This window comes from Medicago sativa, chromosome 6, assembly GCF_051527215.1.
Source record: "Medicago sativa cultivar Bolivia chromosome 6, Bolivia_mono, whole genome shotgun sequence".
Lineage (NCBI taxonomy): Eukaryota > Viridiplantae > Streptophyta > Magnoliopsida > Fabales > Fabaceae > Medicago > Medicago sativa.
Window position 1 is genome coordinate 2318436 of NC_140754.1, and position 72089 is coordinate 2390524.

General features: G+C 32.6%; 3 protein-coding genes, 3 long non-coding RNA genes and 1 pseudogene across 12 annotated transcripts in view; 5 read left to right on the forward strand and 2 right to left on the reverse strand.

Moving 5' to 3' along the window:
• Positions 1-7204: 7204 nt before the first annotated feature.
• Positions 7205-8355, forward strand: LOC146911989 (uncharacterized). The gene is made up of 3 exons (XM_085718622.1): positions 7205-7586; positions 7678-7884; positions 8041-8355. The coding sequence occupies exons 1-3, from the start codon at positions 7293-7295 to the stop codon at positions 8254-8256; spliced, it is 717 nt and encodes a 238-aa protein (XP_085574748.1). The 5' UTR covers positions 7205-7292; the 3' UTR covers positions 8257-8355.
• Positions 8356-9226: 871 nt separating this feature from the next.
• Positions 9227-47466, reverse strand: LOC146911990 (Protein kinase superfamily protein). 5 transcript variants are annotated; one of them, XM_085718620.1, is made up of 20 exons: positions 47269-47466; positions 44030-44589; positions 43014-43268; positions 42589-42713; positions 42439-42483; positions 42232-42313; positions 42062-42130; positions 41809-41979; positions 41656-41721; positions 41380-41448; positions 41157-41288; positions 41002-41075; positions 40296-40487; positions 39620-39708; positions 39387-39463; positions 10225-10356; positions 10097-10139; positions 9873-9981; positions 9743-9794; positions 9227-9370 (listed from the first exon to the last, which is right to left on the reverse strand). In XM_085718620.1, exons 2-20 carry the CDS (start codon positions 44195-44197, stop codon positions 9326-9328), a joined length of 1995 nt encoding a protein of 664 aa, XP_085574746.1. In that variant the 5' UTR covers positions 44198-44589; positions 47269-47466; the 3' UTR covers positions 9227-9325. The 5 variants fall into 5 exon arrangements, 3 of the variants coding, with proteins under 3 accessions (XP_085574746.1, XP_085574745.1, XP_085574744.1); XR_015015149.1 differs by lacking the exons at positions 9227-9370; positions 9743-9794; positions 9873-9981; positions 10097-10139; positions 10225-10356 and adding exons at positions 37741-38064; positions 38441-38492; positions 38571-38679; positions 38795-38837; positions 38923-39097 and having other exon boundaries at positions 44030-44509; XR_015015148.1 differs by lacking the exons at positions 9227-9370; positions 9743-9794; positions 9873-9981; positions 10097-10139; positions 10225-10356 and adding exons at positions 37741-38064; positions 38441-38492; positions 38571-38679; positions 38795-38837; positions 38923-39097.
• On the forward strand, positions 11355-12265 carry LOC146911991 (uncharacterized). Its single transcript, XR_015015150.1, has 2 exons — positions 11355-11451; positions 12062-12265. It is a non-coding gene; the product is annotated as an uncharacterized LOC146911991 (long non-coding RNA).
• LOC146911992 (putative FBD-associated F-box protein At3g50710) lies at positions 29440-31485 on the forward strand (annotated as a pseudogene). Its single transcript, XR_015014325.1, has 3 exons — positions 29440-30653; positions 30755-30962; positions 31119-31485. The product of XR_015014325.1 is annotated as a putative FBD-associated F-box protein At3g50710 (transcript).
• LOC146911993 (uncharacterized) lies at positions 33721-36128 on the forward strand. The gene is made up of 3 exons (XM_085717738.1): positions 33721-33724; positions 34755-35482; positions 35913-36128. The coding sequence occupies exons 1-3, from the start codon at positions 33721-33723 to the stop codon at positions 36126-36128; spliced, it is 948 nt and encodes a 315-aa protein (XP_085573864.1).
• A 22488-nt stretch (positions 47467-69954) lies between the features above and the next one.
• The window catches only part of LOC146911994 (uncharacterized), a 2451-nt gene continuing 316 nt past the window's right edge, over positions 69955-72089 (forward strand). Inside the window, exon 1 of the long non-coding RNA XR_015015153.1 lies at positions 69955-70591. This is a non-coding gene — a long non-coding RNA (uncharacterized LOC146911994). The remainder of the gene's footprint in view (positions 70592-72089) is intronic.
• LOC146911995 (uncharacterized) overlaps positions 70121-72089 on the reverse strand; it is a 2780-nt gene continuing 811 nt past the window's right edge. For both annotated transcript variants that reach the window (XR_015015152.1, XR_015015151.1), the window contains exon 2: positions 70121-72089. This exon is cut by the window's right edge. This is a non-coding gene — a long non-coding RNA (uncharacterized LOC146911995).

Genomic DNA, 72089 nt, shown 5'->3' on the forward strand with positions numbered 1-72089 from the left:
TACTTTGTAGGTTCCAAAATTGTTGTTTATACTGACCATGCAGCTATCAAGTATCTCCTTACTAAGTCCGACTCAAAGCCTAGACTCATCCGGTGGATGTTGTTGCTTCAAGAGTTTGACTTAGAGATCAAGGATAAGAAAGGCACGGAGAATCTTGTAGCTGATCACCTTTCAAGGTTAACAAACAATGAGGTAACCAAGAATGAACCGGAGGTTCGTGAAGAATTTCCAGATGAACGGTTGCTAGCTATCAATGTGAGACCGTGGTTTGCCGACATGGTGAACTACAAAGCAACCGGGTTCATTCCGGAAGATTTTGAATGGCAACAACGCAAGAAGTTCCTTCATGATGCTAACCACTTTGTGTGGGATGAGCCTTATTTGTTCAAAATTGGAGCGGACAATCTCTTGCGTAGGTGTGTGGATGATGAAGAGGCAAAGAAGATCCTATGGCAATGTCATAATTCGCCCTATGGAGGTCACTTCAACGGGGAGAGAACAGCCGCAAAGGTACTTCAATCCGGGTTCTATTGGCCAACTCTATTCAAAGATGCCAACTTACATTGCAAGCATTGTGATGAATGCCAAAGAACCGGATCAATGTCAAAAAGAAATGAGATGCCTCTACAACTCATCCTTGAAGTGGAAGTGTTCGATTGTTGGGGTATAGATTTTGTTGGCCCTTTCCCTTCATCATATTCAAATGAGTACATCTTGGTCGCTGTTGATTATGTGTCAAAGTGGGTGGAAGCCGTAGCATCGCCTAAAGCCGATAGCAAGACGGTGGTGAAGTTCCTAAAGAAGAATATTTTCACCCGGTTTGGTACACCAAGAGTGCTTATTAGTGATGGAGGATCACACTTTTGCAACGCACAACTTGCCAAGGCCCTAGATCATTTTGGAGTCAAGCACAAAGTAGCATCACCGTATCATCCGCAAACGAATGGACAAGCCGAAGTTTCTAACCGGGAGGTCAAACGCATACTTGAGAAGACGGTCTCTACATCTCGGAAGGATTGGTCGGCTAAACTTGATGAAGCTTTGTGGGCATATAGGACTGCATACAAGTCTCCTATAGGCCTCACTCCTTTCCAAATGGTTTATGGCAAATCTTGTCACTTACCGGTCGAGCTCGAACATAAAGCCTTTTGGGCATTGAAGTTCCTAAACTTCGATCAAGAGAAAGCCGGTGAAAGAAGAAAAGTTCAAATGCATGAGCTTGAAGAATTGAGAAATCAAGCTTATGAATCTTCAAAGCTCTACAAAGAAAGGACCAAGAAGTATCATGACAAGAAGATCATTCTGAGACAATTCATGCCGGGACAAATGGTATTACTTTTCAATTCAAGACTGAGGTTGTTTCCGGGCAAATTGAAGTCTAAGTGGTCCGGACCTTTCATGGTTAAAGAGGTCAAACCGTACGGAGCTGTTGAACTTGAGGACCCAGTCACCAAAGCCAACTGGACTGTTAATGGGCAAAGGCTTAAGCCCTACTTCGGTGGTGAAATTGATCGGTGTTTGACGACGATTTCACTAATCGAGCCATGATTTCTTCAAAATGCGTCAAGCTAAGGACGTAAAACAAGCTCTTGCTGGGAGTCACACCCAGTTTTGTAAGTATTTTCATGTTTTAATGCATTTAGGAATAATTTCATGAGCAAAGCAAAGTAAGAAACATATCTGGAGAAATCTCGCTCAAGCGAAGTTAATCTCGCTTAAGCGAGATTATTGCATTTTCGAATTGTTGGTTCTGGAGAAATCTCGCTTAAGCGAGATTATCTCGCGCAAGCGAGATGAGTTTTTTATTCAAAAATGGTAACGGTTTCCAAGGGGATTAACTCCCCTTAACCACTCCCCCATCCACTCATTTCCCTCATTTACGTTTTCCAACTTTCCTTATCTCCATTCTCTCTAAAATTTTCCTTTCCTCACAAACTTTAACCCTAAAATCAAAACCAATTCAACCATAGTCAAGCACTTACATATTTCTTCATTCATCATCATTTGCTTGCTTCATTCATCATCATTTCAACAGGTTTGATTTATATTTTTGTGCCATACTTTTCAATTTCAAAATTCATGCTTTATGTAAATTTAGAATGGCTAGGGTTAGATGTAGGTGTTTGTGACTAGAGACTGTTTCATTAGGTTCATAACAATGAAAATGAATCAAAATCATCACTGTTTTTATTCAACATTCAATTGTGTAAATTTTGACCCATTTTGGAATCTTTGGAAAATAAGGGTTTTGATTGAATGTGAATATAAGTCTTGATTTTGGTTCCTTTTCATGAATTGGTTTGGATAGAAGTGGATTAAGGTTGATTTTTGTTGAAAATTTTGTGTTTTTGGTTGTGTTATGCTGGAAATGGGTCATTTTTCGCAGGTGCAGAACAATCTCGCTCAAGCGAGATTCTTTACCAAAAATCTCGCTCAAGCGAGTATTCATGTGAAATCTGGAAAAATCTCGCTTGCAACTCGCTCAAGCGAGGCACAAGCGAGATAGTTCTGTACCTCTTTTTGTTAAAAGTTTATCTGCTTTAACCTTTTTGATTCCATACATGTGCTGATTATTGTTCTATACTGTATATGGTTTTGCTGGTTGTTTTGCAGATGGCACCCAAAAATCAACCAACCAAGAAACGAAAAACTACTGCTTCCTCATCCGGTGTTGTAAACCGTCCTGCACCCTTACCTAGAAATCCGGACCGTACCATCTACACATCCAACAAAACCTATGCCAGGTTTCTCGAGCTGAAAAAAGAGAAAACCTGGCATGATAAAATTTTCCGGATTAACCCTGAGGGAGAGTATGCTGACATAGCAGCCGTTTTCACTGAGAGAAAATGGGAGAAACTCCTTAACCCATACCCCAAAATCAACCTGGACCTTCTGTGTGAGTTTTATGCAAATGCCTTACCAGATTGTGATGCTAAGGAAATGCAAGCTGCATTTTCCTATACCACCATGGTGAGAGGAAAAACCATCCGCTTCGATAGGGATGCTATTAATGATTACCTAGGCAAACCTTACACCCTACCTGAGCCCGAGGACCCTGACACACCTGCCTTGTGTCCTTATGCGGAAAGAGAAGAGGCTGCTGATTGGAACCTTGGTAAGATTGAGAGAGAGATTCTCCTACCAGGAAAGACATACACCGAGTCCAAAGCGGGTAACCGCAATTTGGCAGCTTTCTCTGATATGAGGCCTAAAGCTGGTATTATTTTTAAGTTCTTGGTTCATAATGTCTGGCCAAAAAGCCATGTCACCACAACTCCAAAGAAAGTGATGCCTCCTCTGATCTGGCATATTTGCAAAGGAAGGGCAGTGGATGTGGCTGCAATTATTTCAAGAGAGCTGAAGCATGTAGCTCTCGGTGGTGTAGCAGGACCAGAGACTAGACTCGCTTTTCCGGGCTTTATTATGGGTTTACTTAGGCATCATCAGGTACCCGTCACCGAGCCTTTTTCAGAAGAGCTTGTATCTCCCATTGATGACAAGTACATTCGGGGTTACATTTCTAGAGCACTTTCTAAGGGTGCTGCTTCTTCTTCTCAAGTACCCCAACCTGAGGATGTACCCCAACCTGAGGACTTTCCAGAGCATGAAGATCCTCACCAGACTATGCCACCACCTCAGCAGCCCGGCACTTTTGATTTTTCTTCTTTTCAGGCATACATGGCTCAGTATGAGCAGCGAGCAGTTGAGAGAGCTCAGGCACAGCAGCAGCAAGCCTTTCAGTTAGCTCAGGCACAGGAACTGAGAGAGAATCACATAATGGATCAGCAGGCTGCTATCTTCCGCAGCAACCAGGGCATCTACGCGCATCTTTACGATGCTCACATGGACCCTGGGTGTTTCATGTTCACTCCAGCACAGTACTATGACTCTTGCATGTGGCCTGGGGACAGGCCAATTTACCCAGGAGGGGGCAGTGGAGCAGGACCATCTCACACCCAGGAGAGGACTGCTAGCTTGCATGGTGCTCATGATCCAGATAGGACTGCTAGCTTGCATGGTGCTTATGATCCAGAGAGGACAGCCAGTGTCCATCTGTCTCAGGATGATATGGATGATGATGCGGCACACTGACCGCATTCTTTTGATGTTTATTTTACTTTGACTTCTGCTTTGACTTTTTAGTTTATGTTTTTATTTTTATACTGGAACAATTTATTGCTTTTGAATTTATACTTTTTGAGCACGGTTTTGGGTGTTCAATACTTTGGTTTAATTTTAATTTCGTTTTGGGTTAAAATAGCTTAGCTTGTTGTTTGGTTTTTAACTTATTGCTTTGGATGAAATTTTTGATTAATCTTGCTTGTGTTTCGTTAAAAGAAAAATTGCTCATGAACATCAAAGTTTAAAGTGCTCCATGGAGCCAATTATTGAGCAAAAGCAGGTGAGTGATAATGATATGAATTGTGAGAAAGCGCAATGTCAAGGTATTGGTTTCCTGTTATTCTAGGTGTTACTATGAATGTGAAATTTGTACTGTGCACAAATTATAGATCATTTAAGTCATTTCATAAACATGAATATCTTTGAACCACTTAGTACTTAACCTAAATGTGAGGTAGCTTCAATCTGTTGTATATATGCTGGAGACCGATAATCATCGTCTAACTTGTTTTAGTTATGTTAAATCTGATAATTATTTTGAACTGTTTGAAAGCATGGAAAGGATCAAGGCACTTTTTGAATCGAGAGTAACCTACTTGACCACATAAAGCCTACCTGTGAGAAGAGTGAGTATCTGATACCCCAATCTGAGCTAAATGAATCAAGTCCTCAAACATGAACTGTCAATATTCATAAGCACAATGCTTGTTGAATTTGCCTGAAATTTTTCTCAAATCCAGTTCATGGTTGAATTTTATAGGACTTTGATAATGTTACTTTGTTGAACCCTTAACCTTTTTGTACTTTGTCCCTTGCCTTAGGATAGGGGAACATTCAATTAGAGTTTGGTTGTATTCAAGTTGGGGAGAGAAAGGAGGCATTATATGTTAAGTTCTGGTGAAGTTGTAAAATAACCTGACAACATTGAATCAAAGAAAAAGTTGTACATTGGAAAAAGAAAAGAAAAGAAAAGAAAAAGAAGAAAAAGAAAGAAAAATCAAAAATAGAATAAGTTGTCAAGGTTATTGTTTTGATTGTTAATCACCAAAGGTTTTAATTCTTGGTAGGGAAGTATATGGATTTCCAGTTGTGATACAAAAAAATGTTCCTCTTTGATAGGCTTTCTGATCAATTGCCCCACATATGACATTTCTTTTGTAGCCCGGCCAAGTTATAACCCTTGCAAGACCTTTTGATCCATGCTTTTATGCTTTTTGAGACGATATTTGGATGGACACCTAACTTAAATAGGATGTTAGCATGATTGTTGGATGTGTGTTCATTACCTCAGTCATTGTTATCATTATATTGCATTTACTTTCAAAGAAGTGTGTTAGGTGTGGTTCATAGATAGATATGTTTATACTTTGAAGTTTATGATGTGTATTTTGTGCTTAGGACTTGTTTCACATTTATAGCTGTGCTAGGAATAATGGAGAACTTCATGCTTGCCGGTGCTTTCACATTTGAATCACCACTTGAAGATTTTTATTTGATTTGAATTGTTTGGTATTGTGCTAGAAAGCTTGTCCAAAGCCTTGTTAGTTTCCTTTTGATTCTTTTGTTTGAGGACAAACAAAAAGCTAAGTTGGGGAGAGTTTGATAAGTGCTCAAAAGTAATATATTTCATGTGTTAAAAGAGGCATTTTTAGTGACTTGTTATGCAAGTTATCTACGGAAAAGCAACCAATTGTTGTAATTATACCATTTATGCTTTATATGCCTAATTCTACCCAATTTATGCAGGAAATGACAAGCAAGGACCAAAACTCAAGTTGTGTGAACCAAGCAAATCTCGCTTACGCGAGGTCATCTCGCTTAAGCGAGATTCCTCCAGGGAGAAGCTCAACCTTCGCTTGCATCTCGCTTCCAGGGTCGCTTGTGGATTTTGGCATCTCGCTTACGCGAGATCATCTCGCTTACGCGAGATTTCTCCAGGGAACAATTGTAAATCTCGCTCCCATCTCGCTTCCAAGTCGCTTAAGCAGGATTCCAAGGCGGTTTAAGTTTCAAGCAACCTCGCTTACGCGAGGTCTAACTCGCTTGAGCGAGATGCAACTTCATCAAGGAGCAGGGCTACGTGGCAGGATCTCATTGGCCATGGTTGGATATTTATGATTCTCGCTTGAGCGAGATGTATCTCGCTTAAGCGAGATTACACGTTTTCAGCCCATTTAAATACAAGTTTTCCCTCTCTCTAGGACTATTCACTATTCCATTGAAACATTTTACACATTTCTAGAGAGAGGTTAGAGCTATTTCATAGAGAGAAACACAAAGCAAGTGATTAAGGAGTAGATTCAACCCTAGATTCATTGAGACATCAAGGATCTTGGCATGGAATCTTCATCTTTCCTTCCTTCCTTGCATTAGTTTACATGTCTATATGTAACTAACCTTCTTTGTAGTATTGAGGTAACAATCAAGCTATTATGTAATCTTTTGATCTTTTAATATATATGGTTCTAGCTATATGATTCAATATTGTTGTTATTCTTGCTTTTAATGCTTTCAAAGAGATTCAAGATGATTTGGACACAAACCCTTGAATCTAGACCTAGAATAACAATCTATCTTATGTTATATCATTCTTGACAAGTTTGTAAACCTTTGATAATTACTTTTAATCAAGATTTTAATGCTTTCGGATATTTAATCAGGCTGGACACGGTCGATTAAGTCATCCGATCGACTTTGTTATCGTTTAAGGAATTTGGACACGAATGTTTAAACGATAACCTAGAAATAACGATGTCGCTTTGGACACGAAGGATATTGTAGAAATGATTGTAATAATATTGGTTATAAAGCTAGAGTCTGTTAATCGATCGAGAGATTGCTGCTGTTATGCTTGCTCGTTATCTTATACCGCAAGCGAAATAGTTCGATCCCCTCTCGTTTTTACTTTAGTGTCAAATATGGATATAGTGTTACAAACAAACAAATTATATCCAAACCCTTAATGTGAACGATTGTGTAAATGCTTATGATTAAACGTAACTCCCTGTGGAAACGATCCTATATATGCTCACGTGTACATAGTTATATGACGTGTAGGAAAAATCTTACATCACCTGTGGTGGACGAGCACTGCTTCAACAAACAAGTGGTTTCTTGATTTGTTTCCGAAATTCCCATTTCTTGAGAGTTTGAAATTAAACAATTGTAAAATGCCTAAGAAGATTGATATTTCAAGTGTTCGACTTAAGAAGTTGGAGTTTTGGAACTCCTCTAACTTGAAGGAGCTTAATATTGATTCTCCAAATCTATTATCGTTTGGATATATCGGTTATGGTGCTTCAGAACCTACCATATCTTTTTTGAAAAATGCTAGTCAACTGGAAGTCTATATTCATATTGTGGTTGAATATGAGGATCTTTGCAACTTGAGGGAATTCGTGCAAAACATTAAACCTAACAATGTTTTGACAACACTATCTGTAACCATTGGGGAGTCATATGTGGTGAGTATCAATTAAGTACTTGATTCATTGGTTAATTCAGTTTGTATGTTTACTTATTAATTTTTGTGTATACTTGCCCCGGAATATGTAGGATGCATTGGACATAAAAAACTTACTTTCAAGCGTTGTTTCATCCCCTCCACCAAACATAAAAAACTTGGTCATACAAGGCACCGGAATATGGGGTTATGAAAGACGTTTATTCTTGTCCCTTGTAAATATCTTACTTTCAAGCTGCTGTCCTGAAACTATTTCTGTTAGGTTCGATTTATTTAAGTTCTGCAAATCATTCATTGAGGTATGTCATTGTCTCCCATGCTCAAATTTTAAGTCGTGCTTTGAGCAGTGAAATTCTTTAATAACATATTTCTTGCCATTTGTGCAATGTTTATAATTAATGTTATGTGTGGCTTGTGAGTTCTAACTCTATTTTGTTTATAATATAAAACTACAGCTTTTCTATGAGACGCTAATGGGAAAAAGAGAGAACGATTGCATTTGCATTTCTGCTAAAACTAAGTGTTGGTGGCATGGCTTGAAGGATGTGAAAGTCATAAGCTCTAAGAAGATTGATCAGAATGTTTGTTTTAACACAATTTTAGATTCATCGCCAGCTTATGCACCAAAATTTGAACATCAAACAAATATTACCTTCAGGCTAGAATTTTAATGTTGTTTAGAAGTTTGATATTACCTCTTGAAAAGAGGTGCATTCTTTTTTGTTGAAAAATGTTGAAAAGAGGTACTACTCCCTCCGGTCACTATTATAAGCAAAACTTCACTTTTTAGATACATTGAATAATTAATGTATCTAGTCCATAATAAAGACTAGATACATTGATTATTCAATGTACCTAGAAAGTGGAGTTTTGCTTATAATAGTGACTGGAGGGAGTATTATTTTGCTCTAACTCCCAAGTATTTTGTTCCAACACTTATAAAATACAGTACTGTGCCTTCTTTTATTGCAATGTGGTTGTATATGGTTTCCAAGAATTTTTTTACTTGCTCTCTAATGAGTATGTGGTTAAGAAAATGTGATAATTATACTTGTGATGAGATTTATTGATATATGGTATATTGAATACTTAGGATATTGTTATTGCATATTGAGTACAAATGGGGTTTTGGATCAGATAATGGAGTCCTTGATATCCTTTTAGGTCGTCATGTATTACTAGTTGTTGAGTGTTTTTAGGCGTAAGATTTGGTATTGTTAGTGTTCTGGTGTGTTATTAGGTAGTAGAATAACAAGCACAAGCACAACCACAAACCATCGAGCATGATGGATGAGTGATGGAAAGAAAATAGGAAAAAAGAAATAGAGTTTTATTTTCTATAGGATCAGGTGAACAAATATAAATTAAAATAAAACTACTACTTTGAATTACCAAGTCTTTGAATTATGAAAAATTCAAAATTCTGAGGGATAACTTGAGGGTTGTTTCATTAAACAGACTAAAGTGGGGTATGTAACTTGCATTTGATAGTATTTCATATTGTCTCATGTTCTCTACTTGTAGGTTATGCGCTAAGAATATAAATAGGGTCTGTGACATTGATGATTAAGTTTCGTAAGCAACCAAAACACAACTAATCCAAGTTTTGGATCTTACTCTTCACTCAAGTGTCATTTGTGAGAGAGTGTGTATATGATTAGTGCGGAAGCAGTGATTGTCCCGACACTTTAATCATAAGATAAGTCCAAGATTAATCAAACCATATAACGCTCATCATCTTCACTTTTCAACTTTGTTGACCATACTGCTCAACTGTCTCTCTAACTGCAAACCAAAGACAGTAAGATAATTAAAAAAACTATTCTAAATTAGTTGACATAATATAAAGAATCTTACAGGTGCTACTACTACATGTGTAATTTTAATGAAGACGGGTAAATAGATTGACAAAATCAGTTTTCATTAAACACAGCATGCAGCATTAGTGGTAAATCTAGAATCTATGTCACGTCGGCAATGAGTTAATGAATCTATTGACGTAAAAATAAGAACAAAACATAGTTTATAGTTTTATAGTTCACATAAAAGAAGAATAAGATGTTTCAAAATGGTACCATAATAAGAAAAATATACAAAGCATCACTGTTCGAACCAAAATGGTATATCAGTAAGTGTGTCTGGCCAAGATTAACACACCTGAACATTTTTCAGCTTTTGTCTCTGCAGTTCCTCGACAAGACTCCCAATGCTGACATAAGGGTTTAAAATAAGATGTATGTGGAATGTAAAGATACAAAACTTCAGAAATATAGTTACATTCATATACCTCTGTTGGAGTTGAATCACTTGCAAATGCAGCTCTTTCTCTCTAGTCGACACAGGTGATGCCTGCAAAGCATCGGATGCTCCCCCCTCTATTGATTCTGTATTCCTACCTGCAACAAGTGAAATTATTCAAACGAAGCAAACATTTTCCAGTTTTAAGGGGCAGTAGCCAAATATATACATAGACGCACATAGATTCGCACGCATAAAGATGAGAGGAAATACCATAAGATTGCTCTGCATACTTTATCAATTTAACAATTTCTTCCTGTCAAAAACCCACGGGAAAAAATGAATCTATACCTTTCACTAGTCATTTGACAAAAATCTAAGAAATACAAACTAAATCATACCCTTTGCAAGCCATTCTGTTGCAAGATGCACTGCAGTGATGGAAGGATAGAAGCAGCCATTGAGTTCTGATTTGGGGGACTGGTAGGAGTAGGACTTACGGCAACTGGGCCAGAAGTGTTGTTTGAAAGACCCTGAATGAGGAGAAAAAAAAGGGCAATGATTACAAAGTCATTGCCTAAAACATAAATTGATGGTGATGCTAAGTCACCCTTATAAAAGAGAAGGAGGCACTAACGACTTCCGTGAAATGCGGCGCATCATCAAGAGGACGTTGGAAGCCACTGGTACGGTGCAGGAAGTGTAGGGGCACATTCTAGTGCGGTGGTGTGCACCAGAACTAGCATGCTCACTCAAGACAATGTATCTTGATATGGAGTTTTTTGTCCACGTGTCTGTAAGGGATTGACGATCTAGCCGGTCCAGAACAAATATCGTATTCATGTGTAATTAATCTTTTATGTATAAAATATAACATTATAAGTTTTCAATTAAACTAGCCATTGAAAATGTCGTATTTTCCCGTGAATTTGAGAAGACTTATGGTATGTTTGGTTCCACATTGTTAAAGATTTAAAAATAGAAACAGTTGATAACTTTCATATGAAAAAATTGTATTTTGATGTTTCAATGTGTTAAATACACATATTTTAAAATGTAATTCAACTTTAAACTTCTTATCATATGTCTTGCGGTACTTGTTAGCATTTACCTAATAATAATAATAATAATAATGATAATATAATATATGTAAATCTATATCTATATATATATATATATATATATATATATATATATATATATATATCTCTATATAATACAAAAGGATACATCTATGAGCCATAGTACACTTGGCATCATATTTTTCATCTAGCATTTAATGTTATTCATCTAGCATTTTTCATCTCTCTCATCAAAGAATATTCCTTCTTATTTTTATGTGATTAAAACGTAAATGTTGACTAAAAAATGGATGATTTAATGGCGTGTAAATGCTATTAACTTTCATTACATTTTTTTTAATTTGTTTCATAGTCAAACCTGAAAAAATGAACATATTTTTTTTATCCTTCTTCTTTTCCATACGTTTCTTCCAAGCTTTAACACCATTTTTTTTCCTCTTCCGGTTGTTAGGTAGCATATTTTAAATCACGATCATATTTTCAATCACGAAGATATGATATAGTAAAATTCAATTAGATGAAAATCATAGTCTCAAGTGTAACAAGGTAAGTGGATTCAAATATTTTATTTTCTTAGATTATTGACGATGTCGACATGTTAGTGCTGGTTTGATGCCTGTATTTGTCTAATGTTCATAGATGTGTGCTAATCGTTCTTCCATTAGTATTTGTGTACAAAAAGTTCAAACTTACTTTTAACCACTATTTAATAGATATTTGTTTATAATTTCAACATTACTTCTCGGATCTCACCATGCTTTGAATTTTTCCTTATAAATATTACTTCAACCATCACCATTCCTCACATCATTTTAACATTCAGTTATAGAATTTAAAATTATTTCAAAATCATGTTTGTTCATTTATAGTTTGTATCCATTTTTTATTAAAAAAAATTGTATTATTTTTCTTCATAGTGCCCATAAATAGTGTTTCATCCTTATTCTCTAAATATTACATTTTTGTTTTTGGTTCTTGACTACTTTGGGTTTGCAATTTATTTAAATCTATTATTTTATATTTTAATCCTCTTTCTATCTCTCTATATTTTTATAGTTTTTTTACCTAATTTTTTGTTCAACTTTTCTTCTTTAGCTCTTCGACCAATTGTTCTTTGGTTTTAACGGAATTTTATTGATTTGTTCTATTTTTCCAGTTATGTGGATACAATTAAAGATGAAGCGCAAGGATGCAATAATTGAAGTTTGACTACATGGATTTGTAGAGTTCCTCTCAACAAAAGAAAGAATTTGGAGAGAGTAGAATATTTTAATCAAGCTTTATATTTTAAGAGTTGTATATATTACAAATTTGATTAAAGTGTCTGATGTTAAATGAATTTTAAGTAGTTTTATTTGCATTGAGATTGTAAAAATGCTAGCAGTAATATTGATATTGTTGCAAGTGTCTAACTAATCACACTAATGACGAGTTATGAGTGTTCGAATATAAACCGATTCAAAAGAAAATCATAAATTGGTACAAAAACTGAAAATCACAAAATCTAATATCGTTGCATATGTTTGAATGTCCTTTGTGAAAACCTTTCGCATTAGATCATACTTTGATTTGATTATTCGATTTTTTTTTACCTCAAATTGATCGAAATCGCACGGCAAACCCTAGAATGACGAGCCACTATTTTTTTTCTTTTTCTTTTCTTATATGATATGATCCTTTGGTTTTCGTCTTCCTCTTATAATAGTAAATGAATGGAGTATATTTTAAGATGTTGAATAACCCAATGATTTGTGTTCTGTTAGTTCTCTCATTATTTGTAACATTGTTCCATGTTTCTTCAATGACTTTCTGCATCTGTGTCAAAATAAAGTTATGGATATTTAGTGCAACAAAGGTTTAAAAAAATATATTTGTGGATGTTTTTCAAATTAAGTATCGTCAAGCACACAACTGAGAGATGATATCTCTAGAAAAAAATTGTTAGCTTAACGTAAAACTTTGCACAAGCGTACACACCCTTGGTCAAAAAGAAATGCATTAAACTTTTGGAAATACCGACGCTAAATTAACGGTTTTTAACTTCATAGGGAATTAATCCTATAAAAATCATGGGATTGACTTTCTATTATGTTTGATATATCAATCTTTGCTCTTCTACTCATGTTTCTTTCATGATTTTTTTAAAGTTGCAATTTTGGGATGACTTTATCCAATAAGATGTCGAAACATGACCTAATTTCATTGTTGTTCTTTTTAGCAAAACTTGCAACAAAGTATCGCAACCAAAAATTTTAGAATAGAATCAATCAAAGTATCAACTTCATCTTTATAGAAAATTTGGGAATTAAAGGTAATTTTCACTTTTTAATGTTATGTGGTTACTAATTTAAAATTGAACAAAAAATAAATAAAATTTATAATGAACCTCCAATTATAAGTGGAAATTAATGACAAGCTGATCGTCGTGAAAATTTCTTTTTTCTAAAGAATCGTTGTGGGAATTTCTATTATAATTATAAATGATTATTACATACTTTTATTTACTAGAATTTCCATTTTTGGTGTATTATCTTTTTAAGAAATGATTATTATATATTTTTATTTGTATGAGATTCTATTTTTGGTATTTTTATCATGAATTATTTTATTAAGGAAATCATCTAAAAAAATTAATCGATTTTTATAATCATCATGTGCATTAAATCAAAATTAAAGAAGATGTTTTATCAAAATAAAAATGAATGACAATTAGATATTTAAATGTTTGAATTTTAATAAGAAAAATGATATATAATTAGAGACTACAATAAGTACTCCAACCCTTATTATACCAATTCATCCATTTTTTAAATAAAAAATTATATAACCGTTTTTTTATCCTTCATCAAATCAAACCATGCCCATAAGATTATTTTAACATTATTAACCACCTCCCTTTATTTTGGTGAAGCCAAATTGATCATAGAATAGATAATTAATCTGATCAAATGATGAGTCTTTTTATTCTTAGAGACAATCAAATTGAATCACAATTCCATAAATTACCGCATTACTTTTAACATTATTAAATTCATTTTCAGTAAATTTTAAGTATCTTTTTTAAGGAAAATTTTAAGTATTTTAAAACAGGTTTTTTTTAAAAAAAATCCAATTACAATAAAAACAACATATATATTTCATGAAAGCCTAAAATATACCCCAATAAAATCAAACTAATTAATATAATAAATATTTTGAAAAATAAAAAACTTAAAGGCTAATAATTTTAAGTCTATAACGAAAATTATATTAAATTTATTTTTATTGTGTCTGATAATTGATTGTGTGACTGGATGTTAGTGTAAAACAAACATTGATAGTGTATATCATTTAATCTCATAATTTCCAAAATAAACATTTCATTCACTAATAAAAAATAAACAAATAAATAATAATTAAAAAGAAGAAAATTCTCACGTGCTTGACATAAGAACGTCTTTTAATAGTATAATAATAATGATCATAAATATCTTTTAACACAAAAAACTTCATTGATCAATGGACCATAATGATTCTTGGGTATGACATTTAATGCCATTATTAAAAAAAATAAAAGTCATAGTGAATTTTTTGTTGGTAATTTTTTTTTATGGTGAATGAATGTTAATTTTGTATAAGGTAGAAAAAATCTTAGAGATAAAAGAGCACTCACTAAGTTATTTAGTATTTACATTTGCATACCTCCAAAGATACTAGAAGGGCTCAAAACCTGTAACCTTTAAATTTAAAGTATGTCTTTACACTGCTAGACTAAACCCTCTTTAAATTTAAAGTAACGAATATATATATTTTCAAACATTACTATCATTATAAGAATGTATTTTGTCAAGTTAGAATAACACATCTGCATTTCAACCAAAGACCAAATATGTAGGATTTTGAAATGACAAAGGTTGAATAAAAAATCGGCTTAATTGCAGTTTTAACTCCCTAACTTTCACAAAGTTACGATTTTGGCCCCCTAAAAAGAAAAAAACTACAAAACGGCCCCCTAAGTTTTGCATTTGTGGCAGTTTTAGCCCCCAATGCCAACTTTGACTCGGTCTACGCTGACGTGGCACCCTAAGTGAGGTGCCCCGTGTTATTTTTTTTTATTTTTTTTTTGTCTCAGGGGGCAAAAACTGCTACAGATGCAGAACTTAGGGGGCTGTTTTGTAGTTTTTTTTATTAGGGGGCTAAAATTGCAATTTTATAAAAGTTAGGGGGTTAAACTGCAATTAAGCCTAAAAAATATTATGAAAGCGAATAAAATCAAAAAACTAAATTTTAAGATATTTTTTTTTTAAAAATGACATCCAAATACTTTCAAAATAGTTAATCATAATGTTGATACTCCAAGGAGGAGTCTATACTGGATTTAATCATTAAATTAGTATAAGAGCAACCACACAATTAAGGTTGATAACACATCTTTACTTAGAATGTATAATAAGCATGTATTTTGTTAACTTCACATAACACATCTATGTTTTGCTATTGTCAGATCTCATCAAAGACCATAAGTGAAGGAAATGGAAATAATGAAGGTTGGATTAAAAAATAGAATTAAAGCAAATGATATAAAAAAAACTAAATTTTAAAATAAAAGAATCAAGAAAATGACAAAAAAAAAAGATCATTATAATGTTGGGACTTATGTATGGGCCTAAACAGGATAGGATAATCACATTATGCTAAGAGCAACCACAAAAGTAAGATTGACACCACATCCAAATTCTCAAGGTATTAAGTATATGGGGTAATCTTACTTATATGTTCATCACCTTATGCTCTTCAATCTAATGTGCAACTTTAACTTAGATATGACATATTAATATCTATCATTTAACCAACTTGGGTAAGTCTGGTGGTATTGACTTGGGACCCAATGCTAAATTGGATGGGCTAATTTAGCTTATTTAAAAAATAATAATTATCCCTTAAGTTTGAGACTCTCTGCATATGATCTGGTAGCACAGCTAAATAAGACTAGAGAAGGTGTAACATAGTAAAAAAAAAGTGGGTTGGTGGTGATTTAATGAAGGAAGATTTTTCTTCCTTTCCTGAAAATGGAGAAAAGAAGAGAAAAAATAAACTAGAAAAATTGAGAAGACATAAAAGGAATTTGAAATGAAAGAAATAATAAGAAAAAAGGGGTTTATGCGTTGTCAGTGAATATAGAGAATAAAGTAGTTGTTGGACGTGTTTGTTGAAGGAGTTGTATATTTTTGGACAAATTTTTTAACAAAAAATTAAAATAAAAAAATTACATTATTTTAAAAACTCTAACAAGCGTGTATTTTGTCAACTCAGCAGAACAGTATCCAGTTTTTCTTTGTAATCTCACCAAAGACCAAAAGTGAAGGATTTTAAAATAATAGAAGTGGAATAAAAAATATAACCTGAAAGCGAATGACTTCCAATAAATAAAATTTGAGATAAAAAAAAATCAAGCAAATGACATCCAAAAACTAACAAAAATGTTTATCATAATGTTGGGATAATATTGAGATTCCTGGTAAGCCTACCTACACTGATATGAATATTTATATTAGGCCAATATCAACCATACAAGTGAGATTGATACCGCATTTTAACACAAAACCATAAGGCATTAGGTACATGGAGCATCTCACTTATATGTTGTTGAAAATTTACTCTTTCATCCAATGTAGAATGTACAATCACACTTGACATATTAACATATCTTAATCAAGTGTGCGACCATCCGTGCATGTAATTATGTGACATAGTCAATTGATGTCAAACAGAGACACAACATGTTCAAAAACGTGGGCTGGAAGTGGTTTCTTGAAGGAGTTGAAGGTTTTTGGGTAAAAAATTAGCATTTTAAAATGAGTTTAGTAAACATGTATTTTGTCAAATCACAATCGTTATAAAGATTCTTCTATTTTCAAATCATTCAAAATACCAGGCGTGAATGAGTTTGAAATGATAGAGGTTGAATAAAAATAGCATGAAAGCGAATGACATCTAAATACTAATTTTTTAGATAAAATAATCAATAAATGACATTCAAACACCGGCAAAGTAATTCATTTTAATGTTAGAATGATAGATGGAGCCTAAATTAGGTTGGATCACTGTATTAGACTAAGAGCAACCACACAGGTGTTATTGACACCGCATGTTCACTCAAATTGTCTAATAAGTATGTATTTTGTCGACTCAACATAATGCTTCTACAATTGTTTATACTGTGACCCACCGAAGACCAAAATGAAAGAATTTAAAATAATTAAAGTTAGACAAAGACATTGCATTAAGGTGAATGACATCAAAAAACTTAAATTTAATATAATAAAATTAAGCAAATGACATCCCAAAACAAAAAAATATCATTATAGTGCTTGGATTTCAGATAAATCCTACAATGGATTGGATTGTCACATTTGAATATGAGAAACCTCATATGTAAGATGAAAACCACATCTCCATCCGAAACCTAAAGACATTAGGTATATTGGTCATCTCACATATATGTTGTTCAATATCAAAAGTAGAAGTTTCACTCACACATGACACATTAACATCTCTCTCAACATCTACTCTTACATAAAATGTGAAACTTTAACTCGAATTTGACACATTAACATCTCTCCATTAAGTGTCAGACTCTATGTGCCCGTGATCGATCACCGAAATAAGTGAGAATGATACCACTCCCCCAAAATAAGTGAGAATGATACCACTCCTACTCCACCAAAATGTTGAAATAGGATATAATGCAACTGTTGTGCATTTTGAGCGAGCCAACACTGATGTGGATCGACACGTTTTAAAAAATAGAAATCAGATAAGTGAGAATGATACATCTTCATCCGAAAGGCTTAAGCATGATTTTTTTTTTTACTAATTTGTTGTTCAACCTGAACTCTTTTATCCAATGTTAGACTTTAACTGACATTTTCTTCATCTTAATATTATCTCCATTAAGTATGACAATATTCTAGCCCGTGCTTGGCACGGGTGTCCATACTAGTTATATACAAATACAAATGTTTTACAATGGCCAATAATAAATGCTTCTTCTATCTAGCCTATCCACATATGCAGTTGTGCCACTTGGCATATCTATATTACATTTAACAATTTTCCTTGCATTAATCTACATAAGGCAACCACCACCAAAAAAAAAAAATCTACATAAGGCAGTATTATATGCATGATTATTTGTTTTTTTTTTTAAGTAAGGCATGATTATTTGTTGTCATCGTAACTAATGATGCTTCTCTCTATGATGCCGCTTCATTTGTTGTGATTCAAAATATTTGTTTTACTTTTGTTTGATAAAACAAAAATAAAGTAATTCTAATAATTTTTGAAAATCCTTGATAAAACAAAAAAAAAAGTAATTCTAATAATTTTTGAAAATCCTTTCAGAAAAAAAAGAGTCACAATAATTTATATGTCTATCTATCATATAAAATAATTAGTTTTTTATTTGAAAAAAAGAAGGCACATATTCTAACAATATATTATAATCACTTAAACAAAATAGAATAGACCCTACAAAATCAGGGTCATTTTGTCGTAAAAAATAAATAAATCAGGACCATAGACTAAAGTGAATTATCTTTATTATCAAACAAAATAAAATATTTTATTTCTGGTATCATTTTGACCTTAGAAAAATCAAGAGACGGGACAATAATTACAATAATTGATATGTTTAACAGGACAATAATTCTAAGAATGGTTGATACTCTATTTGACCAACAATAGTTATTTTGCAATTAATTAATTTATTGTTAACTCTTACTCTTATATTACACATTCACATGTTTTATCAAATTCTGACATAATAGTATACCGTGTTAAATTAACATTGTGGGCTAGAGTTAATACTGCTTTAGTATTTGACAATTCTTATTGGTTTAGTATTTGACAATTCTTATTGGTTTTTTTGGTTCCTGATTACAAAAGTCAAGCTAAAAAAAATTTATACTAAATTAATGTTTCGATTAGTGCTTTAAAGATTTAAGCTGTATCACATAATTTTTTTCCTTCCTGATTTATATGAAGACCATACTCCTTTGAAATTGTAAAGTAATGACTTAATTGATAATGAAAGCAATTTACATGAAATAATTTTACTTCCTCAATTAGTTGGAAATATTGATAAGTATTTGAAATCATAAATTAATTTTCAGTTGTCAACGCAAGATTCATACCGACTTTTTTGGTTTTAGCACCATATTAATTTTTTTTGACAAAATATTAATTTTTTTTAAAAAAAACTAAATTTTTCCATCTAAATAGACACCATGAGTATCGAAGGTGAGACTTTGTTTTAGTAGTATATTCAAATCAACCTTTAATATTCCTATATGAAAATTGTTTTGTCTCATGATTCTTCGAAATTAAAATTTTGGAAAATTAGTCGCATGGCTGCAATGACTGTGAAAATTAATCAACATTGTTTTAATTTTTTTGAAGATCATCCTTGACTACAGGGTCAAACAAAATGAAAGACAACACAATAATTACAATAATTGTTTTATTGTGTTATTTTGACCTTGAAAAAATCAAGAGACAATACAATAATTGATATGTTTGACAAGACCGTGTTCCCAATTGTACTATAAATAGGATGATTCTTCATTCACTTTCCATCACATCTTTTTTCTGTCTCTTTGTTTGTTTTTCAAATGGCCAAAAACGCCTTGATCTCCGATGTGACTGAAAAAGCCCACAATTTGGTGTTAACCGTGAGGGTTGTGAGAATGTGGCTTGTGCCTGAGTTCTCGAATCCTCAGAAATCCCACTCACTCGAGTTGGTTTTGCAAGATCGTGAGGTTGATTAAAATATTATGAATTTTTGTTGTGTTTTTTTTTATATATTATTACTTGCACTAAATCGTTTTGATTTAATGTATACATATAGGGTAACAAAATTCATGCAACTGCCAAGAAGACACTGATTTATAGGTTTCAAAAACAGCTCAAAGAGGGTGTCGTTTATAATGTTTCTCTCTTTAATGTTGTAAAAAACACGGGGGAATATAAGACCACACATCACAATTTTAAGATTGATATTATTTACGACACTAAGTTTGAGAGAGCTGATTGTGGTGTTGTTCCATTAACTATCTATAATGTCAACCTTTGTCGTTTTTGACCGTGATGCTACACTATTGTTGAAAAAAAGTTGTGTTGAATTGATTGAAGCTAACAACCTGGTAACTATGTGTGTAGTTAAACAATTAGGTCGCATAGTGGGACCTATCAAAATGAATTTATAATGACATGTTTTTTCCCTTCTCAAAATGAGTCAGACTCTAGGAGAAGAAACTGTACCCAAGGATATCACTGACTTGGTTGGGAAGAAGTTTATGTTCAAAGTTGAAGTTCCAAGTGGTAGCAGTTCTAGATTTAGGTTATCTTATAGGGTCAAAAGAGTTGTCCCTGATGGTGAAATGTTGCAGAAATTCGAGAACTCTTGCTCAGAGGTCTAATACCAACTAAAAATCTCCTTTATTGTAAATATTATAGTTAAGTTTAACTGTATATTGAAATAATTTTAAACAACTGATATTTTTCTTTAAATTATATGTTGATAATGCAGGTTGACAAAGGAAAAGATAAACTGAAGGAGGGTTGCGCAGGTTTGATAAAAACCACAATTTTTTATTTTCACTTTGTTTCTTACATTTTTTATTTAAAATATAAAATACAATATTTTTTTAATCAGGATCTCTATAACAAGTTTGAGGAAGCAGAAGGTGAAAATTGTAGCAGAACTACATCTTCATTTGTTGTCGATCTAAGTCAAGATACTACTGAAGTAAATGATAATGTGTCTGCTGACAAGAAGGATGGTGATGCTGGCAGTAAAAGGGCTTTTCCATTTGAAGGGCATGAGAATGGCACACCAGGTTCATTGGTCTTGAAGAAGGTGATCAAAGTTGAAAAAGAATAAATTTGAAATAAATGAATTCACAGCGAGATTTCTACTGAGCTATTTTTCCTGTGTTATCTTGATGGCTTTTTGAGTGTTCTTAAGGTCTAAGTATTTCCCTTTTAGATGTTTTAATAAGTGTATCGTAATACCCACCATCTACTCAATGATGGGTTTATTGTAAACAATATCAATGACAACTCTTTTGATTTCCGTAATTTTGGTATTTTTTACTCCACGAAATTTTCCATTTCGCTCTCTCATGAACATTTGCTCTGCTAATTTAATCTTAGTTTGTGACATATTATAACTTTACAAAACATTAAATTTTGTTAAACCATACCATTCTTATGGAAATGTAACACGTGAGTTCCTTCTTGCGGTGTCCAATACAACTTAACGACTCAGTTGATTGAGGTCGTACCTGTTTAACATGCAACATATAAATTAACAAGTATTTTGCAATTTTTCTTCTTGGTTGCCATTCTTCTCATTGGATGCGAGAGGATAAGAAACCATACTATGTTTCTTCTTCTTTTTGTTATTATTTTACCACCTTAGGAATTAACGTATTTTTTTTTGTTCCATGGTTTCTTTTTTCTTCATTGGAAATTTATATAGGTTAGATATTATTTTATATAAATTAGTTTATATAATTTTGTTTGAGCGAAAATTAGTTTATATAATAAAAATATTTATTTATGTTATTTGAATAGTGGTTCAATATTAGTTTATAAAATAAAATATTTATTTATGTTAAAATAGATTAAAGTGTGATCCATGTTTAATTATTAAGTGAGAGAATTGTAATTCAAGCATCTTATAGGAGATGGAGTATAAACTTTATTTTTCAATGAAGTATAGTGTATATTTTAAAATAAGACGAGAAGAGAGTGTAATTCAAATTTCTCATAGGGAAAGCGAGTGTAATTTACTCTATTAAACAACATATAATACATTGAAAAACACTTTAATTTTTGAATTACTAATGTGTAGATAGGATGTGTAAGAAGGTTGGAAGTTGGAAAAAGTAAACTATTAAATTTTGGTGTTGAAGATCTCTTATCATTCGACAATGTGAACAAACATATTCAAATAGTTTGGAATAAACTTTTTAGATATATAAATTTCTATCAACAGAATTTAATATATATATATATATATATATATATATATATATATATATATATATAATGAAGTAATTTTCCCCGTGCATGGCACGGGTTTCATACTAGTTGGTAAAAATGGGCAGAACTAAAAAATTAATATTACCTCCGTCCTTAATTATAAGACCATTTTGAGAATTTTTGTCTATTTTATAAGACTCCTTTACTATTTTTAACTACATTAATTATTTATTTACATTCATATCCCTATTTGTTATACATCTTTTTCTTAGATCAGCAATAACTAACATGTTGAAAACATAAACTAATTATCTTTTAAAAGATAAAATTGTAACAACAATAGTAATTACAGACAACTTTAAAACAAATATCAATTTTCTTTATTCTCATGATTGTGGCTAAATGGTCTTATATATATAACGACAAAGGTAGTATATCAAATTGAATAAAAAGAATAAATAAACTAAAAAAATTAAATGGGTTGAACAGACCAATTAACTCACTCTTTTTTTTTCTTTCTCTTTCAAATCTATAATTTATATTTCCTATATAATTAATGAAGAACAATTTTATAAAATATTATTAATTTCTCATTCTAAATTTGAAATTTATTACATTTTTTTTATTTACTTAAGATGGTCAAAATGATTATAACTGGGAGAGTCACACTCACACCCCTTATTCAAAATGCGTTTGGGATGAAGTTGGAAAGTTAGGGTTTTTGTTTTCCTTTTCTTTTTTCTTTTTTGTTGCAGATTCCCTTCCATTCCAAATTGCAGGTAACAATATTTTCTTCCTATTTCAATGTGTCGAAAGTTTTGGTTTGATAACCTTGAGGGATTCTTAGTACTATCATTCATCATGCAATTTTCCCTTCTCTCAAACTATAAACTCTGTTTCTTATCTTGATAATTGATTTTACTGCAAACAATATAGTTTATTCGTTAAACATGTTTGTTTCCAATCCCATTTTGATTAAATATGTGTTAGTGGGTTTCTCAGTTTGGTGCTTTTTGTGCTTAGTGGTGAAGTGTGAAAAGTTTTTAGCGATACTAAATTCTTTCAAAGTAAAAGTAAAATGCTTCGCCTTTTCCCTTTCTAACTAACCTTAATAAACCTTTTTGATTCACATACATTGAGAATATGAATTATGACTTATTTAACACAATTTCGTATGTTGTTGGTTTCAGAATATAAATGGAGCTTGAGGAAGATCCATTATCAACCCTGCCAAAAATAATTCTTCATCACATTTTGTCAAGGTTGTCAGAGAAAGATCGTGCCAGGACAAGTGTACTTTTCCTATCTTGTCTTTTTGTGATGATAAAATCATAATAATGTCTCTAGCACAACCAATGGAAGATAAAATGAAGAAGAGAAAGATCTTCGGATTTTGTGATTATGTGAAAAGGAGAATGCTTAAGTTTCATGACCAAAAGTATTCTACAGTGAGTTAGATGTGGTGAGTATGAATTAACTACTTGATTCATTGGTTAATTCAATTTGTATATTTACTTATTGTTTTTTGTATATACTTGCCCTTGATTATGTAGGATGATGCATTGGACCTAGTTGTCTTGCAGGCTTCATCTCCTCCACCAAGCATCAAAAACTTGGTCATAAAAGATGTTCCTAATGATGAATATTTATTCTCGTCTCTTGTAAATATCTTACTTTCAAGCTGCTGTCCAGCAACTATTTCTTTTAGGCTCTATTCTTTTTGGCGCAAGAAGGCATTCATTGAGGTATGTCACCCATGTTCGTTTAACTTTAAGTCGTGCTTTGAGCCATGAAATTCTTTCATAACATATTGTGATTGTCCTATATGACAGAAGGCGGAAAGGAAACTTGTCTTGCCATGTTTTCCTTTTTAAAGTTCTAACTCTATTTTATTAATCGTCGATAACTACCGTTTTTCTATGAGACGCAAGAAGGCATTCATTGAGGTATGTCACCCATGTTCGTTTAACTTTAAGTCGTGCTTTGAGCCATGAAATTCTTTCATAACATATTGTGATTGTCCTATATGACAGAAGGCGGAAAGGAAACTTGTCTTGCCATGTTTTCCTTTTTAAAGTTCTAACTCTATTTTATTAATCGTCGATAACTACCGTTTTTCTATGAGACGCTAATGAGAAAAAAAGAGAACGACTGCTTTTGCAGTTCTGATGATACAAAGTGTTGGTGGCATGACTTGAAGGATGTGAAAGTCACGAGCACGGTGAAGATCGATGAGAATGTTGATTTTAAGACTATTTTAGAATCGTTACAAGCTTGTGTACAAACTTTTTCACCTCAAGAAAGTATAAGCTTTAGGCTGGAATTTTAATATCGTTGTGATCAATAGATAGATAGACAGACTTACTTAGAAGTCTGAAATTACCTCTTAAAATGGAGTTTCTAGTAGTGATCCTTTATTTGTTGAAAAATGTTGAATGGTGCCCAAAGGAGCTAGTACTATCATTTTGCACTATCTCCCAAGTATTTTGTTCCAGTAAGTTTAATTTGTACCACAACCTGTTTCAATTATTATTTTCGTTTTTTGATAGAGTATGTTTCAATTAAATATTTTATGAGCAAGTATGTAAAGAAGTTTTCTTCTATTCTCCCACTCTACATTTTCTGCTTCTCACCTCTTCCTTTCTGTGATATGTGCTCCTCTAATTATTGAATAAATTGAAATTGTTATAACCAATCAATTTAAATCTTCTGATTTACGACCTACTAGTAAACTACCTCTAATTGAACTGGACGCCAAATGGTTTAAACAAGAGCCATTAAACCTGGTCGAAAATCGGTGGTTCAATCAGTTCAGCAGGTTGGACAACATTTTGACTTTTTTAGTAAATAAAGCAACAAAAACAATACACAGAGTCGCAGACAGAGACAAGGAACGAAGCTAAAACAAAACAGAATAGTAGAAAAAGTAACAAGCACGACCACAAACCATTGAGCATGATGGATGAGTGTTAGAAAGAAAAATGGAAAAAAGAAATAGAGGAAGATGAGTGGGTGTACTTTTTCAGTCCTTGTTTTCTTTTAGCACGGTTAGGTTTACTGGGGGTTGGGAAACAATCTAAATTAAGTGAGGAGGTTATGTTGTATTTGATAAGTGTGTGTATCTCATCTTCTGCATTAAGCAGCCAAAACACAACTAAGCCAAGTTTTGGATCTTTCTCTCTTCACTCAAATGTCATTCCTTAATTAAGAGTGCGGAAGCAGTGATTGTCCCAACACTTTAATCGTAAGATAAGTCTAAATAAACTCTTCCAACAAGTACCTCTCCTTAATAAAATACTGAAGACAAAAAAGTTCCATTATCCTTTAACTTACTTAGTTAGAAGGATAACCACACAATTTAAAAAATTCACCTCTTCGGTGTGTCTCGCTACCTGCATAATCGGTTCAACAACAGATAACATGAAGAATCCAATCCAACAATGATATGAAATAATTGAACACGAAGGCAAAGAGCTGTATTAAAGAGCTGAAAAACTATTATATGAAATAATCAGAATTCTCATGAGTCATAATTACATGATCTTATAATCTTGTCAAATAAATTATATTTTACAGGTGACTCAAAAATTGGCGTCTGCCGCTAACAGAAGTTCACATATGGTAATAAGATATGCCCCAATCCATCACTGAATGTCAGGTGCTGTCCAAGATTAATCAAACCATATATAACGCCCATCTGTCTCTCTAACTTCAAACGAAACAGACAATAAGATAATTAAAAAAACTATTCTAACTTAGATGACATAATATAAAGAATCTTACAGGTGCTAGAACTAAATGTGTAATTTTAATGAAGACGGGTAAATAGATTGACAAATCATTTTTCATTAAACACAGCATGCAGCATTAGTAGTAAATCTAGAATCTATGTGACGTCGGCAATGAGTTAATGAATATATTGACGTAAAAATAAGAAATGATAATTTTGTATGTTTATGTTATGCTTTAAAACATGTTATGCAAAAGTTATTGACATAATTTAGGATCAGTTCGAGTTTTTCAGTTGATCAATTCTGCTAGCTCAATGGCACCAAAAAGGATTTATGTCTATTGTTTCCAATCAATTTAGACAGGTGAGAGTTTTCTGATTGATGTGGGAAAGGATGCAACATCATGGTGCTCAAAGAAGCAATGGATGGCTGCACTCTAATCTTATGAAGCTGCAAACATCGCAGCTCTACGAATTGGAGAAACGTAGATAATATACAAATTGAAGAGTGCTGATTAAATGTGAAACAATAGCAATATGATTACTGGTCTAAGCATCAAAAGGGATGCATCAGATGACTACTGATACCAGTGGCGGTTCTAAGGCCCCGCGAGCCCGGGCGCCAGCCCAAATTTTTTGCAATTTCTTATGTAAATTCCCCTTAATTTCTTATATAAACCCCTATAAACTTGGCAATTTATTTAGATTTTTGATTATTTGCTTGCAATTTCTTATGTAAACCCCTATAAATGTGTGTTGCAATTTTTTTTTGCCCAGGCTTTATAATAATCCTAGCTTTGCCACTGACTGATACCATGTAGTCATTTGTATTTAAATTGTTCGTTAATGTCATGTGCTCTTACTAGTGCTTGTTCTCAATAAAATTTATTCACAATTTTCAGGTTGAATATGAAGCTGATTACATTGGGCTTCTACTGATGGCAGCAGCTGGCTATGATCCCCGGCTGGAATCTAAATACCATGAGAAGATGGAAAATATCCAGTGCTTGCAAGGTTTTCTGGTCGCCATCCACCAAGAAGGCATGGAGTTGAGTGAAGCTGATTACATATGGCTCATGATATTTTGTCATCTGTCACGTGTTATTATCTTTAGGCCTAACATTTGTTGTAGGTAGTGCTCTAAAGAGTTAATAGGTGATGAGTGTTTTTCTTTCAATTTTTTGGGATGTGTATGATGATGCTATGATACCATTGCTACAAACCAAGGTCCAAGATCATCAAACTAAAAAACTAGTATGTTTTTTTACTTTTATGTCAAAGTTGATTCTTGTTTTGGCACATTAAAAAAGTCTTTCAACGCACTAGTCAGGTTAAATTTTCAACACCAGCTAGTATCTCCAATGAACAAAGTAACAGAAAGTTCTCTCCATCATAACTTCAACAAATTTGAGTGCAATTTCATTGCTGCTGTCAACAAATTGCTGCAAGCTGCTAGTGAATCATCGAACATCGATCTAGAAGGAAACACGGTGAGGAAAGTTGCCTCATCAATTGTTGAAATTCTGCTGGGATCGAAAACAAAATGTGATGATTTGAACTTACGATGACTCTATGTTGATATCATAAAAAAAAGATGAGATAAATCGCCTCCGCAAACAAAGTCGATGTAAACATGGATGATTGAAATGGATTTGATAATAATTTTTTTTCTTAATCCCAAGTTTCTTTATTGATGGAACAATTCTTAACTTACGGTAAACTCCGGATATTACGAGGGGTCCTTCTCTTAGAAACCAAAGAGTTGACACCAAAAAACTAATACTTTAAGTGTGTTTTTTTTTTTGGTAACAATAATTTAACAAATATAATATATAATTTTGACACTTTATAATAACACCAATATAACATAAATATAAGAAAGTTATTGTTTAAGAGTATAATTGAAATAATAAAAAAATATAGCTCAAAATCCCTATCTCCTTTATATATAGTATTAAATAATATTATTCATATTATAGTGAGATAATCATTTTTTCAATGGGATATAATTTTTTGCTTAACATTTAAATAATATTGTTTCCGGATAAAATAATAAATAAAATAATTAAAATGAAGCGTAAAATTGGTAAAAGAAAAATTAAAATGAAGCTTAAAAAAGAAAAAAAGAAAGAAAGAAAAGTCAGCTTAAAGGAAGAAAAAGACTATTTACCCATAGTTTTATGTATTTGTAAATTAAAATGGGGTAAACACTTTTTACGTGACATGCTCTCCTAAACCCTAATCTTCAGCTCATACGAGAGAAACAAAAAGGGTTTCTCACTTCTCTTCTCAATAACCGCACAAAAGTGAAAAGTTAGGGTTTTCCAGATCCAGCACAGATTGCAGCAGGTAACAATATCACTCTCATCATTGTTGATTTGTGTTCATAGCTTTCGTTTTATAATCAGTGTTGAAGCACCTTTATGTTTCTTAGTTTTGAATCTGTATAAATTAAACTGTTCATTTCACCAAAATCATATTATATAATCTCATGTTGTACCTTCATATCATATAGTGGTTACTGCCTGTTAAATTTACCACAGACACACAAACACATACATGTTGACACCTATATAATTTTGAGAAAATTACAGAAACAAATATAATCACATGTCTCGGTGTTGTGTCATAACGTGTCGGTGTTGGACATTGATATGTGTCGTACACCAAATCACACCATGGAACATTAGTGCAGGACTTCTGGTTCTATATCAAGCTATTACACTTCTCTCTCTTTCTTACAGTATAAAATTTCAGCTCGATCTCATTGTTGTGCACCTATCATATCATTTAGCAAGCAAGAAGCCTTTCATCTCACTCAAATACCATTGTTCACTTTTTAAAATACCATTGTTGTGATATTCCTTTAATCTAAAATTGGGCACGTGTTGTTTATATGTATATAATATATATGTTAGGATGCATAGTATTTTAATTTGGCAGCATTTGGATCACATCACATGGGTCAATTAATATTATGAGATCACTTACTGTTGCTTCTCATATGCTACCGTCTTTTTTAAAAGTAACTTATCAATTGACTAAATGTAGATAGATATGTTTGATTATGCAGGTCAATACAGCAATGAGTTTTTTTTTAATACTTCCTGCTTGCATTTGCTACTTCTAGCCTATTAAAGCAATGGATTTATTTAGGATTAATTAAGTAAATGGTCTCTATTTATAGTTATCTAGAATTTTGTTTTTAGCCTCTACAAAAAAATCGTACATTTTAGTCCTTGTGAAATTTTTCGTCTATATTTTGTCTCTGGACAAAATTTCATCAACATTTTTAGTCCTTGTAAATAACATCCGTCAGCATTTAATCCCTAAAAATGGAAAGAAAGATGTTACAGGGACTAGCAATAAAATTCTGGATATTTATAGGATCCATTTACTTAATTAACCCTTTATTTTAATACTTCACATTTAAGTTTGCTATTTATTTACATTTTGAAAATCCTTCTTGAGTTTTAAAATAATCAGTTTGAAATATTTAAGAAGACTTTGTGTGTGATATTAGTCGGTTTATTGGGGTCATAGTCTCACTGTTGTAGGCTTTACCTTTTAAATTTATATGCTTTCTTCTCAGCATTTAGCCCTTTCTCAATAACCCATTGATTCACATACATTCAAGATGTTAATTATGACCTATTTAACACAATTAGCTCATTCTCACTAACCCTAATCAATTGATTTCATTCACGTACATTAATTGACATATGAATTATACCCTATTAAATAAAATTTCCTACGTTGCTTACTATAGAATATAAATGGAGCTTGATGAAGATCGACTATCGAGTCTGCCCAAAATAATTCTTCATCACATTTTGTCAAAGTTGCCAAAGAAAGATGGTGCTAGGACAAGTGTTTTGTCCAAGGTTTGGTTAGACACATGGTATACTTTTCCCATATTGTCTTTCAGTTGTAATCAAATTATAGGAATATCTCGACAACCAATGGAAGATAGTGTGAGGAAGAGAAAGATCTTAGAATTCAGTGATTATGTGAAGAGAAGAATGCTAATGTTTCGTGACCAAAGTTTGGCTATCAAAGAATTTAATCTCAATTTAAACGGTTTTGTACTTAGATACATGTCAAAGGATGTTGATATTTGGTTGAAATTGGCTTGTGAATGTGGTGTTGAGGTAATAGAGTATTACCAAGAAGGTCAGGAGAAATACCATGTCTTACCAATAAGTGTCACTGAAGCCAAATCACTTACAAAGTTGGTGTTGGAGGGGAATATCAAGATTGATCCAATATTCATGAATTATTCGATCAAGTTTTTCTCGTTGAGGGTATTGTCACTAAGGCGTGTACTTTTAGGAGATGAACGTGCAATTAACCACCTCAACTCTTTTTGTCCTTTGATTGAATACATAACTATGGACTCCTGTAAGGTGTTAAGTTCTGATGGCGGCCCAAGGGGTATGATGTCTTTGAGCATTAGTGGTCTACAAAAGCTCAAGAGCGTTGATGTTACAGGAATAAATTATGTTTCTATTGATGCCTCGAGTCTTGAGAATTTATGTTACGATCCTAATTGTTTCCGCGCACCACATAAGATTGATTTTGGTAGGTGTAGAAATTTAAAAGAGTTAAGCCTGCTGTCGGCGAGTACTGCTTCAACAAACAAGTGGTTTCTTGATTTGTTTCCGAAATTCCCATTTCTTGAGAGTTTGAAATTAAACAATTGTAAAATGCCTAAGAAGATTGATATTTCAAGTGTTCGACTTAAGAGGTTGGAGTTTTTGCATTCCTCTAACACGAAGGAGATTAATATTGATTCTCCAAATCTATTATCATTTAGATATAGCGGTTATGGTGCTTCAGAACCTACCATATCTTTCTTGAAAAATTCTAGTCAACTGGAAGTCTATATTCATATTGCGGTTAAATATGAGGATCTTTGCAACTTGAGGGAATTCGTGCAAAACATTAAACCTAACAATGTTTTGACATCACTATCTGTAGCCATTGGGGAGTCATATGTGGTGAGTATCAACTAAGTACTTGATTCATTGGTTAATTCAGTTTGTATGTTTACTTATTAATTTTTGTGTATACTTGCCCCGGAATATGTAGGATGCATTGGACTTAAAAAAACTTACTTTCAAGTGTTGTTTCATCCCCTCCACCAAACATAAAAAACTTGGTCATACAAGGCACCGGAATATGGGGTTATGAAAGACGTTTATTCTTGTCTCTTGTAAATATCTTACTTTCAAGCTGCTGTCCTGAAACTATTTCTTTTAGGTTCGATTTATTTAAGTTCTGCAAATCATTCATTGAGGTATGTCATTGTCTCCCATGCTCAAATTTTAAGTCGTGCTTTGAGCAGTGAAATTCTTTAATAACATATTTCTTGCCATTTGTGCAATGTTTATAATTAATGTTATGTGTGGCTTGTGAGTTCTAACTCTATTTTGTTTATAATATAAAACTACAGCTTTTCTATGAGACGCTAATGGGAAAAAAAGAGAGCGATTGCATTTGCATTTCTGCTAAAACTAAGTGTTGGTGGCATGGCTTGAAGGATGTGAAAGTCATAAGCTCTAAGAAGATTGATGGGAATGTTTGTTTTAACACAATTTTAGATTCATCGCCAGCTTATGCACCAGAATTTGCACATGAAACAAATATTACCTTCAGGCTAGAATTTTAATGTTGTTTAGAAGTTTGATATTACCTCTTGAAAAGAGGTGCATTCTTTTTTGTTGAAAAATGTTGAAAAGAGGTACTATTATTTTGTTCGAACTCCCAAGTATTTTGTTCCAACACTTATAAAATACAGTACTGTGCCTTCTTTGTTGCAATGTGGTTGTATATGGTTTCCAAGAATTTTTTTACTTGCTCTCTAATGAGTATGTGGTTAAGAAAATGTGATGATTATACTTGTGATGAGATTTATTGATATATGGTATATTGAATACTTAGGATATTGTTATTGCATATTGAGTACAAATGGGGTTTTGGATCAGATAATGGAGTCCTTGATATCCTTTTAGGTCGTCATGTTAGTATTACTAGTTGTTGAGTGTTTTTAGGCCTAAGATTTGGTATTGTTAGTGTTCTGGTGTGTTATTAGGTAGTAGAATAACAAGCACAAGCACAACCACAAACTATCGAGCATGATGGATGAGTGTTGGAAAGAAAATAGGAAAAAAGAAATAGAGTTTTATTTTCTATAGGATCAGGTGAACAAATATAAAATAAAATAAAACTACTACTTTGAATTACTAAGGGCCTGTTTGAATGTGTTTTGATTTTTAGTTTTTGAAATCTATTTTACAAAACAATTTTAAAAACTGTTTTTAAGAAGAAAATGAAAAATAAAAGTTGTTTGGCAATCATAGTTTTGAAAACAGTTTTAAATATGAGAGAATGATAAAACTTGTTTGCCATTAATGGCAATCATAGAGCAAAATCAGCATTTTCATATTATATTTTCAAGTTGTACAATATTACAGAAATGCCATTAATGAAAATTGCATTCTTCTCCGTGTTTTTGCTTTTCAAAAAATGGAAAATTGAGAACCAAAACACCTTTAACCTGTTTTGCTTTTTCAGTTTTAAAAACCAATAAATAAAAAACAGTTTCCAAAAACACTCTTGTAAAATTGGATTGCCAAACAAGTTTTTAAATTTTTAATTTTAAAAAACTAAAAAACTGTTTTTAAGAAGGGAATCAAACAGGCCCCAAGTCTTTGAATTTGAAAAATTCAAAATTGTGAGGGATAACTTGAGGTTTGTTTCATTAAACAGACTAAAGTGGGGTCTGTAACTTGCATTTGATAGTATTTCATATTGTCTCATGTTCTCTACTTGTAGGTTATGCGCCAAGAATATAAATAGGGTCTGTGACATTGATGATTAAGTTTCTTAAGCAACCAAAACACAACTAATCCAAGTTTTCGATCTTACTCTTCACTCAAGTGTCATTTGTGAGAGAGTGTGTATATGATTAGTGCGGAAGCAGTGATTGTCCCGACACTTTAATCATAAGATAAGTCTAAATAAACTCTGCTAACTACCTCTCCTTAATATAATCCTAAAGACAAACAAGTTCCATTATCCTTTAACTTACCTAGTTAGAAGGATAACCATACAATTAAACTGCATATGCAAATAATTGAACACGAAGTCAAAGAGCTGCATTACATGTGATTCTCAACCATCTTAATCAGTGGCGGAGCCAGGAAATTTATGGAGCCCGGGCAAAAAATTTGTCGCAAATTTACATGTGAAATAATATATAAACAGTCATAAATCGAAATAAAAGAGGTTCCTCATTTTGTCAACAAAAGTACAATTTAAAATAGGGTTATTAATTGAAATTGACCATGTAATATACGTGAAGTCTGAAAAATTGACCATGTAATTAAATAACATGTATTCTGAACAAGTAATTCGAGATTTTTATTATTTATAACCCTGTAATATACGCGAAGTCCAGAAAAGCAACCAAGGGATTGAATGTTTTAATGATTTCTTAGAGGCGAGTTAAGAACGTTAAAATATGGCTTTACACAGAAAAAATTATAAATTTTCAACAAACGACAAATTAATTATGAATTTTTAAAGTGTCAAAAACTCAAAAAACAAAACAACGGAAATCTCGACCTATAAATCGAATTTTGAGCTCATTATTTGCAGAGACGTCTATAAAAATACATAAAAAGGATGTGTACAGTTTCATAGCATTTCGAAGTCGTTTAAATTTATTTTGATTTTTCAACCAAAACGTGCAAAATTGAAATTTTGTTCCGCGTAAGCGTATACTCACAAGTCAAATTTAGTTCCCTAATTTTGTAGGCATGACTAGAACATGATATGAACCCTTCACAATAAAATTTTGTAGTTTTTAAACGAGATACAAATTAATTATAAATTGTTTAAGAAATTCATAATTATGAGGGAATAAAAATTCATAAATAATTTATCCCTGGTCGAAGAAATTTAATCTTTTGTGTAAAGCTATATTTTAACGTGCTAAACATGTATGAAAAACATAGTGAAAAAATTCAACTTGTAGGTCACATTTTTAGACTATGCGTATATTATAGGGTGGTCAAAAATAAGAAGAAATTCAAGTTACAATGCTAGAATATATGTTTTGTACTTTCGAGTGTCATTTTTCAGACATAATGTATATTACATGGTCAATTTGAACAATTAACACGTTAAAATAAGAGAGATGAACCCGTCAATAGTGTGCTAAATAAAATTAAGAGGTAAATGTCTTTTTCGAGCCTATTTGCGTGTGAGAATTTTCAGATTTGCCCAAATTTTTCTTTTTGTAAGTGTGTTGATGGACTTTTGGGTTGGGTCTTATGTGCAAAAATTATCGATCGAGCCCGGGCGACCGCCCGGGGTCGCTGGGCGGTTAAACCGCCCCTGATCTTAACTGTTACGGGCAAAAGGATCTATTATCACAAGTGGAATCTTGAATAGTCCCTCAACCATCCATTTCGTAAGCAATTACACAGTATAGTGTGCAAAACAGTTCTAATAGTACTAGGCAAATAAACTAATGTTAATTTTAAATGATTTTTTTAAAGTAAACAAAGTGTATCAAATCTCTCAACTATCCATTTTCTCATGCTTTCTGTCGAACAACATGAAATTTTTTACCATTGATGACAACGCGAAAACTTTTGTTGATCGCCAAAAGAAAGATATTTAGGCAAGGTTTTTTTAGATTGATGGTTTTGCTGGTGTTTTAGAGCTTGGAGATAGGATATTTATGATCCAGTGTAGAGAGTGTATAATAAGATGTATGAATTTGATTAATCTAATGGTTTTAAATAATGGTCCACCGGTGAGGGATTTAATAGTGCCCTCACCCTAGAATCCACCCATATTTTTATGTATTTGTAAGTGAAAATGGTCAGCTCAAAGGAACAATTTTTACGGGACATGCTCTCCTAAACCCTAATCTCCCGAGAGAAGCAAAAACGGTTTTCTGACTTCTCTTCTCAGATCCAACACATAAGTGAAAAGTTAGGGTTTTTCAGATCCAGCACATATTGCAGCAGGTAACAATATCACATCACTTCTCATCAGTGCTGATTTGTGTTCATAGCTTTCGTTTCAATCAAGTTTTTCTCGTTGAGGGAATTGTCACTAAGGCGTGTACTTTTGGGAGATGAACGTGCAATTAACCACCTCATCTCTTTTTGTCCTTTGATTGAATACATAACTATGGACTCCTGTAAGGTGTTAAGTTCTGATGGTGGCCCAAGGGGTATGATGTCTTTGAGCATTAGTGGTCTACAAAAGCTCAAGAGTGTTGATGTTACAAGAATAAATTATGTTTCTATTGATGCCTCGAGTCTTGAGAATTTATGTTACAATCTTAATTGTTTCCGCGCACCACATAAGATTGATTTTGATAGGTGTAGAAATTTAAAAGAGTTAAGCCTGTGGTGGACGAGCACTGCTTCAACAAACAAGTGGTTTCTTGATTTGTTTCCGAAATTCCCATTTCTTGAGAGTTTGAAATTAAACAATTGTAAAATGCCTAAGAAGATTGATATTTCAAGTGTTCGACTTAAGAAGTTGGAGTTTTGGAACTCCTCTAACTTGAAGGAGCTTAATATTGATTCTCCAAATCTATTACCGTTTGGATATATCGGTTATGGTGCTTCAGAACCTACCATATCTTTTTTGAAAAATGCTAGTCAACTGGAAGTCTATATTCATATTACGGTTGAATATGAGGATCTTTGCAACTTGAGGGAATTCGTGCAAAATATTAAACCTAACAATGTTTTGACAACACTATCTGTAACCATTGGGGAGTCATATGTGGTGAGTATCAATTAAGTACTTGATTCATTGGTTAATTCAGTTTGTATGTTTACTTATTAATTTTTGTGTATACTTGCCCCGGAATATGTAGGATGCATTGGACATAAAAAACTTACTTTCAAGCATAAAAAACTTGGTCATACAAGGCACCGGAATATGGGGTTATGAAAGACGTTTATTCTTGTCTCTTGTAAATATCTTACTTTCAAGCTGCTGTCCTGAAACTATTTCTTTTAGGTTCGATTTATTTAAGTTCTGCAAATCATTCATTGAGGTATGTCATTGTCTCCCATGCTCAAATTTTAAGTCGTGCTTTGAGCAGTGAAATTCTTTAATAACATATTTCTTGCCATTTGTGCAATGTTTATAATTAATGTTATGTGTGGCTTGTGAGTTCTAACTCTATTTTGTTTATAATATAAAACTACAGCTTTTCTATGAGACGCTAATGGGAAAAAAAGAGAGCGATTGCATTTGCATTTCTGCTAAAACTAAGTGTTGGTGGCATGGCTTGAAGGATGTGAAAGTCATAAGCTCTAAGAAGATTGATGGGAATGTTTGTTTTAACACAATTTTAGATTCATCGCCAGCTTATGCACCAGAATTTGCACATGAAACAAATATTACCTTCAGGCTAGAATTTTAATGTTGTTTAGAAGTTTGATATTACCTCTTGAAAAGAGGTGCATTCTTTTTTGTTGAAAAATGTTGAAAAGAGGTACTATTATTTTGTTCGAACTCCCAAGTATTTTGTTCCAACACTTATAAAATACAGTACTGTGCCTTCTTTGTTGCAATGTGGTTGTATATGGTTTCCAAGAATTTTTTTACTTGCTCTCTAATGAGTATGTGGTTAAGAAAATGTGATGATTATACTTGTGATGAGATTTATTGATATATGGTATATTGAATACTTAGGATATTGTTATTGCATATTGAGTACAAATGGGGTTTTGGATCAGATAATGGAGTCCTTGATATCCTTTTAGGTCGTCATGTTAGTATTACTAGTTGTTGAGTGTTTTTAGGCCTAAGATTTGGTATTGTTAGTGTTCTGGTGTGTTATTAGGTAGTAGAATAACAAGCACAAGCACAACCACAAACTATCGAGCATGATGGATGAGTGTTGGAAAGAAAATAGGAAAAAAGAAATAGAGTTTTATTTTCTATAGGATCAGGTGAACAAATATAAAATAAAATAAAACTACTACTTTGAATTACTAAGGGCCTGTTTGAATGTGTTTTGATTTTTAGTTTTTGAAATCTATTTTACAAAACAATTTTAAAAACTGTTTTTAAGAAGAAAATGAAAAATAAAAGTTGTTTGGCAATCATAGTTTTGAAAACAGTTTTAAATATGAGAGAATGATAAAACTTGTTTGCCATTAATGGCAATCATAGAGCAAAATCAGCATTTTCATATTATATTTTCAAGTTGTACAATATTACAGAAATGCCATTAATGAAAATTGCATTCTTCTCCGTGTTTTTGCTTTTCAAAAAATGGAAAATTGAGAACCAAAACACCTTTAACCTGTTTTGCTTTTTCAGTTTTAAAAACCAATAAATAAAAAACAGTTTCCAAAAACACTCTTGTAAAATTGGATTGCCAAACAAGTTTTTAAATTTTTAATTTTAAAAAACTAAAAAACTGTTTTTAAGAAGGGAATCAAACAGGCCCCAAGTCTTTGAATTATGAAAAATTCAAAATTGTGAGGGATAACTTGAGGTTTGTTTCATTAAACAGACTAAAGTGGGGTCTGTAACTTGCATTTGATAGTATTTCATATTGTCTCATGTTCTCTACTTGTAGGTTATGCGCCAAGAATATAAATAGGGTCTGTGACATTGATGATTAAGTTTCGTAAGCAACCAAAACACAACTAATCCAAGTTTTGGATCTTACTCTTCACTCAAGTGTCATTTGTGAGAGTGTGTATATGATTAGTGCGGAAGCAGTGATTGTCCCGACACTTTAATCATAAGATAAGTCTAAATAAACTCTGCTATACTACCTCTCCTTAATATAATCCTAAAGACAAACAAGTTCCATTATCCTTTAACTTACCTAGTTAGAAGGATAACCATACAATTAAACTACATATGCAAATAAAAGTAAGATAGGTGAGACGGGCCACGCAATTTCAAAATTTCACCTCTTTGGTGTGTCTCTACCTGCATAATCGGTTCAACAACAGATAACATGAAGAATGCAATCCAACAATGATATGAAATAATTGAACACGAAGTCAAAGAGCTGCATTAAAGAGCTGAAAAACTATTATATGCAATAATCAGAATTCTCAGGAGTCATTATTATTTTGGAAGGGAGAAGGAGAGGAGGGGAAGGGAGAGAAAGAGTCATAATTACATGATCTGATAATCTTGTCAAATAAATTATATTTTACAGGTGACTCAAAAATTGGCGTCTGCCGCAAACAGAAGTTCACATATGGTAATAAGATATGATGCCCCAATCCATCACTGAATGTCAGGTGTTGTCCAAGATTAATCAAACCATATAACGCTCATCATCTTCACTTTTCAACTTTGTTGACCATACTGCTCAACTGTCTCTCTAACTGCAAACCAAAGACAGTAAGATAATTAAAAAAACTATTCTAAATTAGTTGACATAATATAAAGAATCTTACAGGTGCTAGTACTACATGTGTAATTTTAATGAAGACGGGTAAATAGATTGACAAAATCAGTTTTCATTAAACACAGCATGCAGCATTAGTGGTAAATCTAGAATCTATGTCACGTCGGCAATGAGTTAATGAATCTATTGACGTAAAAATAAGAACAAAACATACATAGTTTATAGTATTATAGTTCACATAAAAGAAGAATAAGATGTTTCAAAATGGTACCATAATAAGAAAAATATACAAAGCATCACTGTTCGAACCAAAAGGGTATATCAGTAAGTGTGTCTGGCCAAGATTAACACACCTGAACATTTTTCAGCTTTTGTCTCTGCAGTTCCTCGACAAGACTCCCAATGCTGACATAAAGGTTTAAAATAAGATGTATGTGGAATGTAAACATACAAAACTTCAGAAATATAGTTACATTCATATACCTCTGTTGGAGTTGAATCACTTGCAAATGCAGCTCTTTCTCTCTAGTCGACACAGGTGATGCCTGCAAAGCATCGGATGCTCCCCCCTCTATTGATTCTGTATTCTTACCTGCAACAAGTGAAATTATTCAAACGAAGCAAACATTTTCCAGTTTTAAGGGGCAGTAGCCAAATATATACATAGACGCACATAGATTCGCACGCATAAAGATGAGAGGAAATACCATAAGATTGCTCTGCATACTTTATCAATTTAACAATTTCTTCCTGTCAAAAACCCACGGCAAAAAATGAATCTATACCTTTCACTAGTCATTTGACAAAAATCTAAGAAATACAAACTAAATCATACCCTTTGCAAGCCGTTCTGTTGCAAGATGCACTGCAGTGATGGAAGGATAGAAGCAGCCATTGAGTTCTGATTTGGGGGAATGGTAGGAGTAGGACTTACGGCAACTGGGCCAGAAGTGTTGTTTGAAAGACCCTGAATGAGGAGAAAAAAAGGGCAATGATTACAAAGTCATTGCCTAAAACATAAATTACTTAAGTTCCATCCTCAATGTCAATGAAATCAAACATCATGGCACGTCAAAATCCAACCATAATTTCATTTAGTCTCAATATAACAATACAGATGTTAATAGTTAAGCGTGCAGATAATAAGACTTGAAAGCTCTAAATTAGAAATTAATGGAGAAATTCAGGATTGAAAGATAAATAACCGCATCCTATGATGATTCATCATGCAAAAAAAAACTTGTTAAGAGGTAACAAGAGTACCAGGCAGGAAAAAAATATCTGCCATATAATACATACCATTGAACTGGGATCTGCAGATGTGACCTTAAACCGCCCCCTGCGCTGGACAATTGCTCCTTCTGATGTGTCATCAACTGCATATGGAAGCAGCATTGAAAAAATTATTTAAGAGCCATTTCCCGGTCTTATTTTTCAGATAAAAACAACTACAAAACTTGTTGATACGAGGAAAAAAAAACTTAAAAGATTATCAAAACACCAATCACATTTGCATAAAAGTATATATGTACCCGATGGAAAGTTGTTGATTTCTCTCCTCTGCCGATATAATGGACCACTGTGATTACGCTCGGAAGGATATTTTGTTTGTACATAATCCCTTTCAAGATACACAATACATCATTAGTACACTAATAGTAATAATGCAACTCAGTCAAATATGCAGCAGTAGTAAAGAAACTAAAATATATACTAATATATATATATATATATATATATATATATATATATATATATATATATATAACCCTTTGGTGGTGTCTTTTATCAAGTCACGCCTTAAGGTGTGATTTTCACTTTTTAGTTATAACTTTGATAAAAGACACCTTCCTAAAAGTAAGTTGGTGTCTTTTCGCAAATGCTCATAGAGTAACTTGATAAAAGACACCCTCATAAAAGGTGTCTTCTATCATAACCCTATATATATATATATATATATATATATATATATATATATATATATATATATATAAGTTCTAGTAACATAAATTCAATTTGGTAAGAAGTTCATTTCCAAATAGATATATGTATAGAAGTTCTGGTAACAAGCTCAAAAAACTCATGTAGAGGTGAAAAAAATAATTAATTTGCATGGAACTGTCCAAATAAAAGCTCTAGTAACACGTTCAAAATAAATGTAAAGCAGAGAGAGAGATGAAAAAAAAAACTGTCAAAGGAAAAAGTTACCTGTCCCCATCGGTAACCTTTTTGGCAAAATTATCAGATTGTAAAGAGCCACTCAAAAACTTCTTAGGCTGAGCATTTTGAGGTGACAAATTACTTGGCCCAGCACTTTCATTATCAATCCTTCCATAGCTGTGATCCAAATCTCTTGGGCTAGTATTATTGGCATCATCGTCACCAACATCAAAACAACCTCTGCATAAATTGCATATCAGAAATAATATTTTCTCTTTGAAACTGAATTGCTAAATTATTACATAATTCTTGAAAATACAAGGAAGAATTAAAATTTGCAGCCAAAAACAAAATCAATTGATAGTTTAAACGTCTACCATTTGCTACGTCTGCATTTATCTTTTATTTCTTTTTCATACAAAAATAATTGTATAGATATTACGTTTTTATATATGAATGAAGAAAATGATCTGAAATAACATTGCATGAACTATAAACGCGATTTTATATAGATCATAGGATAGTAAAAAGATGGACACATCATATATACAGAAATTTAATGAAAAATTAATACGAGTGATAAATGAAAGGCCTGGTTTTTTCGGCAAATACTTTACTTTAATAACAAAATGAGACAGCATTAAGTAAAATAAAAACCCAATATTTAACTAGTCACAATACCAAGTACCAACACTTGAAAAGATAGCGATAAATAAGTAGGAAATGGAAAAACAAATGTACGAGATGAGCATACTTGAGTGCTTGAAGAGGTTTCATAGGAAATGAAGCAAGTGAACTTTCCAAATCCTGAAGATTGTTGAATCCATCCTGAAATAAGATGCAATACAAATACATTAGAGTTCAAAAAGAACCAAATGCAAATGATAAGCTAATTTAGGACAACAGTACCTCTTTGTCCAGTGTGGATGTACCATCTGAATGATTAGAGGCAGAAAGGTCCTCCGCGGGAACCTTTGATGTGTCTTCATTCTTCTTAGCCGCATCTGGCTCTTCTGCATTTGACATGTCTTCATCTTGGATCTGTTGTCAACACAAAAATGTTTGTAATAATGACTAACTTCCCCATCTAGTTTAAATAGATCACAAAAAATAGAAAGGTGAAAATACTTACAAGAGCAGCTTGACTTTTTAAATCTTCCAGGTTAAAATTCCATGCACTAATTCCTCGAATATATTCTTTCTGTATTTAAAATTGTTACATGGTCAAATATAGCATATTCTTAAACCCTCAAGGTCTAATTGAAAATTACAAATTTAAATCAGATACAGCGCAGAAAGGGAAATAAGGCAAAATGACATGCATTTAAGACAACACTCATAAAAACCACTTCTGTATAGACCATGCCAGAAGCAAGCACAAACCACAGGGGATTTATAATCTACCTACCTGAGATAATTGCTCCATATCCTCATAAAGAGCCTTGTTTTGCATTAATAAATCTGCCTCTTTAGCCTAGAACACACAAGCAAATCAGAGGAATGGTATTATTACCCAAACAATTTTACACAGAACAGAAGAATTGAGAATTGAACATCAAACCTTCAGCTGTCTAAAACGATCTCCTAATGGAGCAAGGCCCTCGAGAATGGTGCGAGATAGATATTCGGTCGCACGTGCATGTTTAAAGAAGTGGTGCTTTAAAAGCTTTTCTGAACTCGGACGCTTCTTTGGGTCTTTGACTAAGCAGGTGGCAACTAACTCTTTGAAAGACTGAAAGAAAGAAGAACAATCTATGTATAAATAACCTTTCTAAGTAACAGGTGATACATAGTTTTGAGTGAACACCACAAACCTTTGAAAATCTCTTGTCTCTTTCATAATCAAGACCTGGAGGGGCATTCTGCAAAGTCATAAGCAAAACCTGCATCCAAGAAAATAAGGGAAAGAATTGAACTCTTAGCTCACAGTGGAATCAGTAGACACATGCAAACAAATTTAGAAGAAACAGGAGAAGTAAATTACTTTCATAGGCGGATACTTGGAAAATGGGGCATGACCATGAGCAAGTTCAAGTGCTGTTATACCAAATGACCATATATCTGCTCTGTTAATAGAGAAAATGAAAATATAAAAAACTCAACAAAGACTAAGATATCATGGAGCAAGATCCTTTTTAAAGGAAAAAAAAAAATCATCAGTGGATGGAGGAAGAGAATAGAAGGCACTCACTTAAAATCATATCCATGCAATTGCTGCATAACTTCAGGAGCCATCCTGTGTAAAATTAGCATAATGTATAGCTTAAACAGTCTCACTCATACGAGGGTAGCCAGATTTCACATGAAAAACTACAAAGACTTGGTAGAAAGAAAATGGTACCAGCAAGGTGTTCCAACAAAAGTATTTCTTGAACGTTGCCTGTCTCCAGTATCAAACATACATGCAGACACTCCAAAGTCAGCCATTTTGACTGAACCATTAGCATCAAGCAAAATATTCCCAGCCTGCATAGTTAAGAATGTTTGAAAGAGGATAAAAAGAGGACACAGTGAATACAAACATGTGGAGAAAAGGCAGATAAAAATTCAGGGAAATAAAATAAATTAATACTGGGTTTCAGATACAGTCTTGCAAGCAGCACAAAAGCAGAAACTAAGTTCTTTTAAAATCATTCAATCTCACTATTCCACCTAGTTTATAATAATTAAGAATTCTAACTGAAAAATTCTCAATATACACTATCAAAAGGGTGCATATCTGTTAAAAAGGTGACAACTAGTATAAGTTAAGATGTAGCACAATACCTTAACATCTCTATGTATGTGCCCGTGGGCATGGAGATAAACAAGAGCTTTGAGAACCTCGCGTAATACAGTTGCAATAACAGGTTCATCAAAACCCTCAGGAAAGGAAGATTTCATTATATGAAGGCAAGAGCCCCCTGACATGAATGGCATCACAACCCAAAGACTGTGCCCAGCGGTAAAAGAACAATGTGCCCGTAAAAGATTTGGATGATCAATCAAGCTCATGGTCTGTACCTCTCTCCGAATTCCATCCTGCATATATTTGTGCACCTATCATTATGAATGTACAGCAATGGAATACAATCCCGCAATATTTATAGTGTACGGCAATAGAATAAACATTTGCACAATTATTTATGGGACAGTGAACAGGGATAGAAATTTTTCTTGTATTATAGAAAATGGAGGCAACCGTGCAAGTACACATATTAACTCACCAGACTTAAAGAGCAAACAACTGAACATACACAAATACATGATGTAGCACCAAATAGTGTAATAATGACAGGAATTATCCATTTATAGGTTCCTAAGACATTGACTCCAAACATGTAGCAAGACAACTTAAGTGATAAGATAATGAAGTACAATAACTCACCAGACTTAAAGAGCAAACAGCTGAACAGACACAAATACATGATGTAGCACCAAATAGTGTAATAATGAAAGGAATTATCCTTTTATAGGTTATTAAGACATTGACTCCAAACATGTAGCAAGACAGCTTAAGTGATAAGATAATCAAGTACAATATGAAAACAATATATTGCTACTATATATAACATTAGGTTAAATAAGGGTGACTGGATTCAACAGAGCCTCGCATAAAAAGAACCTCATCCCATAGCAGTTTGGCAAACTCAAACAAGCACGATATTTTTCACAGCTTTAGAAATAAAAAGTGTTGGATCACTTGACCAATAATAACCAAACATGCAATAAAATTCAGCACAGGCAAGAGGAAACTGAAAACAATAAACATTACAAATTGTACAAGGGACTACCCCACGTACCAAATCGTTATTGCACTTCTCGAGATCAAGAACTTTGATGGCAACAATCTCATTGAGTGGAATGCAGAGAGCCCGGTATACCGAGGCACTAACGCCTTCCCCAACTTCTTCATATAACTTGTAATCTTTTGCACTGAGAGGATATCGTTTTTCTGAAATTCGCTCCATGTTTTTCCTTATAACATTATATCAAATCCTTTATTATTAAATATTGTACTGAAGATTTGAGCTCAATGTAATAATTATTTCCGGTCGGTAGCAATCCCCTTTCTTTGAATGGAACTTGAGAGCGCGTCCAACAACTTTATTCAAATGCTTTTTTTTTTTTTTTACCAACAAAACTTCTCCCTTCAACTCCAATGGTAATATAATTTACAGATATTGTTCTTCAATAAATTTAAGCTGCCAAACTTGAATTTTGATTATGCCTTAGCCAGTTTGATGTGGCACATCAAACAGGCACTATACCATGCTATACAACTGAGAAGAGTCAAGAGGTATTCAATCAGTACTGCACGTGGATGGGCAGGTGCAGAGGACACAATACCAATCTCCAATATCTGCAGCAAAGGTAAAAAATGATAGATTCACTAATAACTCAAAAAAATCAAACAATAGTCACAACCGATTTAAAAATATCACAAAACAGAAATAGGATTGATAACCATAAATTAAATGCAATTATAGCACAGAACAATACCCATCGCATGCATATCATAGATATATGTAGATATAGATAGTCGAACACAGATACGCACATATGAAAAATTAATAATGTTGACAAAGACAGTTAACCAGTCTAAGTCTCCAACTTTAAGTTAAGGAATATAGTCAAGTCTTCGGGAAAGTCATGAGCATTCAGAGAGCAGTTGTATGTAGTACATTGTACACTACAAGCAGAAGGTATATGTTTCTAAATGTTGAAGTGGTAGAACCAATAGAGGTTGAGGCTGGCATATGTGGTGCAACTAAAGATATCTCATAAATAACGCACTGCTCCTTACTTTTTTGGCCCTTTCCATGCATCCTATCATGTTTTTCCTTTTTTGTCCAACACTACTAAACTATCAAGGCAGGAAACTAGATCCAACTTCCTCTGATGGATATCAAAATACACAATGTTAACCCATGTTTGATGGAGCTAGATAAACTTCTTTGGAAGTGCAGCGCTCCCTCTAAGGTCAATTCTATTATTTTATGTGGATTGCTGTTCTTAATAGAATTAATTCAAACAGCATATTGCAATTCATAGCTTGCAAGGTCAACTCTTTTATTTGAATTGCTGTAAATAATATACATGAATCATTATTTTTGTTTGCAACTTTTCATGTTGTTATTTCATAACTTTATTATCATAAATGACTTCACAGCTCGAAGAACAATACAGGGATTTTATACTAAGCTCCTCTCCTACAAAAAAAATTTCTAGACAAGTCTTTGAATTTGGGTTGTACCTAAACAGGTGAAGGATGCCCAAAAAGTTTCTAACCTTGCCAAACTCGCTTGTAAGGTGAAGGCTGCCCCAGCTTTACGAACACTACACAGGCCATATCTCAAAGGCAGTGTGGGACTGAATCCACCCCTTCACACCCAACACAATGAAGGTGTTGTAAGCTGCAATGAAGGAAACCCAAATGCCACAATTAGGCGGCTAGGGGAGGACTGCAATGAAGGTGGAATTTCCAACACACACCCTCATGCTCGGGCCCCAATGAACCTGAAGCATGGGCGATGCCTGAAGCCCACCAACAGATCTAGATAAGTTTTGATACTATCTTAGAATTTGGGTTGGAGCTAACTCAAACTTACAAGACCGGCTTGTAATGTGAGGGCTGCCCAAGTTTTATAAAACACTACAAGGCCATATCTCTAAACAATGACGGACTAAATCCACCCCTTCACACCTAACATGATGAAGGTGTTGGAGGCTGCAATGAATGTAACCCAAATGCCGCAATTAGGCGGCTAGGGGCGGACTGCAATGAAGGCGGAATGAACTTGAAGCGTGGACAATGCAGAAAGCCTAACAACAGATATAGGATGGGTTCTGATACCATCTTAAAATTTAGGTTGGACCTAACTTAGACTTACAAAATCGGCTTGTAAAGTAACGGCTGCCTAAGCTTTACGAACACTACACAGGACATATCTCTAGGAAATGTGGGACTCGATTCATCCCTTCACAACCAACACAATGAAGCTACACACTATCGAGGCTTGCAATGTAACTGCAACCACGACCACAATGTAGAACCATAATCCAAATATATGGTACAGATTTTATCACGGCATTCTCAAGTGCTACAATGGATTTTCTACAAATGCCCCACTTCGACCTCAGGATCAAATCCTTTCAAGCCATAAGGGACACACTTCTTTCAACATAAACAGCATTGAAATTTCAGCAAATATATCACTCAAAAGCTTTCAAAAAACAGTTCTCTTAGATTCTGATAAACCACATAGATTTCTAATAACACATCTCAACAAGCCATAATTACAAATGAACTTTAGAACCCACCTTCTTTCAATGTTTTTCATTGCATAATTAAAAAAATCTACCACATAAATCAGACTAAATCTAACCACAAAATTCAGTTGCAGATTATGCATAAAACAAATTAATTCAATCACATTTGAGAAATGAAAACCCTCCAAATCTAATCACCAAACAAAAAACTTTGCATCTTAAAACTTTTAAAAAATATATATATAAAAAAAACCCCAAGTTTATAAGAACTTTAACCACAATATCTATCAGCTTCATCATCATAAATCCACACAAAAAAATAAAAACTTTCAAATTGCAAACTTCAAAAAAACCAAAAATCATTTCAAAATTCACACAAATTCGATCATCAAAACTCAACAAATTAGCAAATTGATAAAACCATGCACAGTAACACTCTCATCACAATCATACCAAAATTCAGAATTTAAAAAAAAAAAAATCATTATTCCTTTAATCATTGCAGCAACAACTAGATAAATTCAAAGACTACGAACTTCAAAAAAATCAATTCACACAAATTCGATCAGCTGATAAAATCATGAATTCAGAATCAGTAAAAATTGAATCAATTATTAAAATCAAATTGAAGTGAAAAATAAAAAAATTCAATATTCTGTTAATAATTGAAGCAAAATCGAAATAATTCAAAGATTTTTCATAGATTCAGAAATGAAAAAAAAAAAAAAAGAATCAGTGAAATTGAATTGAAGCTAGGGTTTGAGATTACTTGAATCTGACTGGGTCAGTGACAGTAATTGAGCTCAGAACCAAAACGACGCCGATTGAAGTGGCGAAGATTTCATTGATTCACGATCACAATCTATAACAAGTGAATCTTGAAGCTTCTTCGATTTTTCACACCATAGAAATTTTCTTCATCATCTTCTGAAAATTGATTGAATCTACGAAGAAAAAAAAAGACACTGGTTTTTTTTTTTGGGATGAGATTTATACAAATGAGAATAATTAATGTATTATTGAACGTAAAATTATAAAAAGAAAAGAAAAGTTTATAAAATTATTAATTTTTTACCTTTGTCAAGGAAAAATTTATGGTTATTTATGAATATTATTTTTTGGTCAAAATATAATATTATGATAAATGATATTATTTAAAAAAAAAAAATTCATGTTTATCATATACAAATGCGAGTTAATTTTGGTCAGACCCATGGAATAAGCACATTTTAAAGTCCGTTCCAAACCAATACCAACTGAGGCAACCCAAGTGGGTTACACATGTGGATATTAATCTTTAGAGTTGAAAATGTTTTGAATCTTTTCATGATACCCTTGAAAAATATTTGAAACATTTCATTCAAACAAGGATGGGTGATATGGAAGTTTACTGATGGAATATCATGAATTTACGTTAGTTTAACTAAGGTTTGAGATTGAATCCAACTTTGAACATATATCGTTAACATATATGGAAGAAGAATTTAATTTATATATATTGTCGGTGTAAAAAATTTTACATTCATCTATTGACGTATTATCACATCATTTAAAGAGATATAAACATATAATTTATCATATATTATTAATTAATGTATATTAAAATATACAGTAATGTGAAACTAGAAAATATAATATAATAATATTATTAGCTACCTTTGTCAAAAAGAAACAGTTATGTTATTAACCATGGTTTCAAAAATAACCATGGTTTCAAAAATAATGTTATTTTTTCCATTCAAAAAATGTTATTCTTTGAAGAAAGAAAAGTTGTTTTAATAAGTGGAAAAATGTTAAAAAAAAAAGGTTAATAGACTTTTACTCCTCTGTAATATAGGTCATTTTCGATTTTTCCCCTAAAAATTATGTCCTTGTTATTTGAAGATATTTTGGTTTTGGACCTTCATGACAAATTTCGCCCCTGTAATTTGAGGATATTTTGGTTTACCCCCCTTGTAATTTGAGCAAATTTCAGTTTAGCCCCTGTTAATTTGAGCAAATTTTGGCTTACCCCCATGTAGGGATGTCAGTGGGGATTTCTCAGAGCGGATCCCCGTGGGGATTCCCTATTCGGTGCCCCATTTTCGGGGAATTTTCCCCCGTGGGGGCGGGGACGGGGAGAAATATTCCCCCGTAGACACTTCGGGGCAGGGATCGGGGAAGTATCCCCCGCCCCGTGGATTCCCCGACCCCCGTGAAAATACTGTAATGTCCTTGTGTTTTTAAAAAGCTTTAATATTTTTCGGTGGGTTTTTGGACTTTTCACATATGGTTTAATAAAATGAAAAATAAAAAATGTAAATTGTTATTACTAAACGAGTATCACAATCTCACATTCACACACACTTTCAATTTTCCTTCCTTTTCAACAATGTCCAACCTACACTCTTCTCCATCATCGTGCTTCTCTTCTCAATTTTCACCGCATCTTTTCTCTTTTTAATCACCATCACTATATACAATCATTGTCGCTTCTCTACTCACCCTTGTCCTTTTATTCACCCACATATGTATGAATCTATTGACAGCTACTTACGACCTCTCAATTTTTGGGTTCTACAACTTTATGACAAAATATCAGATTGAAAGAGGATACAGCGGATACGATCTCTCAGCGCCGCCGATTCAAAGGTTCATGTTGGCCGTGACTCTATGACCGTGACTCTATGATACAATCTCTCCTGATACGATCTCTCCAGCGCCGCCGTACCATGTTTGAGCATTTTCTGTTGGCCGTGACTCTATGACCATCTTATTCTTCCTTCTGATAGATCAATGTATAATTGATCTGCCTTTTGACTATTCCTATTTTACGCTAGGATTCAAAGGTTCCTCTTCTTTGTTTTCCCAACAGAGCTCGTGGCAAAGCTCCTCTTCTTTGTTTTCCTCAAGTGAGATCCAGATCCAGTTTCGAGGATCCGCGGGGATATCGGGGATCTGTGGGGACGGGGATAGGTGAAAATATTCCCCCGTGGCGGGGATCGGGGACGGGGACGGGGAACGAATACACCGGCGGGGCGGGGATCGGGGAAGTATCCTCCGTCCCCGATCCGCCCCATTGACATCCCTACCCCCATGTCATATCATCGATTTTGTACAGTCAAAATTCATGAATATCCAAAACCAAAAAACTTCAAAGTACAAGAACGAAATCCAAAAGGAAAATTTTACAGGGGAAACCGATGAATCGAACCGACGCTAACCCCCGCTACTTGTTTTACTAATGTTACCCCTCCTCACACACACTTATCATTAGGCCCAAAATTAAATCTCAACATAAAATACTACTTAATTCATTCACTTTCTCATCATCATCATCTCAACTCATCCCTCAAACTCGGGAGAGGATCATCTCCCGTGAGATTTTCTCCAGTTTTTCTCCAGTGATAAATCTTAGCCCTTCATTTGTTTAATGGTAGATCAACGGCCAACAATAAAAACTCTTAAATGATTTGTCTTTCTATTCCTTTTTTCCTCACAAACTCATCTTAGTAAAACTCCTCCTGCGATTTATATCTCCATGACTCTTATCTCCATAACGGCGGTGGCAACCTTTTATAGATCATGCTGCACGCGGCGGGATAACGGTGATTAGCATGTTTGCCGAAAGATGTGATCGAAGTAGCGGCAACCTCTATCTGGGTCGTGGCAGCAAACGAAACATCCTTACGAGTGGAGGGAGTGCGACGGTGGAGTAGTGGCGAGTGGCGACGAACGTCCTTCATTCCTTCTCTATTGTCCTTCTTTGTTCCTTATTTGTTTAATTTTTTTATCTTATAGTCACCAATTTTGTGATGACATTTGCTTGGAAGGACTTGGACACTTTGTGAAGGGTCAGATTCAGAGGCAAAACTAGTGGTTGTTGGATCATGAATGTTTATGAACATTAGAACATATGTGAAAGTGGCGATTTAAATTTGGCTTCACTGCATCATAGCTACTTCTAATTTGAAATATTCAGCGTATATTTGGGTTATTCTATCATGCCAATCTGACCAAAGGAAGATATTCAATTTATTATGTCTGGGTTGTAAAAGAGAAAGAGTTATTATTGATGTTGGAATTGAACCTACAATGTTGTGTCAAATATCCAAAGAAATGAAATTGTTTGTATACATAAAGAAAAGGCTTGTGCAAATTGAAAAAAATACATTGGAATTGAGTCTGAAAAACGGTTTCTTGATAAATCAATTTTCAAATATTGTGTTCACTGTGTTGTTGTTGTTATTGAAGAAGGTAAGAGTTCCAAATTGAAATTTTCAATACTTTTCTTGGAAGATGAGAGGTGAAAAAGGAAGGAAATGAAATTGAAAAAAACCATGTGATTTAATTGTCTTTATTGTTGGCCGTTGATCTATCATTAAACAAATGAAGGGATAAGATTTATCATTGGAGAAACACTGGAGAAAATCTCTGGAGACAATCCCCTCCCCTCAAACTCTATTTCATTTTTCTACTCAAGAAAGAAAACCTAGCCTTCAACCACACTTATGGCCTAACCCAACGTTCCTCATCACTGCTGAGATCGTCCATCTGTTGGTTAGTTTTATCATGTTTGTGCCTTCAAAATTTTGAAAATATATCATTTTCTATGCCTCTGAAAAATTGAGTATGGTAGTTATAAAAAGTAGTTTGAAAAATATAGAACATAAAAAAACAAGATATGAAATACGAAGTTCTATGAAATATTTTAGTATGATGTATGTTTTATGGATGAAATACAAATTTGTGAGAATATGAATTTTTTGAATTATATTTTCAAATGAACCGATCAATCGAACCAAACCGATTAGTTTTGTTCGATTCCTTTTTTGAAAAATAGTGAAAACTAAACTAAAATGAACCGATAAAGATTTCATCGGTTAGGACATTTTTCTGATTGAAAATCGGTCCAAACTGTATTGTTACACCTCTGCTCACACACCATGAAAAGGTTCATGCTAGCACAAGATGCACCAAAGGAGTTCTCAAAAGTTTTACAAACAATCACGAAGAAAGAAAAACAAAAGAAATGAAACATTATATCACAACCATTAAAGGGTTCAACTACCAATTATGAAAACCAAAAGTTAAACAAGGATTATTTGCTTCCAACCACGAGAATGACAATAGTTTGACTCTATCCAACAATTGAGAAATTGTTTCTTCCTTGTTTTTAAAGCACTTTTTGTAACACCCTGTTCTCCCAACAACGTAATAATAATTAATTTAATCAGAGTAGACCAACAACGGAGTGTCACACTGCTAATCAAAATTTCATAAATAGAAAATAGCTATTTATTTAAACCAATATTTAAAATATCTCCAAAACATGCAGCAGAATAATTCTTTAGAAAATACAATTTCAACCAAATCCAACGTCAATGAAAATCTTGGCACAAAGGCCTCAACATATTCAACACTATTTTCGACAACGATAAACTCCATTATTAAGCCTTTTACCAAAAATATGATACATAAAAGAAATGAAGAAAACGAAAACAGTCGCGTCGAATCCCCATCCTAATATGTATCAGAGCCCTAGACACTTGAACCGACCAAACCTACAAGCCATCATTACCTGCAAGTTACCCATACGAAGGGCAACATTTTCAAGTAGAAGGGGTGAGAAACTTATCCAATAATAATAATATATAATTCATCAAATTAATGAAAACAACAAAGCATATCACAACATGCATCATTAATAATGTATATAAATAAATATGTAAGCAACAACATAATTATTTTCAGCAACAAGGTACAACAGCAACAACAACAACAACATTATCCACAACGACACCGACAACTCGACAATTCGACAACGACAACAACAACCCAACAATGCTACGACAACAACAACTAATGCATCATGCAGGTGGTACCAATCTACGCGCGTTGAATGATAAGCATTCCAGGGCATAAGCCCCCAACAATTTGGATGGTTAAAGCATCTCAGGGCATAAGCCCCCAACAGGTGAATGATAAACATTCCAGGGCATAAGCCCCCAACGGGTTGAATGATGAACATTTCAGGGCATAAGCCCCCAACAGATGTGAGTATGTAATGGACTCAACTTGTGTATATCAACATACAACTTCAACAGCGACTACAACAACAACATATGTGCCTAAATCAATTATGACACACTCCCCAACTTCGACTTCAGATGATTACAACGACATCAACAACGGAAATCAACAACATAGCATATATATAAATCAATTACATTCATCTCAAAGTCTAAAACATCCCCCAAAAGCAATTAAGTTTTGATCAAAAGAACATAAGTCAAATATCCATAAAACACCTCAACTAAATCTCTAACACTTAAGTTTGAAGTTGGGAAACCAACCATAAGTTTTTGGACTAACTTGGGATTAGTTATTCTAGGTTTTCTTAAAATTTTCTGAAGACCCACCTGGACTATTTTTATCATAACTCAAAATCTACAAATCTTTTCCACTCCAAACCAAGGCCATTATAAAGCTAACTTAATTATCTACAACTTTCATGTTTACATCAAAAGCCAATTCAAAACAGAAATGGGTGAAAAAGCACAAAAAACGCAGAACCCGAAGTTCTGTCAGCACGAAGAAACAGAACGTTGGCACGGCCCGTGCCATGCACGGCACTGCCGTGCTCGATTGACAGCGCAGCTTTTTCTTCGTTCTTTCCGTTTTCACCATTTCGCGCATAAAATTCAAACCGTTAAGCGGATTTCAGTTCCGTTTTCGCCTACACGCTCCTGACATTTCCCTCTATCATAATCTACAGAAACATTCAATTTTCCACCACTCAAAAAAATCGATTTCCCAACCTCCCATAATCACTTGTCTGTAGAACATTCAGACACCGACGTTTCAATCGAAAATCCCAATTTTCAATCCCTGATTACCCAAAATACGTTTCAACAGAAGTTTTCAGGTTCAATTAGGCAATATAGCAATCAAATAACATAGAAACATGCATCAACAACACAATTCATCATATTATAGCAATTAACCTAAAACTTTCTAACCCTAATACCAAAACACCACAATCATAAAAAATCAGAATTATACATATTATTAGTGAAAGGAATCCCACCCTTACCTTATCTCAGCAAATTCTACAGCAAAAATGGTTGGATTCTCTCTTCCTAGCTCTTCTCCTAGCTTTCTCTTGGTTCTTCTCCTCTTTCTCTCCAAAAACCAGTTTTTCTAATGTTTGTACGTGAAAATGTTTCTATCTCTTTTTCTTTCTTATACTCCCAAAAATATAACTCTTTTCTTTTCTCACTTAACTCCCTTAATTTCTATTTAATTTCTACTTAATTCCCATTAACCAAAAATAAATACTAATTCTACTTATTTCTATTTCTCCTATTATTTCCGCAAATAATAAAACCACATTCATTTAAATAATACACAACTCCATGAATCATATAATAAAATAGCATCACACCATATATCACATAAGAATCATATAATATATATATTTCACATAAAATCACATATATATAACAAATAAAGTCATATAAAATATTCACCCATCTACTAAAAATAATAGAATAAAAATGGGGCGTTACACTTTTGTTCTAATATTTCGTATACTCAATCACTTAAGTCAAGTAGGATTTAAACCATTTTATGAAATTATTTTTTAAGAGACCTGGATCATCTCATTCAAATGCTATTAGGTTGATCTTCTTTGGTTTGCAGCACAAAAATAAATTTATTTGAGTATTTAAAAAATTATTCATTGGGTTCAATAAGTTTTTGATATATATATATATATATATAGAGAGAGAGAGAGAGAGAGAGAGAGAGAGAGAGAGAGATGAAATAATAATCATTTGAGAACTCAAAGACATAGGTGTATAAATTGGGGTTTTAACTCTAATCACAACATCCGATCTAATAATTTTGACATATTTGATAGTTGAACTAGAACTTGTCAATTCCTTCTTTTCTTTTAGAGGTTGTAATAATAGATTATGTTGGGATTGTTCCCTAACCGTTTTGATCGTGCTTTTTTGTTTCTTGGGGATTAGGCTCTCCATCACAAAAAATTTACACAAATGATCCATATAATATAAATTACAATTTACCAGTGAAATTTAAAAAATATATTTTCAATAAAATTATAGTAAGCAGGGTGTAATATTGACGTAACATTCTATAGTATAATTTGATCTCTCTAGAGAGAGAGAGAGAGAGAGAGAGAAAGGGAGAGAGAGTTATATTCACGCAATTAATTGCAATACAAAAACGGATAATATGTATCCACTAGTAATATAAAGACAAAATAAAATATGCATAGTCAATGAAACTTTTTTACAATGACAGCCAATAAGAATAAAGTATTTACAAATATTTTTAAAATGCGGTTTAAAAAATGGGTAAAGAAACATGAGGAGTACCGCAGTAGCTTTATTAACCTAGAAATTTGTCGGTCTTGAAAACTTTTGATCCTCTTTCCTCTCCTTATTTGACAATGTCTGATGAAACCCTAACCCTAGCTTGTTGGCTATTTGGTGCAGCTCTGGCTGCATTAGCGTGTGAACTCCCTTGATGCGGGTGTGAATTTCTGAATTCATATAACAGAATTGATATGTATGAATATTGCACCTGGATTGGTGCTCTGATATGAGTTGCAGTTGGCATCTTAATTACTAATGACACTTTGGTTTTTGTTGCTACTTAATATGCCTCATATCTAAGTAGTAATGCATAACCAAGTGCCACCAGTAATTAAGATGTCAACCCCAACTAATAATAGAGCCTTAAGCCGATTGCAATATCCACACAAAACAATTGTGCTGAATTAATTAAAAAATTCATACTTGCAGCAAAAGGGTACACAAGCTAATGCAGGTGGAGCTGCACCAAATAACCAACAAGCAAAGGTCACAACTTCATCACATGTTGCCATATAAGAAGAAGGAAGAGGATCAAGAATTTTAACGACCAGCAAATTATCAGGTCAACAAAACTACTATGATATTCCTCGTGTTCCATTGCCCAACACTTCCTCTATCATACTGAGTGATACAGAAAAATAACTTTTTTTCTCAATCCCTTCCTGATTACTTTGAAATGAATCTGACTCAAGTCAGGGAAAATTATTGAGCTCAAAATCAGAACGACACTGAATCAAACGTCGATGATTTCGTTGAGGCTTTTAAAAAAAAATTCATCATCATCTTCTACTACAACAAGGAAATTTGATAGAATCTAATAAGCAAAGAAAATAAACACTGATATTTTTTCTCTTTGGGGGCTGAGGAGGATGAGATTTATACAGAAAAAATGTTGATATAATAGTATTTTTTATTAGCTTAGTCAAAGCAAAATTTATTGCCATTTATGAATATTAATTTTTGGTCAAAAAAGTAATATTATGATAAATAGTATTATTTAAAAAAAAATACATTAATAACCTTTTTTGTCAAAGAATAATGTTATGATAAATAATACACCATTCGATCACTAATATAAGCGTACATTTACTTTTTAGTTTCATTAAATAAATGATGTATGTAGTCAATCTATTATGTAGACCACATACAACATTTATTGAATGAATCTAAAAAATGAATTTTTGCTTATAATATTGACCGGAGGGCGTATTATTTTAAAAAATGTTATTAATATCAATCATGATTTGAGGCAAGTTGGTTTGATTTTCATGTGCACGATTGTGGAGGTTACCATTCCTTGCTTCCTGGACTTCCAGATTTTCTGCTTTTCACACCCCTGGATACCTCATGTTGTCTAAGAACTCTATCAAAATGTCAAAATAAGTCCTAAAAATTACGTAATGACAACATGTCATCAGTGGATTACTCAATAGCGCTTAGATGAGATAAAATGAGTCTTTTCTAGTTTAACCAAATATTTAGTTACAAATTCAAACTTGAGCATTCGACAATGTTATTTGTATAATAATAGTATTATTATTATTATCGTTACCTTTTGTTAAAATAAAATTTATTATAATTTATGATGGTTTAAAAAATAATACTATTTTTTGGTCAAAAAATAATAATATTATTTAAAAAAGAAATTTATTGATATTTATGATAATGTGATGGCAGTTGGTTCTGATTTTTATGTACGCAACTATAGAGATTAATCATTTAAGTTGAAAATATTTCGAACATTTTATATAGACACTCTTGTAAAAGATTTGAAACATCTCATTTAAAAGTTCATATTTTACTTAAGATTGCTTAGATGAGTTAGAAAAGATTTGAAACATCACATTTAAAATTTTGAAAGATTTGATTGATTTATCATATTATAATTAGACATGTTAAAAGTTTTTGATATTTTGGAGTGGCCCTTTCCGATGAGAGTCTTAAAAGCTTTTGAGTTTGATTCTCTTTTTTGCAACTGGATTCAAGCTTGCGGATAAAACCAAAGTCAAACTCTAGGCCGGCCCTAGGTATAGGCCGGGAGTTCGACGGCCTAGGGCCCTTGCCGGTAGGGGGCCCAAAAAAAAAATTCCGATACAGGGTGTATATAGAAATATTTGGTTATTGGGGGGTGTGTATAGTAAAGTTTACTGAAAGGCCCAAGCATGTTGAAAGACTGTTCTGAAGCCTGATAATGTTTATGACCCTTTTGTCTCAATTTACTATATATATCGCCTTATATATGAGATTTCTATATACACCCTCCCTATAAATTTTTTAGTTTTTCTTAATAATGTGGCAAAAAATTTATTATCGAATAAATTTGTTATATTTTTTTGGGCTCTTTGTTTATAATAACGTGTCTCACTAATATTAAATATATTGGTCATATTTATTATCCAAGAAATTGGGAATTTTATAACAAAACAAATTATATTTTAGTTGAAAATAAATAAATTAATTTTAATGTTGTCTTTCAAATGTTCCAAAAAATTAAATTATATCATTATGCTAAATCATGTGAGACGAATTTAGGATCATGAGGCCCACTCATCTTTTTTTTGTTTTTTGTTCTTTTTTGGTATTAAAAAACGGGGAAAAAACGAAAAAAAGACCTGATAAAATCACAACAATGAGCTAAAAAAAATTATGATGTATTATGTAAGGGGCCCTTTTCTCATATTATGCCTAAGGCCTATAAAACTCTAGGAACGACTTAGCTTGGAAGGCTTCTCTGTTATCTATTTTAGGCCTAAAGCATGTTAATTCATAGCATCTCGGATTACTCTTGGATTATTTCTCTTTTTAAAGAGACTTGAAGATGCATAAGGAATTTCATTTGGAGTGAGGAGGATATAGAGAAAAAGAAAAATAGTTAATGTGTCTTGGCACAAAGTCATTAATTGAAAGAGGTTGTTACTCGCCTTCAGCATGCAATTGTTGTTCTATCTCTTATGAAACCACATTTCATCTTTTCTTTCAGTGTCATTTTGCTATTAAAATATGGTCTTGTCTAGAGACCATAGAGATAGATGTATCTAAACATTGGAACAACTTATGGCAAGAAATGGCGTCACAACTAGTCCTGTTTGCTTTCAAATCCCCGTCTATGGTGCCTTCGAATTTAAGAAATAGGTGGATTAACTACATGGAATTTATGAAATAGGTGGATTAACTCCACCACACATGCCTAATGGTTTCCGTTGAAATTGGGGTCTAACTCATCCTTAAAAAACCGACATGTAAGGTGAGGAGTGCCTCCAATCCGATGTAGAACTTGAGTTTTTCTCAATACATCCCTCACACCCAACACTCTTGGACTTTGTGTGCGTGTATATAAATGATGGGTGACCCGATCAACAGGCTCTGATACCATGTTAAAATTGAGGCTGACTCATTCTTACAAAACATGCTTGTAAAGTGAGGAGTGCCTCCTATTCGATGTGAGACTTGAGTTTTTCCAATAGTTTCAATATGAGTCAAATGTGCAAACACATCATAAGAATTAAGTCTCACCTTCAGAACCCTTCAGCAACTAATCTAGTCTCATCCTAACTTGACACTATCCTATTAGGTTTTACTTTAGTTTTGATCACCCATTTCACTACTTATAATCAACTCTCATTCATGGTTGTTATTATAAGTTTGCTGCATTTCTTGCTCCAAGTTCACTAGTTCCATTTATGGATACAAAGGCTAGGTGAATTACCAAAGCATCTTCTCATTGTTAGTACTTCATTGTTAGTATGTTCATGAGGTATTTCATCAATAATCACCTACACATATTTAATCTTATTCCTTTACAAATTGTCCTGCATGATAGGTACATACAGTACATACGAATTGTATGTAGAGTTTCCATCGTTCTTTTTTGCTTAGAACCTTTCCTTTTTCCTTGGACTGGGATGGTGTTGTTGTCTACAAATAGCAACTTATTCTTACGAATTATTTGCTTATAAAGAAAATGGGACACACCCAATCTCCTAAGTCCTAACTGTGCATGTTTGGCAAAATGATCGTGATTTTGTTGAAACGCTAAAGTGGATTTTACAAAATTACGGTGGTCCAATAATTTGTCGTAGGCTTTATTTATACACTCAACATATATAACCAAGTTTTAACATAAAATAAATACTAACCAACAGTATGAAGTACTAGCAAATGCAACAATAAGTACTTCTGCAAATTATTTGGAAAATTTATGAAATTGGTTTTGAATACCGCTCATTTTACCTATTGAGTTGATGAATATTTCTCCCTGATTTCTCTCATTAACTAGTTCTTTAAAAGTGAACATTATTGGAATTTAGCTAAGTTAATTTCTTTGGGAATACTAACTTTTTTTTATCACTTTATTACTTGTTTGATTGTATATACGTGCACATATTTTTTCATCAAGGGAAAATTTCTAAAATAATGGAATGCACATGAATTTCACATAAGAGATTGAATAATAAAAACATTTTCATCGTGATTTGCTAAAAAGACATAAAAATAAAAACACACATGCACATTGTCAAATTAGTTAAGTGATTGAAGTATTGAGTACTAGTTAACAACAATTTATTGATAATAAATGTTCTTCTTTTATGGTTTTTTCATTGTTTGGATGATCTTAAGAAATTCTACAACTTCAAATTGAATTCTTTTAATGAGAGAATATAGTCAAATTGAAGTATTGAGTACTAGTCAACTAAAGCCCTCAAATAATAATATTCTCAATCATTGGATCCAACATATGATGAATATACCAATCTATACCTGCAAAATTTGAATCATCAAGAGCATAATAAAGTCAACATTTGATGCCAGACAAAAGTTTCCTTCAAAAACTAAACCATGCCATTGTTGATGTTACGTAATTTATATTAAGAATATGGTTTGATATAGTCAACTGATCATTAGTTGTGAGAAAGTGTTTGATCATAAATTGAAGTGTGTAACAAAAGAGATATTGTTTTATTGTAATGCCATAGTTTTAACATGTCAAGCATAGTGTTTTCTCATAAATGGTGTGACAATTATAGATGAGGACGAGCTTGACTGAAGTACCACTTACAATTGAAATTATAAAGACTTGAAGTATGTTGTCTTCATCTTTCATTTCTTACAAATTATACGGATGAGCCTTCAACGCGTCGATGTAAACATGGATTTTTCGAACCATTGCAGGACTACATTATTGTTGTTTTTATTCTTTTGAAGAGGCTGAAGCAGGTTTTGGGTAGACACAATGTTATGAACCATAGCCATGACCCGATGGAAAAATTCCAAATCTGATACATTCGTTTGTTGAAATACTAATTGGTTCCTTCTTAACCATAAAATTATCCAAGGCAACAACAAAAATAAGAGGACAATGAAATTCTTTAACATAATCAGAATTTTTGAGATTCAACATACTCAGGATAGCTGTCTATAGGCGACACTTGTAGACACATTGGAAGAAACGAGCCTCGGATTTGGAATGAACAGTCCAAATTGGCCAATGCTGCCTGGATTCGATGAATTTAGGGGAATGCCATAGGGAATGTCAAAATTTATTTTCATTTTTTGTTGCCGTTTGTTTTTACGTTTCTGTTCCAGTTTGTTTTTCCATTTTCTGCTGTTGCTGTTTGTTTATTCGGGAAGATGAAGTTGTGTGGTGGTTTTCAAGGTTCTGTCTCAGCTCACAAGTTGTCCATTTTGGCAGTTTGTGTTTGTTAATTTTGAATCCGGTTTTGCTGGATTTATGATCTGGTTCTCTGGTTATATTCATCTTTGCTTTGTTTTGTTGGATCCATCCCACGGTCTGAATTCAACAAGACTTTATTCGCCGGATGATGCTCGAAAGGGCTAGGTGTGTAGATGCTCCGTATTGACGGTTGTAATCGTTCATCGTACCTTTAAATCCGCGGTGGTTGCTTCTCGCGCCATTGGTGGACTGTGATGAAGCCTTGTCGTTTGTTCATCCTTCGATCTGGACTAATATGACTGGTTGTTGGTTTCTGTTTCAAGACTTAGGCAAATTGGTGGTGTTGGTTCGTCATTGGTTGTTGTTGCCCGAAAGGGTGTCTATGGCTTGCTGTGTTTTCAGGGAGTTGTTGGAACTTGAATCGTTTCTGTGTTGACAGACGATTCATACGCCTGCTTAGAAGCTCTAAACATTCACTCTGCGTTTTTTTGCAATTCGGTTTCGAGCTCATGCGTGGGTTCGCTGAATTGTCCGTGGTAGTTGTTGTTTTAGGGTTGTTTATCTTTTTTTGTACCAATTTTGTATTGACTTGTTTGTATCACACGTTTGGGTTTGAATATATAGTTTATTGGGTCAGGTCCTTCGCCCCCAATCTTGTACTTCCCTTTCTTTTTATTTAACTTTTGTTTTGCTTAAAAAAAAAGGGTTAATTATGTTTCTAGTCCCTATAAAATAGCGACCTTGTAAGTTTAGTCCCTACTTAATTTTAATAGCATTTTTAGTCCCTAATTTTGTTTCTCTGCACTGAGTATTAGTCCCTACTCAATTCAAATTTGTTTAATTTATGCTTAAACTCTTAAATTTTTGAACAATTTTTTGCAGACATGTTTAGAACATTACTAAAAGTTCGTCCGCAAAAAATTATTGCAAAATTTGATTTCTACATCCAGATTTTATTACTTTTTATCTTTAACTTTTGTCGTTTTAAAAAATTCATATTTAATTCATTTCATGTCAGAAAATTCTAAATTTTAGTAAACGAACCTTTCATAGTGTTCTAATTTTGTCTCAAAAAAATCGTTCAAAAATTTAAGAGTTTAAGGATAATTAATCAAACTTTGTTTTAGCAGGGACTAAAATTATAAGTAAATTTTTTTTATAGGGACTAAAAATGCTATTAAAATTAAGTGGAGACTAAACTTACAAGGTCGTTATTTTATAGGGACTAGAAACATAATTAACCCAAAAAAAAATATAAATGCAAATACAAATGTACCCATCAATACCAATCCATGACCCTAGACAATATTCAGCGTAAATCTAGCAATGATACATTATATTATTAAAATAAAAAAGACACACTGCTTAAGTCTTGTATATTTGTAAAAAAAAAAAACCCTTTGTATATATAGTTAATGTGAATCAAACATTAATCTTCAAGCCACTTTGCTAGACACACAAAAGATATACCAGGGTAGTTGAAACTTTTACAATTCTAGGACCGGTATAATGTATTTGTAAACTTAAAGTGAGTTTTAGATTGATGTCTTTTAAGTGTCAACAGAAACATAACAATTAAGAATAATAAATTTGTAATTTTATTGGAGGCATGTTAGACATCAAATATGGATATCGCTCGTAGTCAGAGTTTGAACGCTGATTCATCAGATTATGAAAGTTCAACTCCTTCGGTTAGACTCATACTCATTAGTGCAAGAACTTTTTAAAATAAAAATTTAGTTTAATTAATAATATATGCTGAAAATAATATTTAATATAGACATTACTTATCAATTGTTAAATCTTGTAATAGCAGTCCCCGTGAGCTTAGCTCATTTGGTAAGGACAATGTATAGCATATGCAGGGTCGGGGTTTGAACCTTAGACACTACCAAAAAACCTTGAAATAGCAAAGTAATATTGTATTCTAACAAATAAGAATTAATTTTGCATATTTTGGTAAATTGTCTTAATATATTTCCAACAACTAACATAATATTAATAGAAATATAAAGAATAAAAAGAATTTAAGATTTGTACCAAAAGAGAGAAAAAAAAAAGAATTTAAGATACGTATAACCAATAAAATAGCTATCTATGAAATCAAACTGGTAACATAAGTACAAATTTACAACTCTCTATTTTAGCTACCAGTGTCACATAAGTACATATCAGTGTCACAGTTACATGATTTTTATTAAGAATATGGTCAAATATGATTAAGTGATCATTAGCTAAAAAATGTAATAGCAAACAATAAATAATCCAAAAAAAAAATAGATAACTTAAAAATGCAAAGGGTTAAAAATGTGAAGTTAAAAATGCAAAGGGTTAAAAATGTCTTTGAAATGAATATTAGCATGCTACATTTATTGAATTTTCAAATGAAACCAAATGTGAAGTTAAAAATGATTAACCAAGTATTGCTTTGATCAATATGATAGATTAATTCTTTTGACATTCGATGAATTTTTTACTTGATTAATATAAGAATATAAAGTGGTGGAGTTAGAAAAGGACTACAAGATGTAATATTTAAATCATATATATTTAAAAGTAATAATTAAAATTTGCATTATCAAATTACGAAGGATCTACAAAATTTAGTACTTTTTGACCAAGACTACAAACCCAATTAATCCGAAGTTTTACCAGAGGGCCGACCTAGAATTATTCCATAAAAGAATCGAAGTCAGATTTTTTAAATGCTTCACTTTTTATAAATTCATTAACCATTTGAGTCAAATCAATTGATTATATATGATAAACAAATGAAAAAAATTGATGAAATCGGTCCTTGCATGTTTTATTAAACGTTTTAGCACCCATATTAGTTTCTCAATCATACATTACTGGAAGCACACTTCCAGTAAGCCTCTATACTAGTGTCACAGTTACATAATTTATCTTTTGGTAATTGATTTAATTTGTATCAAACTTAAAATATTTCCTATAGTCTACCTCTATCTAACGAGGTATTCTTCTATGGTCACAAGACCAAATCTATAGTGTTTGGACACACACCCATAAAAAGATCATTCTTAAAATATTCAATCATTATTTTATCAATTTCCTCTTTATTATTAAAATAATCATTCTTTATATGTGTGTGACCAAATACTATTTATTTGGTCTTGTGACCATATTAGAATTTCTCCTATCTAATCTAGCAAAAGCCAGAAAGCCAGAAACAAGACAGCCTTGCCCAACTTTTCCCATTGAAATAACTCATTCAGGTTCTTGTTGGTATAGTATTTTAGAACCCAATATAAGGCATATGATTCAATTTATTATTTTATGAGCAATCATTTTCATAGTGGCACCACCATAATGGAAGTTTTTAAGGCATCATTCACACCTCAACTTAGTATAATTAGACCAAATACTCCCAAGCTCCTAGGAACGAGTCCCACATTGAGGAACCATAGAAAACAACTTCGTAGATATTATATATAAATAAAAGCAGTTAGTGTAGTGTTCAGTGAATACCTATTTAAGCCTATTGGCTTAAATTACGAGTAGTGTAACAATTTTTAAAATCTTGGATTTTGTCGGATTACACGTTCTTGAGATTTTGAACAAAATATTTTAGTATATGCTGCCGTGCTTAAATATTCTGTTTAAAGTTCTCGAGTACATGTACTTCGGACATGCCACCTGTACAAGTTCTAAAGTTTTGTTTTGTGAACCTTGAATTTTATTGGCTTCGGCTTGGGTCACCCTACTTCGACATGAACAATAGCATAAAATCACACGAACAATAGTATGAACCACACCTGCCAGAATCCATTCGACCATTTTAAATGCTATTTATTTATTTTTATTAAATAAAGAAGTATAAAAGTATGGTCCAAGTTTATGCAGAGATGTAGCGATACCCAAACTCATTATATTTTTCACTCCTGTCCAAGATCGGGTATGGGTATTGGGATAACCAAACCCCGTCGAATATGGGAATGAGGAAACACATCCAGTTCGAAAACGAGGAAGACAAAAACCGTCAACGCCTTGTCTCGTTTTTATGTCTGACCTTACGTATGAGATTTCAAATATGTAAATTGGCGATAATATTATGTGTGTATTAAATATTTTGCATTAATATAATATTAATATTTTGGCTATTGTATAATTTTGTTAAGCTACTGCTTGTTTGTCCACAATTTCTTTCTAATTCAATTAACAAAAATACTCAAATTGTTAGTTCAGACACCATGATCAGGATTCAAACCCGGACACCTCTACTTATGTGTGTAGCTATATATGTTATGACTTATAAAGTTCTGCAAACATAACTCAGTTGATAACCGCAATGACGATTATATGCAAGTACCAAAGTTCGAACCCCAGACTCCCACTTCACCACATTTAAAATGTTGAGCTTCAACCACTAGACTATTTGAACAAAACAAAAACTATGTATGTTATGAATACTTTTTCGTAAAAAAAAAGTTTGTGAATACTTTTGTGGATGTGGATGTCCTCATGTTCAACTGTTCATCTTCTTCAATATATAGAATGGTTTTACAACTTCTATGAGTGTCTTAATCATTGAAATTAGTGGCACGCTAATGAAGTTAGACAATTCACATACTTGTAAGTTTTTTTCTTTTTTTGAAAGGACATACTTGTAAGTTATTAGTTGCATCCTATAAATAGGACTCCAGTAAGAATGTAAAGAGAGAACTTTGAAGAGAAAAATGCGACTATGTCTAAAACCCACCTGAACATGGTATATGACATGATCATATTCAGATCATATATGGGGGATTCCCAATCATTAGTGGGGAATATAAGTGTTTGAAGATTTAAGAAAATCCGTAGTGCTAACAGATTTTAAAAAAAATCTTCAAAGTTCATGGACAGATTTAATAAAAATTCAATAACATAAAAGTGACAAAAAGCTGCACAACCATACAATATGCCTTTGCAATCCAATATAGCTAACACAAATGTGGTAGCCTAAGCTAGGCCACTAATACAAGTATACTACGTACACACAAAAGCAGTATGCAAATACAAATGCACCCCCTCAATTCAAAATACCAATCCATGACCCTAGCAGATAATTCAGATATTTCAAAACAGTTTAAGAAAAATGTGTCACCTGATATCCGGGTCGATTGGATTTGTTGTTCATTATTTGGTCTATGAAAGGCACCTTATATGATTAAAATAAAAAAGATAGTAATTAATAGTTGTTTTATGGGAAATGCTAACTTGTGCCCTTAAGGCACAAGTTAATGTGTCAAATGTAGAAATTTTTTGTTAGAACTTGTGTATTGAATTCAATTTTTTAACTTTTAATTAATTGAATGCACAAATTTTAAGAGATATTCCATTTCTGGATTGTTTAACATGTGCCCTTAGGGCACAAGATAACAGACCCCTTGTTTTATATATAAAATTTATATGGAGTATTGGAGCAAAAGAAAGGAAAATTGGAGCTAAAAATATGAAGATCTCATATAAAAATATCTTGTGCAATAATTCATGCCAAAAATATGAAGATCTCATACAAAAATATCTTGTGCAAAGAATTTGAAGATCCTTCACCAAAATATGAAGATTTGATACAAGAATTTGAAGCCAACCAATAGAAGCTTGGCACACACCCCTTTTACCCTTTTGCTGCTTTTGCTTTGAAGACAAGCTACCTATTAGTTTCTTGTGAAACATTCTAGTGATTAGTTGCTTAGATTTTAAGTCGAATGTAAACTATAAATAGAGTAGTTAGCCATCACAAATATTCATCTTTTGTTCTTGGAATAAAAGTTCATCTTTATTTTATTTGTTCTTCTTCTTCTTCTCTTCTTTGTCTACGATGAACGTTAGTGAGTAGACTTCTCTTGTCTTGGGATTGTTGGATAAGTCTAATGACATAATCCTAATCGAACCAAGCTTTAACCCTAATTTCATGTAACCTTAATTTCTAATTTAAATTCACCGTTTTAACATGAATTAACCATTATCAAACTGTGGAAACGAAAGTGGAGGGTTTGATAATTGTTAATCCATCATCTCAAATATCAATTCATAATGCGAAAGCGGAGCTTTGATATTGGAACAAGTGAATTTAGACAAGAATTGCAAAGGCAGTGAAATAGTCTTTGCAATTCTTGAGACATGTGTAGTTTCAATCCTTATAAGCTTCTTCTAGTAATCAAGTCAGCGAAATAGGCTTGGTTGCTAGGGGTAAACTCTCACCGGACTTGATCGGAAAGGTGAGGGGCTAAAGAGAAACCGGTCTTTAGAAATTAGGTATAAACCATGAAGTTATAAGTTAAGGTTTTGGTTTGTGAAGGATTTGTCATTAGGATGAACCAATAATCCCAAGACTCCTTTTATTTTTATTGTTTTCTTTTAATTAAAAACTTAAACTTTATAATCTTAAAACTCTTTTCTAATCGTTGTTGAAAGTTAATTGAATTCATAACTCCCTGTCGGAATGATATCTTTTATTACTACAACGGTAAACCGTGCACTTGCGGTTTATCCTATCAGAACTTCATTAATAGAACTAGAATTTTTTAGATTCAACATAAGCCATTTCTTCCACCTCATATCATCAAAAAAAAAACTTCATAAAATTATGAAATTTGAGCCAAATATTCCTAGCTTTCACAGTCCCCAAACATATGAAAGTGATCTTCAACATGGTGATTACCAAGGTAACAATTGTACCCCACACATTTCTACTTCTTTCTAATTGCATTAGACCACAAATGATGATGTTGAATACAAAACCTTCAATTAGCTCTTATCATATGCGCAAGGTTAACACTTCTCATTTTTCTCAAACTTAACCCTCCAAACTGTTTAGGAGTACGCACAACTTTTCTATTAAATATGATGCTCATTTCACTTTATATTATAAGAAGAAAAAAACTTTTAGAAATTTATTTGTCCATAAGTATATGACCGTTTACCAATTTACTCAATACATATAGACAAATGATAATATTCATACATAAATTATAAATTGTGCATATTAATTGCATAGGTTTAAAAAGTGTCATAGAGTCTTATAAACTAGTAACAAACCCGTGCTGACGCACGGGTACAGTAAACTTTTGTTATTTGTAAAAAATCATTAATAATTTATATGAGTTATTGTGTAAATTAATTATTTATTTATGTGAATAATTTATGTGTTGTCCAATTATTTGTGTATTATATGTTGGATGTTATAATAAACTAAATTGCATTGATTATATAATTTATACTTCTGGGAATAAGTAGAAAACAGTTAATTTCGAATATAATGTAGAAAATAGAATTGACAGGTAATGCTAATGCTTTGGTACAATCTTATGAATATATAGTCATAAATAGACTAATATAAAATAACCCACATAGTCCTATTTTACATGAAATACATGACAAACATAACAATTATTGATCGAAAAATTAAATCTGACAGCACATCCTGGTCGGAATTCATTAGTTTGGACGAAATTATTCCACTTAGGTCAAATTTGTGTAGTTAATTTGCGATCTTTATTGACAATGATGTTCAAAGTTTGATTTTCTCCAATGTCTTCAGATAGAATTAGGTTGTCGTATATGTTGTGCTTTAGAAAATTTGCAAATTCACATGATAATTTCTGCATAAGAAAATCATATATTAGACGAAGTTAATATATTACAAATAATTATCATAGGTATAACAAAAGTTATAAACGAAAAGTTGAAAATGTAGAAGTCAATAATACTTAACCAGTTTGGTTTGTTCAAAGTATTTCCACCATAACAACTTCTGTCGTGTATCATAGTTAGTTTAGTCAAATAACAACTCATCCCGTGCATTTAAATCTACAATTTCTGGATCTGAAATTTTACTCAATGCTCGCTTCTCCCATGCATTTTATTTATTTACAATATTTTAGACAACATCCATTTATCATGTGCATTTTATCAGGAGAGTTCAATATAATTGTAGAATTAAATTGATGCCATATTCTAAATAGTATACACGTTTTATCAGGAACAATTTTTTATAAATGACAATTTGTCCCATGTATCAAACTTAATTTAGTCAGAGATAACTTATCACGTGCATTTGAGTTACTTCTGATATTTGAATCAATGCTCGCTTCTCTCATGCATTTTATTTATTCACGATATTATAGACAATGTCCATTTATCCCGTGCATTTTAGTTGATGAGGATTCAATATAATTATAGAGTTAAAATGATGTGATATTCTAAATAGTATAAACGTTTTATCAAGAATTGATTTTAATAAATGACAACTTGTCATGTGAATCAAAGTTAATTTAATCAGTGTCAACTTATCTTGTACATTTGAGTTAATTCTAAAATTTTAGTCAATACCCACTTCTCCTATGCATTTTATATATTTACAAAATTTTAGACAATGTCCATTTGTCCCGTGCATATTAGTTGATGAGAGTTCAATATAATTGTAGAATTAAAGTGATGTGATATTCTAAATAGTAAAACGTTTTCGCAAGAACAATTTTTTATAAATATCAACTTCTCTCGTGTACCAAAGTTATTTTTGTCAGTGACAACTTATCCTGTACATTTGAGTTACTTATGTCAATGCCCGCTTCTCCCGTGCATTTTTTTATTTACGATATTTTAGACAATCTCACTTATCTCGTGCATTTTAGAAGATGACAATTCAATATCATTGTAGAATTGAAGCGAGGTGATATTCTAGATAGTATAAACGTTTTATCAGGAAGAATTTTTTTTATAAATTACAACTTGTCCCAGATATCAAAGTTAATTTAGTCGGTGTCAATTTATCTTGTACATTTGAGTTAATTCTGAATTTTTAGTCATTGCCCACTTCTCCCATGCATTTTATATATTTACGAACTTTTAGACAATGCTCACTTATCTCTTTAATTTTAGTTGATGAGAGTTCAATATAATTGTAGAATTAAAGTGATGTGATATTCTAAATAGTATAAACATTTTTGCTAGATCAATTTTTTATAAATGATATTTTGTCCCGTGTATCAAAGTTAGTTTAGTCGGTGACAACTCATACCATGCATTTGAGTTACTTTTGGAATTTTCGTGACCGTTTCTCTCATGCATTTTAGTTGTTTACAAAATTTTATATAATATCCATTTATCCCGTGCATTTTGGAGTGATGAATTAGTTATTGACAATTTTTCCGTGTACATTAATTATTTACTTGTTTATTTTGAATTATAATTATTTTAAAATTTGTTTAAGGGACGACTTGTCTCGTGTATGATAATTATTTTAAAATTTGTATCAGCGATGATTTGTCCCGTGTATAATAATTTTTACTAAACAATTTGTCCTGTGGATAATAATTATTACTAAATTTGTATTAGTGACTACTTATCCCATATATAATAATTATTTTAAATTGTTAGCGGTGACAATCTATTCTATGTATAAAATTTATTTTAAAATTAATATCACTTACAACTTGTCCTAATACATATATTTAAATAATTACATATATTTAAATAATTAATTGAGTTCCTTGGAGAAAAAAAATAATTAATCTCCCGTATACCATAAAAATTGAAGGGAACTTTTGGCAAAAAAGAAAATCTTGAGATGCAATAATTTTTAATAAGAAAAAATAAATAACAGGCATGGGCTTGTTTAAATTTCGGCCCAATAAAAACCAACAACCCAAATATAAATACCAAGAAAATCATAAACCAGTATTCATTTCAGCTTCCCTTCCTCTCTCTGTCTTCTCCGCCCCTAATAGAAACCCTAGCCGCTGCCACTCTCTTTCTGGCCACCAACCCCTCCGTCCAGCCTCCTTTTTCCAAAAGAAATGCATATTTTTGATGCTCCCTTCATCCTCTATCCTTCTATCAAATCATAATTACAAAAGGAGGAATCTTGAAAATCAAGTAATTTTTTTTATTTGTTTGTAAACTTTGACCATTTTTTCTGTTGACCACCGTACTGAAATTTTCACCACCGTATCAGAAAGTTTGCACAGTAACAACATGGTGCTATTTCTTCTCAACTTTATGCATGCAACAACATAAGAGATAGACATTAAAATGTAAGTATCAAATCTGGTTTGGATTTGGGAATTTTGTTTGCTAAAATGTTCCACAGGTAATTGAAATTTAGTTTCATCTACAATTTTAAGTTTCATGTTTTAGAGATTTCTGAGGCATTTTCTTTCATCTGGCTATTGGTTTGTGTTGATACATTCTCATGAATTAACTTTGTTGATAAATTAAGCAAAAAAAAAAAAAATGTAAGCCATATGGATTTGCTTTTTTACTGTTTGCATTTCTCTTAATTGATTTTTGTAATAGAAGTTGCATGACATGATTTTAAAAAACATGATTTTCTAGATCCAAAAACTCATGTGTAATTTTGTTTTTACAATGAATAAAAATCGGATGTATTCCTGATCAAAAAAAAAAAAAAATCGGATGTATCATTTGTTCCTTTACATAACATAAATAAAGTAATGAATACATAATATGTTTATTTCCATATCTGTTCTGTAGAAAAAATATGTGAGCAGGACATTTATTTTTAATATATAATAACTAAAAATAGTGCTTAAATAGTGTTTTTTTATATAGTAACATTTGTTGAATCTCTACATAAAAAGACCATTTATCTTGTCTTTTGAAGAAAAGAAAACAGAAAGAGTTCAATTATCCTCAAGGCACTATTGACATGGATTTATCTCCTAGTTCATCTATCTGCAACAAAAAATTTCAAATTTTTTTCTACCACAACATTATACAAAAAAATAGTGACACCTATCACGACTGTTTTTTCTATTATTATTTATTATGATAATTTTTTTATCACACATCAATTCCTCAACTGTTCACTCGTGATATGTCATAACCACAAATCAATGACCCATCAACTTTATCTTAAAAAAATACACATCAACTTTTTATTTATTGTTATTTATTAATAATGAATAGTTATTTTTTTAACCTAACCAAGTAAACATAATTTTTCATCTCTATGCACCAAAAAAAAAAACTTAACCTCCTTTGCTTTTTCATCTCCACCGTGTACCACCAATTACACCAACCACCTTTCAGTCACACCCATTTCACCTCCGGCGACTTATATAATTTTTTTTTGAATATTATCCACCATTTCATTCTCCTCTCTTTCTTTTCAAATCAGATTTTCAGGAGTTACCTTTAAAATTCATCACTTTTTTAACTCATAAAATTGAAAAATACATTTATGACCACATAGAAATATTAGTACTCTTCTAGCTGTTTTTCATCATTTATTTACCGTCTTTGATGTTTCTTGGAGAGATACAACATTGTTTAACATTCCTACTAAGAAAAAAAAAATTCCACTGTTAAAACAAATGAAGTTAAAGATTACAATGACAAATAATGAGATTAGCATTTGAAGGATAGATATTTGAGCATTTGATTTTGTAACACAAGAAAGCATGTCTATGAATGAAAGTAGAAATGTGTCCAAACATGTATTTTATGTAGATTTTATTTTATTTCTTGAACTCTTATTTTGACTAATTAGTTATATATATATATTTTTCA

What these genes read in the sequence shown, in the direction of transcription:
- LOC146911989 (XM_085718622.1), top strand. Translation starts at nt 7,293, where the DNA reads ATGCCTAAGAAGATTGATATTTCAAGTGTTCGACTTAAGAAGTTGGAG. An exon ending in CCATTGGGGAGTCATATGTG is followed by an intron (nt 7,587 to 7,677) that starts GTGAGTATCAAT and finishes CGGAATATGTAG; the next exon opens with GATGCATTGGACATAAAAAA. An exon ending in TCTGCAAATCATTCATTGAG is followed by an intron (nt 7,885 to 8,040) that starts GTATGTCATTGT and finishes ATAAAACTACAG; the next exon opens with CTTTTCTATGAGACGCTAAT.
- LOC146911993 (XM_085717738.1), top strand. An exon ending in CCATTGGGGAGTCATATGTG is followed by an intron (nt 35,483 to 35,912) that starts GTGAGTATCAAT and finishes ATAAAACTACAG; the next exon opens with CTTTTCTATGAGACGCTAAT.
- LOC146911990 (XM_085718620.1), bottom strand. Translation starts at nt 44,197, where the DNA reads ATGGAGCGAATTTCAGAAAAACGATATCCTCTCAGTGCAAAAGATTAC. An exon ending in AAACCTCTTCAAGCACTCAA is followed by an intron (nt 40,488 to 41,001) that starts GTATGCTCATCT and finishes CAATTTATGCAG; the next exon opens with AGGTTGTTTTGATGTTGGTG. An exon ending in GTATGCAGAGCAATCTTATG is followed by an intron (nt 9,982 to 10,096) that starts GTATTTCCTCTC and finishes CACTTGTTGCAG; the next exon opens with GTAGGAATACAGAATCAATA.